The sequence below is a fragment of the Cervus elaphus genome, chromosome 9 (genome assembly GCF_910594005.1).
Source record: "Cervus elaphus chromosome 9, mCerEla1.1, whole genome shotgun sequence".
NCBI classification, from domain to species: Eukaryota; Metazoa; Chordata; class Mammalia; order Artiodactyla; family Cervidae; genus Cervus; species Cervus elaphus.
Window position 1 is genome coordinate 42,733,229 of NC_057823.1, and position 72,089 is coordinate 42,805,317.

Consider the following 72,089-nt stretch of genomic DNA (forward strand, 5'->3'; position numbering starts at 1 on the left):
AAGGCAATCCACCCTGAATGTTCACTGAAAGGACCAATGCTGAAGTTGAAGCTCCAATACTTTGGCCACCTAGTGCAAAGAGCCAACTCGTTGGAAAAGGCCCTGATGCTGGGAAAGATTGAAGGCAGGAGGAGAAGGGGATGACAGAGGATGAGATAGTTGGATGGCATTACTGACTCAATGGACATGAGTTTGAGCAAATCCCAGGACATAATTAAGAACAGGGAAGACTGGCATGCTGCAGTCCATGGGGTTACAAACAGTTGGACATGACTGAGTGACTGAACAACAACTAACACTCTTTGGTCTTTTGATAGTGCCTTGGAACTGCAGGAAGTGAAGATGAACTAAAAAACCTCTTGATGAAAGTGAAAGAGGAGAGTGAAAAAGTTGGCTTAACGCTCAACATTCAGAAAACTAAGATGATGCCATCTGGTCCCATCACGTCATGGCAAATAGATGAGGAAACAGTGGAAACAGTGGCTGACTTTATTTTTCTGGGCTCCATAACCAGTGCAGATGGCGATTGCAGCCATGAAACTAAAAGACGCTTACTCCTTGGAAGGAAAGTTATGACCAACCTAGATAGCATATTAAAAAGCAGAGACATTACTTTGCCAACAAAAGTCCATCTGGTCAAGGCTATGGTTTTTCCAGTGGTCATGTATGGATGTGAGAGTTGGACTGTAAAGAAAGCTGAGCACCGAAAAATAGATGCTTTTGAGCTATGGTGTTGGAGAAGACTCTTGAGAGTCCCTTGGACTGCAAGGAGATCCAACCAGTCCATCCTAAAGGAGATCAGTCCTGGGTGTTCATTGGAAGGACTGATGCTGAAGCTGAAACTCCAGTACTTTGGCCACCTCATGCAAAGAGTTGACTCATTGGAAAAGACCCTGATGCTGGGAGGGATTGAGGGCAAGAGGAGAAGGGGACGACAGAGGATGAGATGGCTGGATGGCATCACCGACTCGATGGGCATGAGTTTGAGATACTCTGGGAGTTGGTGATGGACAGAGAGGCCTGGTGTGCTGCGATTCATGGGGTCGCAAAAAGTGAGACACGAGTGAGCAACTGAACCGAACTGAACTGAACTGGAACTGTCATGGAGACTCTGGGTGTGTCATTTAGCTTGCTGATTGAGGATCAAGATCTAGCTGAAATTGACTTGTCTGCCATCTTGGGCCCATTTAATTCTAATCATTTTATGTTGTGTCCTCCGGCTATGTCATTCTTTCAAAAGTTGTGCTCTACCCCCTTCCCTCCTGTTGCGCAATCACTATAGTCCAAGGATCTCTCTAGACCTTATGTTTCAGCAATGGCTTCATTACTATTTTCCTGATTCCCCTAGTTCTATATAGTCTGTTTCAACAAAGCAGCTATATCCTTCATAAATATATTACTTTTTGCCAAATCACTTTTCTCTTCAAAATGTATCACAAATGTCTCAGTTTAATAAAGTTGATATTGAATGATGTCAGTATCATGATGCTATATGTTGTTCCATTCTTCTCTCCTTTTTAACAGCTATTTGAATATCTCTAATCACATAAAATTCCTCTGCACATTACATCAGGACACACAGAAGCTTTTTACTCATCTGTTCATCTGCAAGTAGGCAAATAGTGTCTGTTGGAGCTGTAGAACCACGAGAATGAGAAGGCCAGGTCCATTCCTACTCACTGCCATTAGAAATATGGAAACCTGGAAATCACAGAAGTGAGTGCATTCTCACCAGCGATAAAGAATTTGTGAAAGTTTAGTCTGCTTAACAGGAAAAACTGGCATATTGCCAGAAAAGAAAAGAATGGGTATAGATGAACATACAAAAAAGAACATTGTCAATGTCATCCCTTTCCTGAGGCTGATAATGCAAGGGGCTGACTGGTTGGGTTTTGGTGGTGCCTGGCAACAGCAAGGTTGTACCTGATAGGGGAGATAGAACATGGTGACTTCTCCCATTGAGGATGTGAAAGGTAAAAGTGTTGAGTGGCTGCTCAACTTGCCAGTTGTGCAAGATGTGAAAAGAGGGACATATTTCTCTCCAGCAATATATAGATTTCTGAAGAGGAAGTTGTATGAATGGGGGGAGAGGAAAGGAAGGAGGTAGATAAGAATTTTATAGGGCATTGAAGGATATGTTTCCTTCTGCCTGTTCAGGGACATCAGCAATATATGTCCCTTATAAACATATTTTAAATAAAGTCATCATATTTCTACTTTAAAAAATATAAGAAAGGAGAGAAATAATGTAACATATGAGACTAGAAAATAAAATAGAGAAAGCTGAAGTTGTTTTTATTTTAAAAATTTAAAATATTTACAAATATGTATTGAAAATAGTGATTACCAAAAGAATAACTAGAAAAGGGAGAATATTCAGGAAAGAAGTATTAATTTAGAAATAGCTAAATCAATAAAACTGATAGTAAATAGATGAGGTGACAGAGATTGTGTTTGTTGCTATTTTTATTTTAATATTGAGGAGTCAGTAATATTTTACAGATGTTAACCAAGAACAAAAACTAAAGAAATGATAAAATACAGATTTACTTACCAAGTGGATTAGAATAAGATTTTAAAAAACAGCTCCAAGTTATTACAATGAAAGCACATTTGAAAAAAACAAAACAAAAAATTTATGAAAAGCTTGAAGAATAAGGCTATGGAGTTAATTATACATAGTCATACCAATAAATGTAAATAGAGTCAATGTATCAATGCACATAAATATGTACTGTTGTTGCTTAACTCACTGATGCATGTTGAAATAGTTTACATTATTGATGATCTTAGGATTGATTGAAATATTACATACAAAATAATCCTGCTTGTAACAGTGTTTCTAAAAAAAAAGAAAAAAAAAATAGTGGTTTTCAGAGATTTAATGTCTAACAGTAAGGGTACAGGTAAAGTAAATTATAACATTTACTCAAAAAAGAGTAGTATTTGCTGTTAAAACTAAAGAAAGATTTTCTATATCAGCATTATATATATATATTATGCCACAAAAAAGAAAACTGCAGACCAATATCACTGATGAACATAGATGAAAAAATCCTCAACAAAATTCTAGCAAACTGAAACCAACAACACATTAAAAAGATCATGCATCATGACCAAGTGGGGTTTATCCCAGGGATACAAGGATTATTCATTATTTGCAAATCAATCAATGTGATACACCACATTAACAAATCAAAAGATAAAAACCATATGATTATATCAATAGATGCAGAGAAAGACTTTGACAAAATTCAGCACCCATTTATGATAAAAACTCTCCAGAAAGCAGGCATAAAAGAAACATACCTAAACATAGTAAAAGCCATATATGATAAACCCACAGCAAACACTATCCTCAATGGTGAAAAATTGAAAACATTTACCCTAAAGTCAGGAACAAGACAAGGGTACCCACTCTTACCACTACTATTCAACATAGCTTTGGAAGTTTTAGCCACAGCAATCAGAGAAGAAAAAGAAATTAAACAAATCCAGATTGGAAAAGAAGAAAGAAAACTCTTCCTGTATTCAGAAGACTTGATCCTCTACATAGAAAACCCTAAAGACTCCACCAGAAAATTACTAAAGTTAATCAATGAATACAGTAATGTTGAAGGATATAAAATTAATACACAGAAATCCCTTGCATTCCTATACACTAATACTGAGAAAACAGAAAGAGAAATTAAGGAAAAAATCCCATTCACCATTGTGATGAAAGAATAAAACACTTAGGAATAAATTCACCTAACAAAACAAAAGACCTATATATAGAAAACTATAAAACACTGATGAAAGAGATCAAAGATGACACAAATGGATGGAGAAATATACCATGTTCATGGATCAGAAAAAAAATCAATAGAGTGAAAATGAGTATACTACCCAAAGCAATCTATAGATTCAATGCACTTGCTATCGAGCTACCAATGGCATTTCTCACAGAACTAGAATAAATAATTTCACAATTTGTATCAAAACACAAAAAAACAAAAAGCCAAAGCAATCTTGAGAAAAAAGAATGCAACTAGAGAAATCAACCTGCCTGACTTCAGGCTCTATACAAAGCTACAGTCATCAGGACAGTATGGTACTGCCAAAAAGACAGAAATATAGACCAATGGAACAAAATAGAAAGCCCAGAGATAAACCCACACACCTATGGATACCCTATCTTTCACAAAGGAGGCAAAAATATACACAGAGAAAAGACAATCTCTTTTGCAAGTGGTGCTGGGAAAACTGGTCAACCATCTGCAAAAGACTGAAGCTAGAACACTTTCTAACACCATATATAAAAATAAATTTAAAATGGATTAAAGATCTAAATGTAAGACCAGAAACTATAAAACTCCTAGAGGAAAACTTAAGCAGAACACTCTCTGAAATAAATCACAGCAAGATTCTCTATTACCCACCTTCCAGGGTAATGGAAATAGGCCTAATTAAGATAAAAAGCTTTTGCACAATGAAGGAAACTATAAGCAAGGTGAAAAGACAGCCTTCACATTGGGAGAAAATAATAGCAAATGAAGCAACTGACAAAGAATTAACCTCAAAAATATACAAGCAGCTCATGGAGCTCAATACCAGAAAAGTAAACGACCCAATCAAAAAATGGGCCAAAGAACTAAACAGACATTTCTCCAAAGCAAACATACATATGGCTAATAAACACATGAAAAGATGCTCAACATCACTCATTATCAGGAAAATGCAAATCAAAACCACAATGAAATGCCATCTCATGCCAGTCAGAATGGCTGCTATCAAAAAGTCTACAAACAATAAATGCTGGAGAGAGTGTGGAGAAAAGGGAAGCCTCATACACTGTTGGTGGGAATGCAAACTAGTACAGCCACTATGGAGAACAGTGTGGAGATTCCTTAAAAAACTGGAAATAGAATTGCCATATGACCCAGCAATACCACTTCTGGGCATACACACCAAGGAAACCAGAATTGAAAGAGATATGTGTACCCCAATGTTCATTGCAGCATGCTTTACAATAGCTAGGACATGGAAGCAACCTAGATGTCCATCGACAGACGAGTGGATAAGAAAATTGTGGTACATATATACAATGAAATATTACTCAGCTATTAAAAAGAATGCATTTGAATCAGTTCTAATGAGATGGATGAAACTGGAGCCTATTATACAGAGTGAAGTAAGTTAGAAAAACATCAATATAGTATATTAACACACACACACACACACACACACACACACACATATATAGAAAGATGTTAAAGATGACCCTATGTATGAGACAGCAAAAGAGACACAGATGTAAAGAACAGATTTTGGACTCTGTGGGAGAAGGTGAGAGTGGGATGATTTGAGAGAATAGCATTGAAACATGTATATTACCATATGTGAAATAGATGATGAGTCCAAGATTGATGCATGAAACAGGGCACTCAAAGCTGGTGCACTGGGACAACCCAGAGGGATGGGATGGGGAGAGAGATTGGAGGGGGGTTCAGGACCAGGACCAGAAGACACATGTACACCTCTGTTGATTTATGGCAAAAACCCTCATACCTTCCCTCATAGCTCAGTTGGTAAAGGATCCGCCTGCAGTGGAGGAGACCCTGGTTCAACCCCTGGGTCGGGAAGATCCGCTGGTGAAGGAATAGGCTACCCACTCCAGTATTCTTGGTCTTCCACTGTGGCTCAGTTGGTAATGAATCTGCCTGCAATGCAGGAGACCTGGGTTTGATCTGGGTTGGTAAGATTCCCTGGAAAAGGGAAAGACTACCCACTCCAGTATTCTGGCCTGGAGAATTCCATGGACTGTATAGTCCATGGGGTCACAGAGTCAGACATGACTGAGCGACTTTCACTTCACTTCATTTCATGGCAAAAACCACCACAATATTATAAAGTAATTAGCCTCCAATTAAATATATTAGTTTTTAAAAATGGAATTATGTTGATATTTACATGAAAACATTCTGAAATTATGTGCAATACATAGTAGAAGATAATTACTTTGCTTTTGTTTTCAATATAAAAATTTTATTAAGATATAATTCACATATTATACAATATATTATTTTAAACTCTACAATTCCATGAATTTTAGTATATTCAGAGAATTGTGCAACCATCATCATTATCTAATTTTGGAATACTTTCATCACTTAAAAAAGAAACTCTCTACCCCAAAAAAGTCAGGATTTTCTTACCTCCATCCTTGGCAACTACTAACCCAATTTCTTTACCTATAAATTTACCTATTTTGGACACTTCATATAAACGGAATCAAGCAATATGTGGCATTTTGAATCAGAATTTTTTCACTGAGCATAATATTTTCATACCCTGAGGGATGGAGTGGAGAGGAAGGTGGGATGGGGGTTCAGGATGGGGGGACACATATGCACCTGAGGCTGATTCATGTTGATGTACAGCAAAAACAATCACAATATTGTAAAATAATTATCTTCCAATTAAAATTAATTGATTAAAAAGTATGTTCTTGATTTATTTAAAATGATTGTATGAGTCTGATTATAATTTTTGTATTTTGTATTTAAAAAAAACTTAAAAAATGCGTACTCAGAAAAGATATACAAATATATACTGTTTCTAAATACCAGGGGAATATACACAACTAAAGCAAAATTAACTGCTATCAAAAGCATATAGAAGCTACAACACAGAAATTGTTTCATTCCATGGCTCAAATTGGTTTCAATTGCCAGAAATCTATTAATATATTTCACAATTAATTTAATTAAAAACAATCAAGTCCTCATAAACTTCAGCACTTTTAGTAAATCCTAATGATAACTTAGTAATTGTTTATCCCTACAATATGTTTAAGTGTGCACCATGACACATAATCCAAAAATGTTAGAAATAAGAAAAATATATTTTATATTTAATATATTTTGTTTTCCCAATATATGTAAATAAATATGAGCTTTCAAATGGGAAAAAAATGGTTAAATTATGTTTATTCTTAGAAGATTATGATTGCCTGCCTGGAAAACTATAAATACACTAAAGCAATAATTTAGTAGTCAGCTGTTAGTATACCTACGTTAATAAAGTAATTGCAACCTATGTATAATTAGATTAGATAGCTAATATCTATGGACTATAGTGGAGGAATTGATAAATTGATAGATTAATAGATTATTAGTTAACTTGCTTGGAAAATGAACTAAAAGTATTGTAAAATGCTGCTATAAAAATTTAATACTTCTGAATGAGGTGGACAAAAGAATGACAGCTTAAAAAAAAACTAGAAAGGTATATTTTGGACTTTTTAAAAATAATGAAACCCCCAAAGAAACCAGAATCTGACTGGTTAAAAAAAAAACCTTGGACAAATATCATTACAGGAAAAAAATGAAAAAAAAAAAAAAAGCAGAGGAAAATTGTTCTTATGTCTGAGAAGCATGAGGGTGATGAATTCTAAATTTCCTAATATACAGAAAGCTTAAAGAAAGCAATAAAGACCAATAAAACAGGAAAAAGTTATAAAAAGTGCTGACACAAAGTTAAGACAAATGGCTCATACACATTTTAAAACTTGTGCAGCCTAACATATTCACCTTAAAATAATTAAGGATTTTATTCATCATGTCATAATGCTAAAGAAAGATGATGTTGGATAAAAAATTGAAATAATCTGTGTTTCTTGGGATTTTGTCACAGCTCTAGTGATTAATGATGTAGCTCTTCTAAAGTCTCTTTCTCTCCAAGGACTTTTTTTTTTTTTTTTATTTGAGTGTATTCTCAGGGTGCTTACTTATGCAATTGAAGGAAAATCACCTTAAAAAGTGAAGAAGCATGGGCAGGAATCCTGTTACACTGTGTCTGGGAAATTTTTGTATAAGATTATATTCTGCAGCTGAAAAAAATCCAGTGAAGTTCGTGCTATTCTTGCTCTGCACCTGTGTCCACAGGTGCTCTGAACCTTTTACTTCACTTTGCAACCCTAGTTAGATATCTATACTTCCGTAAGTATTCATTTTTCTTGTTTTTAATGTGTGTATAGTATTCTGTTTTGAAGTTCAGAAGAGGTAACCTGAGTGAAATAGACAGACTGAGAGTATTATGAACATTAGCTGTTACTGTTATGCTCTGGAAGCCCATAAAAAGAGACAGAAAGAAGACCCCAATAAACCAAGCCTCTGTTAGTCACTGTATCCCATTTTCTGGAGGAATAGGGAAGCATTGGGATATGAGGTTGGTTTTCATAAATAGAGGCACCATGCAGAGGAAGAAGGTTAAAGTAATCACCTCTGCAAAAGTGTTTAAGGATGACAACCAGGGATAAAAGCGAGTCTGAGTGTTACCACAGCATGTAGTATACAAGTATGTAAAGTTTAGGAGTGAGGCCCTTGTGTTCAAATCCTGCTTCTACATTGTGTCATGTGGGATTGGTTTCGTAAGCTCACCACAGGTCTGTGCCTCTATCATGGGTATATAAGATGGGTTGCTTGAGCATGGATATGTACTCAGCTGTGCTTAGTCCCTCAGTTGCTCAGTTGCCTGACTCTCTGCAACCCCATGGACTGTAGCCTGCCAGCTTCCTCTGTCCATGTGATTTTACAAGCCAGAATACTGGAGTGGTTTGCCATGCCTTCCTCCAGGAGATCTTCCCGATCCAGGGATTGAACCAGGGTCTCCTGCATTGCAGGATTCTTTAACAGTTGAGCTACCAGGGAAGCCTGAGCATTGATATGTCATATTAAATAACATGGAAACATCTTAGAATGTAACTGGTGCAGGCAAGTGCTCAAGAACTCACATTTTCAACAGTACTTTTCACAAACTGTTAATCATTTTTTAAAAAATTTTATTATTTTTGTCTGTGCTGAGACTTCATTGCTGCATGCAGGCTTTCTCTAGTTGTGGTGTGCAGGAGATACACTTTGTTACAGACTATGGGCTCTAGGGGTTTCCCAGGTGGTGCTAGTGGTAAAGAACCCATCTGCCAAGGCAAGAGATATAAGAGATATGGGTTCTATCCCTGGGTTGGGAAGATACCCTGGAGGAGGGCATGGCAACCCACTCCAGTATTAATACCTAGAGAATCCTCTGGACAGAGGAACCTGGTGGGCTACATTCCATAGGGTTGCAATGAGTTGGACATGACTGAAGTGACTTGGCACATACGAGTGGGCTCTAGGCACACAGGCTTCAGTAGTTGCAGCGCATGGACGCAATAGCTGTGGCACATGGGCTTGGTTGCTCCTCGGCATGGGATCTTCCTGGACAAGAAATAGAACCCGAGTTTCCTGGATTCTTAACCAATGGACCACCAGGGAAGTCCTGTTAAACATTCTTCCCTTAGACTAGCCTGCCAAAATGCATGCCTTCTCAGGCCCACTTATTCTGAAGAAAGTAAAATACCAACCTGTTATATAGGGTGGGGGAGGGTAATGCTGAATAAATTCTCCTTCACAGGTACATGGATTTGACTTCTGAGCTATAAAACAAAAAGGTGAGCAATTCAGATTAAAATTATTTATGGGCCTAGAGATATTTTAACCCACTCCAGTGTTCTTGCCTGGAGAATCCCAGGGACAGCAGAGCCTGGTGGGCTGCCGTCTATGGGGTCGCACAGAGTTGGACACGACAGAAGTGACTTAGCAGCAGCAGCAGCAGCAGCAGAGATATTTTAAGAACTTTATCAAAATATAAGAAATTTTTTTATTGCATTCCAACACAGCTTTGTTTTAACTGACTGCCTGAATCATTAAAATAAAAAAAATATTTCCTAATATTCTGGCTTGGTCAGTGACAATGAGGTGTTTGAGGATTATTTCTACATGTTCTGCTTTGAGTCTTCCTGTTGGGGCAGATCTAAGGAAAGGAAGAGAGGCCAGTGCCAGTTCCAGTCTGACACCAGACACTGAAATTAGGGTGAATCAGGCCATTGGAAGTCTGATGGTCTTTCAAGGGACAAAAGATGGCTTTTTTCAACTCTACGAAGCCTTCCAACAATGCAATAACAATGCAAGGACTTTCTTTATACCAGTGAAAAAAATTTTATTTTCTTTCATAATTAATAAAAATACATACAACTATTTTATGCTGAAACATTAAGCAAGTTGTTCATCCTTTCAGATATAAGGATGCTTTCTTTTTATTTATTTATTTATTTATTTCAGTGGGTTTTGTCATACATTGACATGAATCAGCCATAGAGTTACACGTATTCCCCATCCCGATCCCCCCTCCCACCTCCCTCTCCACCCGATTCCTCTGAGTCTTCCCAGTGCACCAGGCCCAAGCACTTGTCTCATGCATCCCACCTGGGCTGGTGATCTGTTTCACCATAGGTAATATACATGCTGTTCTTTCGAAACATCCCACCCTGACCTCCTCCCACAGAGTTCAAAAGTCTGTTCTGTACTTCTGTGTCTCTTTTTCTGTTTTGCATATAGGGTTATCGTTACCATCTTCCTAAATTCCACATATATGTGTTAGTATGCTGTAATGTTCTTTATCTTTCTGGCTTACTTCACTCTGTATAATGGGCTCCAGTTTCATCCATCTCATTAGAACTGATTCAAATGAATTCTTTTTAACAGCTGAGTAATATTCCATGGTGTATATGTACCACAGCTTCCTTATCCATTTGTCTGCTGATGGGCATCTAGGTTGCTTCCATGTCCTGGCTATTATAAACAGTGCTGCGAAGAACATGGGGGTGCACGTGTCTCTTTCAGATCTGGTTTCCTCAGTGTGTATGCCCAAGAGTGGTATTGCTGGGTCATATGGCAGTTCTATTTCCAGTTTTTTAAGAAATCTTCACACTGTTTTCCATAGTGGCTGTACTAGTTTGCATTCCCACCAACAGTGTAAGAGGGTTCCCTTTTCTCCACACCCTCTCCAGCATTTATTGCTTGTAGACTTTTGGATAGCAGCCATCCTGACTGGCGTATAATGGTACCTCATTGTGGTTTTGATTTGCATTTCTCTGATAATGAGTGATGTTGAGCATCTTTTCATGTGTTTGTTAGCCATCTGTATGTCTTCTTTGGAGAAATGTCTGTTTAGTTCTTTGGCCCATTTTTTGATTGGGTCATTTATTTTTCTGGAATTGAGCTGCAGGAGTTGCTTGTATATTTTTGAGATTAATCCTTTGTCTGTTTCTTCATTTGCTATTATTTTCTCCCAATCTGAGGGCTGTCTTTTCACCTTGCTTATAGTTTCCTTTGTAGTGCAAAAGCTTTTAAGTTTCATTAGGTCCCATTTGTTTATTTTTGCTTTTATTTCCAATATTCTGGGAGGTGGGTCATAGAGGATCTAGCTGTGATGTATGTCGGTGAGAGTTTTGCCTATGTTCTCCTCTAGGAGTTTTATAGTTTCTAGTCTTACATTTAGATCTTTAATCCATTTTGAGTTTATTTTTGTGTATGGTGTTAGAAAGTGTTCTAGTTTCATTCTTTTACAAGTGGTTGACCAGTTTTCCCAGCACCACTTGTTAAAGAGGTTGTCTTTTTTCCATTGTATATCCTTGCCTCCTTTGTCAAAGATAAGGTGTCCATAGGTTCGTGGATTTATCTCTGGGCTTTCTATTCTGTTCCATTGATCTATATTTCTGTCTTTGTGCCAGTACCACACTGTCTTGATGACTGTGGCTTTGTAGTAGAGTCTGAAGTCAGGCAGGTTGATTCCTCCAGTTCCATTCTTCTTTCTCAAGATTACTTTGGCTATTTGAGGTTTTTTGTATTTCCATACAAATTGTGAAATTATTTGTTCTAGTTCTGTGAAAAATACCATTGGTAGCTTGATAGGGATTGCATTGAATCTATAGATTGCTTTGGGTAGAATAGCCATTTTGACAATATTGATTCTTCCAATCCATGAACACAGGTTTCTCCATCTGTTTGTGTCCTCTTTGATTTCTTTCATCAGTGTTTTATAGTTTTCTATGTATAGGTCTTTTGTTTCTTTAGGTAGATATACTCCTAAGTATTTTATTCTTTTTGTTGCAATGGTGAATGGTATTGTTTCCTTAATTTCTCTTTCTGTTTTTTCATTGTTAGTATATAGGAATGCAAGGGATTTCTGTGTGTTAATTTTATATCCTGCAACTTTACTATATTCATTGATTAGCTCTAGTAATTTTCTTGAAGAGTCTTTAGGGTTTTCTATGTAGAGGATCATGTCATCTGCAAACAGCAAGAGTTTCACTTCTTCTTTTCCTATCTGGATTCCTTTTACTTCTTTTTCTGCTCTGATTGCTGTGGCCAAAACTTCCAACACTATGTTGAATAGTAGTGGTGAGAGTGGGCACCCTTGTCTTGTTCCTGATTTCAGGGGAAATGCTTTCAATTTTTCACCATTGAGGGTGATGCTTGCTGTGGGTTTGTCATATATAGCTTTTATTATGTTGAGGTATGTTCCTTCTATTCCTGCTTTTTGGAGAGTTTTAATCATAAATGAGTGTTGAATTTTGTCAAAGGCTTTCTCTGCATCTATTGAGATAATCATGTGGTTTTTATCTTTCAATTTGTTAATGTGGTGTATTACATTGATTGATTTGTGGATATTAAAGAATCATTGCATCCCTGGGATAAAGCCCACTTGGTCATGGTGTATGATTTTTTTAATATGTTGTTGGATTCTGTTTGCTAGAATTTTGTTAAGGATTTTTGCATCTATGTTCATCAGTGATATTGGCCTGTAGTTTTCTTTTTTTGTGGCATCTTTGTCTGGTTTTGGAATTAGGGTGACGGTGGCCTCATAGAATGAGTTTGGAAGTTTACCTTCTTCTGCAATTTTCTGGAAGAGTTTGAGTAAGATAGGTATTAGCTCTTCTCTAAAGTTTTGGTAGAATTCAGCTGTGAAGCCATCTGGTCCTGGGCTTTTGTTTGCTGGAAGATTTTTGATTACAGTTTCGATTTCCTTGCTTGTGATGGGTCTGTTAAGATCTTCTATTTCTTCCTGGTTCAGTTTTGGAAAGTTATACTTTTCTAAGAATTTGTCCATTTCATCCAAGTTGTCCATTTTATTGGCATAGAGCTGCTGGTAGTAGTCTCTTATGATCCTTTGTATTTCAGTGTTGTCTGTTGTGATCTCTCCATTTTCATTTCTAATTTTGTTAATTTGGTTTTTCTCTCTTTGTTTCTTAATGAGTCTTGCTAATGGTTTGTCAATTTTGTTTATTTTTTCAAAAAACCAGCTTTTAGTTTTGTTTATTTTTGCTAAGGTCTCTTTAGTTTCTTTTGCATTTATTTCTGCCCTGATTTTTAAGATTTCTTTCCTTCTGCTAACCCTGGGGTGCTTCATTTCTTCCTTCTCTAATTGCTTTAGGTGTAGAGTTAGGTTATTTATTTGGCTTTTTTCTTGTTTCTTGATGTAAGCCTGTAATGCTATGAACCTTCCCCTTAGCACTGCTTTTACAGTGTCCCATAGGTTTTGGGTTGTTGTGTTTTCATTTTCATTCATTTCTATGCATATTTTGATTTCTTTTTTGATTTCTTCTATGATTTGTTGGTTATTCAGAAGCGTGTTATTTAGCCTCCATATGTTTGAATTTTTAACTGTTTTTTTCCCTGTAATTGAGATCTAATCTTACTGCACTGTGGTCAGAAAAGATGACTGGAATGATTTCAATTTTTTTGAATTTTCCAAGACCCGATTTATGGCCCAGGATGTGATCTATTCTGGAGAAGGTTCCGTGTGCACTTGAGAAAAAGGTGAAGTTGATTGTTTTGGGGTGAAATGTCCTATAGATATCAATTAGGTCTAGCTGGTCCATTGTGTCATTTAAGGTTTGTGTTTCGTTGTTAATTTTCTGCTTAGTTGATCTATCCATAGTTTGAGTGGGGTATTAAAGTCTCCTACTATTATTGTGTTATTATTAATTTCCTCTTTCATACTCGTTAGTGTTTGCCATACATATTGCGGTGCTCCTATGTTGGGTGCATATATATTTATAATTGTTATATCTTCTTCTTGGATTGATCCTTTGACCATTATGTAGTGTCCTTCTTTGTCTCTTTTCACATCCTTTATTTGAAAGTCTATTTTATCTGATATGAGTATTGCAACTCCTGCTTTCTTTTGGTCTCCGTTTGCATGAAATATTTTTTCCAGCCCTTCACTTTCAGTCTGTATGTGTCTCTTGTTTTGAAGTGGGTCTCTTGTAGACAGCATATATAGGGGTCTTGTTTTTGTATCCATTCAGCCAATCTTTGTCTTTTGGTTGGGGCATTCAACCCATTTACATTTAAGGTAATTATTGATAGGTGTGGTCCCGTTGCCATTTACTTTGTTGTTTTGGGTTCACATTTATACAACCTTTCTGCATTTCCTGTTTAGAGAAGATCCTTTAGCATTTGTTGAAGAGCTGGTTTGGTGGTGCTGAATTCTCTCAGCTTTTGCTTGTCCGTAAAGCTTTTGAATTCTCCTTCATATCTGAATGAGATCCTTTTTGGGTACAGTAATCTAGATTGTAGGTTATTCTCTTTCATTACTTTCAGTATGTCCTGCCATTCCCTTCTGGCCTGGAGGGTTTCTATTGATAGATCAGCTGTTATCCTTATGGGAATCCCTTTGTGTGTTATTTGTTGTTTCTCCCTTGCTGCTTTTAGTATTTGTTCTTTGTGTTTGATCTTTGTTAATTTGATTAATATGTGTCTTGGGGTGTTTCACCTTGGGTTTATCCTGTTTGGGACTCTCTGGGTTTCTTGGACTTGGGTGGCTATTTCCTTCCCCATTTTAGGGAAGTTTTCAGCTATTATCTCCTCGAGTATTTTCTCATGGCCTTTCTTTTTGTCTTCTTCTTCTGGGACTCCTATGATTTGAATGTTGGGGCGTTTCACGTTGTCCCAGAGGTCCCTGAGGTTGTCCTCATTTCTTTTGCTCCTTTTTTCCTCTCTGCTTCATTTATTTCTACCATTTTATCTTCTACCTCACTTATCCTATCCTCTGTCTCCGTTATGCTACTCTTGGTTCCCTCCAGAGTGTTTTTGATCTCATTCATTGCATTATTCATTTTTAATTGACTCTTTTTTATTTCTTCTAGGTCTTTATTAAACATTTCTTACATCTTTTCAATCTTTGTTTCCAGGCTATTTATCTGTAACTCCATTTTGTTTTCAAGATTTTGGATCATTTTTATTATCATTATTCTAAATTCTTTTTCAGGTAGATTCCCTACCTCCTCCTCTTTTGTTTGACTTGGTGGGCATTTTTCATGTTTCTTTACCTGTTGGGTATTTCTTTGCCTTTTCATCTTGTTTAGATTGCTGTGTCTGGAGTCGGTTTTCTGTATTCTGGAGGTCTGTGGTTCCTTTTTATTGTGGAGGTTTTACCCAGTGGGAGGGGTTAGACGATTGGCTTGTCAAGGTTTCCTGGTTAGGGAAGCTTGCATTGGTGTTCTGGTGTGTGGAACTTGATTTCTTCTCTTTGGAGAGCAATGGAGTGCCCAGTAATGAGTTTTGAGATGGGTCTATGTGTTAGGTGTGACCTTGGGCAGCCTGTATGTTGACGTTCAGGGCTATGTTCCTGCATTGCTGGAGAATTTGTGTGGTATGTCTTGCTCTAAAACTTATTGGCTCTTGGGTGGTGGTTGGTTTCAGTGTAGGTATGGAGGCTTTTGTATGGTCTCTTATTACTTAAAGTTCCATGTAGTCAGGAGTTTTCTGGTGTTCTCAGGTTTTGGGCTTAAGTCTCCTGACTCTGGATTTCAGTTTTATTCTTCCTGTAGTCTCAGGGCTTCTCCAACTATACAGCCCTGATAAGAAAACTTCTAGGTTAATGGCTAACAGATTCTCCCCCGTTAGGGACACCCAGAGAGGTTCACAGAGTTACATGAAGAAGAGGAGAGGGAGGAGGGAGATAGAGATGAGCAGGAGGAGAAAAAGGGGGACTCAAGAGGAGAGAGACAGATACGCAGCTGTCTGTTCCCAGAGTGATCTCCGTAGCCCAGACACCCACAAAGATTCACAGAATTGGATTGGGACGAGAAGGGGAAAGGAGGAAATAGAGGTGTTCTGAGGTAGAAAACAGAGAGTCAAGATTGGGAGAGAATAATCCACACACTCCTGAATAAAAATGGGAACTGAATATTGGATTCTTAAATGTTCACAATTTATATCATATACTGAAAAACAAAAATTAAAAATCTAGAGTAGAGGTTAGACTCTTAAAAATACTATATTAAAAACAAAAACCAAAACACACAAAAAAATTTTAGAAATATATATGAAGTTCGGTTTAAAAATCGGGCTTCTCTTCTTTTTTTTTTTTTTGTAAGGTTATAGTGTATTGAAAGTGACAATTAAGGAGTAGTAGAGGAGTACTAGAGGTCTTTAAAAGAAATAAGAGAAAAAGAAAAATAGAAATTAGAAGAGAAAAAGGAAAAAAATAGAAGAAAAAAAAGAAAGAAAAAAAATTTTTTCCTAATTAAAAAGATATTAAAAATCTATGAAAATGAAAGTTAAGGAGTAATGGGGGAGTAATAGGGAATTTTAAAGGAAAATAAAAGAGAAGAAAGAAAAAAGAAAAAAAAGAAAAAAAATTAAAAAAAAAAAAAAGAGAAAAAAGTAAAATTATATCTAGGAGTTTCTCTGGAGCTGTTGCGGTCAGTGTGGGTTCGGCTCAGTTTCAGATAGCTCCTCGTTCCAGCTTAGGCTTCTCGATATCTACAGGCCCCTCCGGTGTAGTCAGTGTTTCCTAGAGGGATTTTAATCTGTTGCACCAGTCCCTTCTGAAGCGGTTCCCTTTGTTTATTTGGCTTCTGTTTGCCGGTCTCTTCAGAGCCTCATTTCCTCCCTGACACAGGCGGGCGGAGGTGGACTCTTATGCAGGTAGCTAGTTCCCTCGCGCTGCGGGGAGGGGCTGGCGCTGCTTTCTCCGTCTGCGCTGCTCAGGCTCCCGGCTTCTCTATATGGAGCGAGCCCCATGCTGCACACGGTTCCAGCCCTCGGGTGTTCCACAAAAGCGGGGAACAAAAAGCTGCGCCTGCTCTTTGTGCCTTCCCTGTCAGAGCAGTCCCGGCAGCCAGGGGCTTGACGGGCCCACTGCCCCCCCCCCGTGCGGCGCGCCCACTCCCTTCCGCAGTCCCAGTCTCAGTTTCCGCCGGAGCCAGTCGGGTGCGTGTGCCTTCTGCCCCCCGGCGTCCCCAGCCCCAATCCCCGCCCACGCCGGTCGGGTGCCTGTGCCCTGTGTCTCGCTGCGACCCTCCCGGTGGATGTCGACCATCCAGAATCTCAGGAGGTCTTTGATTAGAAAGTGGAGGCCTGTTTGCAGTGCGGCAGGGGATGCGGTCCTTGGGGCCGAGCCTGCCTCCTTCCCCTCCGCCCTGCCTCCTGCCTCTGGCGGGGCTGGGCCGGTCCGCAGCCTGCGAACTCTTCTCTGGACTTTCTCAATCCCTTTGTTCTGCGAACCGGCCGGCAGTGTGTTCGGGCCAGTTAATTTTCTCTCTCTCTTTTGCTCTCCCACAGTTCAAGTTGGCAACTCACAAAAGCTCCCTCCGATTGTCCTCAGGGCACTCAGGCCGGACCCTACCCTAAGCAATGCCGCCCACTCCTCTCCGTTCCGCCCCCACTTGCTGGTGGCTGGATGCCGGTGTCTGGGGTACTTTTCTACTGGGAGTTGCTTTTAGGCTGTAATCTGTGGGTTTTATTTATTGTTTCCCTCCCAGTCAGGTTGCCCTCCGAGATTGAAACACTTCCCCCAGGCCCACCAGTGCGAGGGTTTCCCGATGTCTGGAAACGTCCTCTATTAAGACTCCCTTCCCGGGATGGATCTCCGTCCTTAGCTCTTTTGTCTCACTTTTTATCTTTTATATTTTGTCCTACCTCCTTTGGAAGACAATGGGCTGCTTTTCTGGGCGTCTGATGACCTCAGCTAAGTGATCAGGAGTTGTTTTGTGAAGTTTGCTCTGCGTTCAGTTATTCTTTTGATGAATTTGTAGGAGAGAAAGTGGTCTCCCCGTCCTACTCCTCCGCCATCTTGGCTCCTCCCCCTAAGGATGCTTTCTTGCAGACTTTTTCTTCCTTGTCTTTAAGAAGCAGGAATGTTTGCTATAGCCCTGAAATTCATAACAGACAAGGTGAGCCACAGTGGGAAAGTGGCACAAAGTGATGCGGGCACAGACATACACATTCTACCTCTTGCCTGGTTTAGAAGCAAGGGTGGAATAATTCATAGCCTCATCTGTGTCTAGAATTTTATTCTCACCTCTCATTCATTCAGTAACACATTCAAAGCTTCCACACATCTTTCTCACATTTGTGCTTTTTCTTTCCATTTCAGACCTATTTCATTCCAGAACTTATTTTAATAACCATATGTGTATATTAAAATAATAGACTCACTTTTTTTGCTTCCTCAAAAATAATCTTTTATTGAAAAATTGCTAAACATGAAGAACTGTTGAATTCTTGGAAATGCCGTCTTTACTCTACCACCCTCTTTAAGCCCGCAAGTGCCCTTTGTAGTCAGAGTTGACATAAAGCTGAACCACTCGTTTCTACATCACATGTTATGCACACACCTTTGCTACACGTAATTCTACATACACATTCCTTAAGCTGCCTAGTCTTGTTCCTGCCTTGCTCACACTTTTTCCTGTTTTTGAAGAAGGAATATTCTCTTTTTCCTTCTTAAACACTGTCAATATTCCAAGGGCAAATCATTTCATTTCCCACATTTCTTCATCCAGTCCACAGTGATTCCCTTAGAATTCCTGGAATATTTAGTGTCTACCCTCTTTTGCTTCAATAAATACCATCTTACAAGTTTATTATAGTTGTAGAGTAGGAAAATATTATGTTCTCATTTGTCATTTAATTAAAATGTAAATGCAGAGTATGTTTGAGATAAATTTTTTTCTGGATCTCTAGAGGAAAGTTGGCGTTATTGCTTAGAGCTTATTTTGATTGCTAAAACAACCAAATTAAGCTTGAAGATGGATGAGAAGAAAAGCAAAAGTAATTTTGAGGAACAACTACTTTTTATTGTTTTATTGAGACAAAATTGACATATAACATTGGGTAAATTTAAGGTAGATTAGGTAGTGATATATATATACACACATATATATAAATGATTACCACAATAAGATTAGTTAACGTATGATCATCTTAGATAATTTTGTTTGCTTTGTCTTATTTTTGCTTTTTTTATGGTGAGAACTTCTAAAATTTACTCTCTCAGTAACTTTCAAATATAAATATGTAAAATAGTATTCTTAACTATAGTCCACCATGCTATTCCCATGATCTTACTCATCTTATAACTAGAAGTTTATATTCTTTGACCTTGTTTACCCTTTTCCTCACATCCCACCTCCTCCATCTTTGCAAAACACCAATCTGTTTTCTATTTCTATGACTGTTTTTTTTTTTCACATTTAAGTGAGATCATAAACTACATTTATGAAGGGGAAAAAAATCCTGCCAGTAAGGCACAGAAAAAAATGTTATGAACCAGGATATTCTAAACCAGTGGCTCTCAAAAGCTATAGTGTAGATCAGACACAGCTCGTTTGATCTCACCCCAGAGTTTCTGATTCAGCAGGTCTGCGTTGTTTCCCAAGAATCTCAATTTCTGACAATTTCCCAAGTCATGCTTGTGTTGATGGGCAAGGAACACATTTTGTGAACCACAAGTTCAGCTGATAGAGAAGATTTGGTAAAATAAATAAATAAATAAAGGTTTGTTATAAATCCCAAGGTGAGTTCACAGAAAGAAAGTAAGGCTTACCTTAATCTTGGATAATAGTAATAATAGAATGGTATTTGTAAAATAGTTTTTGTTTGCTGGTTGATTTGCTAATTTCATGACAGAATACATTAGGGGGGTTTAGGGAGGATGTAGGTATATAGAATTGGAAGGTAGCATGCTTCAACCATGCTTTTAGGAGGTAAGAATTTGGTGTAGGAGAAATTACAATTATACTCAAATAAAGAGAAGATCATGAGAGAATGTTTTCCAGGAGAGAACTATGCAGGGTACTGTATTACTGAAACTGATTTTGAAAAGTTAAATTCAACGTATTATTCATAATATTTCCATGTCACACAGTGAGTTACTTTGTATTTTCATTGCTTTGTGATTATATCTAATGATTTGAAGTAGAATGCAAGTTTTCAGAATTTTTCCCATAGAGCATATACACTTACAAATAATCAACATTAGCATTTTGGATGAATTTGTGTGTGGTTGTCTGAATAATGGAATTCAAAATGCATGAGAGAGAGAAAAAAAATAGAGAGTGAACCCTTGGGGCAGAAAAATAAGAGAAAAAGAAAAAAAATGACTTTAAGATCAATAATATAGTGTATGAAAAACAAGTTGTTGCAATCACTGAGTTGAGTAAACAGTTATTAGATTAGGAATTCAACATGCTAGGCAAAAATCCTGGATCTACTTAAGATGGCCTCTCAATGGAATTTTGCATAAATTATCTTCTGAATGACAGTAATAAATATGCAAATTTAAAGTTTTACTAAAGGGCATGGAGTGTCCAGGGCTTCCCCAGTGGTGACTCAGCTGTAAAGAATCCTCCTGCAATGCAGAAGCTGCAGGAGCCATGGGTTCTACCCCTGGGTGGAAACAATAATAATAATAATAATCAGACAAGAAAGCTTACTTTGGAATTTGAGTCAACCGATGCTTAGATAATTAATTCATTAAAAAGCAAGTGAGTGGCTAAGCTTAAATTTGTGTTTAAGACTGATTGATCAAAATCCACTGCCTTTCTCACTACATATTGTAAAATAAAATATGTAAAATTTCACTTGAGTGAGATACAGAGAATAGGCCTTAATCCACATAAAATTATGAAGTAGATGATTTGAACTGGACTGGCACTCCATTCAGTCATACTGCTATGTGATCACTGTGGTAAAATAAGCTCATTGGAACCTGCTATTAGTCTCATGAAGTCTCAAATATTCTCACAAACATGGATGTGAGTGGGAGAAAGGGAAGTTAAAATAGAACAACAAACCCTCTCGAACTGAGTCTCAAGTTGTTTACTTTTGTTCTTTTTCTTTTAGAGTAAGTCAGTGATTAAAAGTCAAAGAAATGGACAACTTTACCTCTAGGAGCACATTTTTTCTTATGGGATTCAGTGATATTCGGGAGATCCAGATCTTTCATGCTGTGCTCTTTTTGCTAATTTACCTGGCAGCCCTGCTTGGGAATCTTCTTATCATCACACTTACCACCAAGGATCATTGCCTCCACACGCCAATGTACTTCTTCCTGAAGAACTTATCCTTTCTGGATGTTGGCCTCATTTCCATCCCTGTCCCCAAATCCATCATGAACTCTCTGACTAATGACAACACCATTTCGTTCCTTGGATGTGTTTCACAGGTATTTTTCTTTTTCCTCTTAGCCACTACAGAAGTAGCGCTACTTACAGTCATGTCCTATGACCGCTATATTGCCATCTGCCACCCACTCAGGTATGACATTATCATGAGCCATGGAGCCTGTGTGCAGATGGCTGCCTCTTCATGGCTCAGTGGAAGTCTCAATGCAATTCTGCACACAGTTTTTACCTTTTCCATACCCATGTGTGGATCTCCTGAAGTTCATCAGTTCTTCTGTGATGTCCCACAACTGCTCTCTCTGGCTTGTTCATTTAACACTGGGGAATTAGTAGTCATTGGGCTCAGCCTAGTGCTAGATTTTGGCTGTTTTGTGTTTATTGATATATCTTACATTCACATCTTCTCCACTGTGCGAAGGATACCCTCCAGACAAGGCAGATCCAAAGCTTTCTCCACATGCTTGCCACACCTCCTTGTTGTGACTTTGTTTCTCTCTTCTGGGTATTTTGCCTACTTACGCCCATTACCCAAATCTCCATCACTTTTGGATTTGTTAATTTCAGTATTCTATACTGTGGTGCCACCCACCATGAACCCCCTCATCTACAGCCTGAGAAATAAGGATATGAAGATGGCACTAAGGAAACTGAAAATAACTGGATATTTTCAATCAAATTAGAAGAATTAATTTCACATCCATCATGATCTTTTAATTCACTGACATAATTATCTGAGACATTGATGGCACATTCTGACGGTAATATTAAATGTGTAGAGTAAGATTATCATGGAAAACTTGGTTTTACTTATTGAAGTGGTACTAATAAGCATGATGCCTGTCCAGACCGAATGTATGACAAACCAATAGGGTTCTAACTGAAATTGTAAAGATATATGTTGTCCTTATGTTTATCATCCTAATGGGAACACCATTTTATGTGACAAGTGGCAAACTGGGCAGGGTGCTAGGACTTCAGATATAAACTCCAGCTCTCCCAGGCAGACCAATTTTATTGTCACTCTTAGCAAATGCTATACCTGAAACTCCTGTTGGATGATGCATATAATTCATTCTCAAATTAAAGAAACCAGGTAGAGGTGAAGTGAACACTGCGAAACATTGCAAATATAACCAAATGTGACTCAACTGTACAAGTTAAAATGGTCAACTTTATGCTATGTGGATTTCACCTTATCAACAAGACAAAAACAAAAACAAAGCGACAGTCTGTTATCTATCTGTCTTCCTTTTTTCTTTCTCAAGCCTACAATATGGCATTTTCTGGTATAGCTTGTGCCCGTGCAGTCTAGTGAGAGAAGACACATGTACTAACACCTAGCTTTGTTATATACACATATATTTGCTCTTACTAATATTAAAACAAGCCCCTGGGTGCACGGAGTAAAGGGGCCAAACACAAACGTACTTAACATGAAGGCAAGTGTAGGGAGGCAATTTGCACTTTTGTAAAGGAAATATCTACACTCTATTTTAAAGGCTAAGAAGGAATTGAATCTGGAAAATGGGGAGGAAAACTGATGTAAAACATATTGGAAAATGAAAACAAACAAAAACCAAAACCAAAGGACAACAGTGGGTTATAAAAGATGTGTGACTGATATGGGACTGAACTACAATGGCCCTTGTCCTGAAAGACAATGAGAAAGACATAAGGGAAGAACTAGAATAAGTAGAGGGCAAGGAGGCTGATCAAGATTCTAAGAGGCTCAAAACATGCAGTGAGAGATGAAGCTTTGATCAAATGTTGAGAGGAAGAGAAGATAGATACAGGAAATTTCAATCACATGACTTGGATATGTTTAAGGAAGTAAAAACAAAAGTCAAGAAAGTTAAGTTTGCAAACAATGAGCTTTAGATCTTCAACTTCTGGAAATACAATCCACTATGATCTTTTCTTTGTTCCTAATCTAGTGCTAAATTTTCCTTCTTTTGTACATTTCTTCATGAGAACTCTTTTGCCTAAGATTGCTTCAGGCTAGCTCAGTTTCTCTACACGTGCTTCCTGAGCATTACATCTCTCCAGCACAGTACTTACTTCTTAATTAATCTTTGCTCCTGGGATACAGTTGCTTCAGAATATTGTGTTAATTTCTGCTGTACATCAAAGTGAATCAGTTATATGTATACATATATCCCTTCTTTTAATGCTAATTTTAATTGCCATTTGACACATATTTCTGTAAGTCTTTGATAAATGTCTCTTTCCTTGACTAAATCATGTTATCCTGGAGGTATACTTAAATCTTCAGTGAATAGCTTGTTGTGTAGTCTAGAGCAGACATTCAGTAAGTGTTTATCTAATACGTGGATTAATGGACAATACATACTTCTTTTCCTATTCCCATAAAATGTTATTATTTATTTTTTTAAATTGATATCTTGCTTATACTGTCCATGTTGGATGTATTCGTGATTATAGTGATTATTAAAGGTATTTTTCAGTCTGAAAGTAAGTTCCTAGCAAAAAAACCTTTCTCATTATTAAAATTAAAATTAATTTAAAATGAATCAATGGACTCAGTTTGTTAGTAATGCAAGTTTAAACATGTTTCTATATTTTTAGAGTCACTTTATAGTTTACTCTAAGACAATTAAGTTATGATAAATCTATATTAGTTTCAACTATAGACTTTTTAAAAAATCATAATTATTTTTTCATAGAGACTAAAGCTAAAGAATTTGAGCAATATACAGAGAAAAATCATTGCTATGATAATTATGCATGTATTTTTTAGAAAAATGATATTATATGACTGGCTCATTTTTAAACAGTTGGTATGCATCATATATAATGCTGGTTGTGCAGAATACAAAATGACACCATACACTGCAATATATTTCATTGTTTCTTCTTGCATGCATTTCTCCTTTCATGTTTGAGTGTCTCTTCCCTTTAACACTAAGTGAAATTTAATGAGGTAACCTGTTAAAATTATTGGTGGTTTGCATGTGAAAGTTAGATTTCCTAGAAAGAATAACATTTAGAATGCTTCATGTGGTCGACCTAATAATGGCCACCCAAAATATCCACATACTAATCCCCAGAATCTAGGAATAGGTTATTTTATATTGTAAAGGGGACATTGCAAATATGATTAAAATTATGGGCCTTGAGATGGAGGGATTATCCCGGTGGGCCTAATATAATCACATAGATCTTTAAAGACAGAGAGCTTTCCCGTCTGCAGTCAGGAACTAGAGAGATGGCAGCATGATATGAACTAGACTGACCAGTGTTGACTTTAAAAAGAGCAAGATTGGCTATGATCCAAGGAATATGAGAAAGCTTCTAGAAGCTGAAAAAGGCAAGAAAATACTTTGTCCTTTAGAGCTTCCAGAAAAGAACAGCCCTACTGACATCATCATCTTAGTTCAGTGAGTTTGACCTTTAAAATTGAAATTTGTGCTTTTTGAGCTACACAGTTTGTAGTAATCTGTTTCTGCAGCAGTAGAAAACTAAGACACTGAGTAAAACTTAGTGCTTCATTATCAGTGTATCATTTGAGTTGTAGAATGGTTAACTTTTTGCATATTTAAAGAATAGCAGTGGAAATGGAAAATCTGTATCTAACAACATATATATGTATATCTGAATCTCACAGTTTGTATTGGAACCAAGAAATTAGACCCAACGAATGGACCCTATATGATGTTATTATCTTACATAAACATTAAGACCAGACTCTGTGCTGATAGAAGTCAGGATAATATTCATGTTGAGAGATGTTTCTGAAAGGAGGTTGGTTCTAGGTGTGTTTTGTTTTATTCCTTCTTCTAGATGCCAGTAACATGGATGCTTGAAGTTTGTGAAAATGTATCCAGCTGTTTTCATACCTTCATTCTCTTTTTGTAAAATAATCATAAACTAACAAAGAAATGAAGCTCCTTGAGCGGTAAGGGAGTAAGGGAAATCTTTCTTCTCCAAAGATAAAGGGTAGCAGTCTGTTCTTTGGGACAATCCAGAAGTAGAATAGGATGTTTTTACATACGTCTGAGTAAGGAAACTTTCCTGCCCTTGGTGCAGATCTCCATGATTGGGAAACCACAAAATACAGCAAATATAAAAAAAAACCAATTGCTCTCAATCAGCAAAGATTTTATTGGTGCTTAGGGAGGATTGAATAAAAGGGATGAAATAAGACCCCCAAATAATGACTGCTAATTGATTGCTCACCACATTGACAGAATCATTGTGTGATATATACCATCAGATTCATTTTGATTTAAATAAGCAATGTAATGTAACTCTCCTTGCATATGGAAATTTCTAACTTCCACAATGCTACACTCAAGTGGATGCTACTTGAATTAATATAATACTAACATACTTTTACATAGACATTTTAGTTTTTTGATAATATTAAATTTTTTCCTATAACACTGCCTAATGTGACAAATGATAGTGCCAGTTACACTATTAATTTTCCTGTTAATAATAACTGACTTTATCAACACCTTCTAAGAACTGAAGGAACAATATTGTAATGTCATATCATAAATTATTTTATGATAGTATAGATAATGGTCACTGGGGCACCTTCCTAAACACAATACCAGCTGAAATGCATCCCTTGATATGCATAATGGCCTTGCTAAAATTTGCATTTGCTTAGTAGAGAGAATAAAACTTTATTTAAGGAACAGGGGGCAAAAATCTTTACTTTTAGAGGTGACCTAAGAAGAATGGAAGCAAATCTATAATGTTTAGAAAGAGGAAATTTGTAAAATACAAAATACTGACAAAAATACCTTAATTTCTAGGGCATAAGCAGCTGGAAAGAAGAAAATATATTCCAGGTTAGTGTGAAAAATGTAATAATTGTATATGGAAAATGTAATTAATGTAGGGAACCATGGCAATTGAGGGTATTTTCCTGGTATATGGAAAACCTTATATAACTTTTGAGTGAAAATAGGAAGATAAGATGATTTTTAATGTTATGACAGGAAAAAGAATAGGATAAGCAGAAAAACCTAATGAATGAATAATGACAGTTTCCAAGATCTGGATATATTCTGTATGATTAGAGCAAATGCTTTTACCAAAAAACTGGATGCAAAAGAAAATTAGGAAATAAAGGTGTGTATGATGTATGTGTATATATATATATACACACACACACACATATGTATATATATATATAAAATTATATTATATATTATTATATATGATTTTAACTGTGTATTTTCTGGTATTATTCTAGCATACAAAAATGGATATTCTTTTGTGCATATAAATATTTTACAAGTAAAAGAGAAGTTCATATAAACTGTTTAATTTGACATTTTTTTCACAAACTAATGCATTGTAGCTGTTCATTAGGTCCACATATAGACATCATACTACCATTTTTATATCAAATATATGAATAAAACTGTAGTATAAGATCTTATCTATTTTGATAGGCATAAAGGATGCTTCTAATCTTCTTAGATATTCTTTGCTATAAAAATATCTTTTGTTAAAATTGTTGGACTCCACAATATATTGAAAGAAAGACACAGAGAAAGAGAGTATGACAGAAAGAGAATGAAAGAGAGGTATCAGACAATTTTTAGGAAACTTGATCTTTTTAGAACACTGTAGATAAATTAGAATAAGCAATGGGCTCCCATTCCTTGCTTTCTCTGTTTCCAAATATACTATATGTATTACAAATATTTTTTCCTAACTTTCATTGATTTATAATTTACTTAATATTTTATGATATTTATGATATAACTGACACTTTTTCTTTTTGAAGTATAAATTTATTAATAAATCATTGAATGTTCAAGGTATTCTATATTCTAACTAATTAATATTTGAGGACGATTATATAAACATATATTAAAGCATAGTTGATTTAAATATTGTGTTACATTTAGTGATACAGCACAGTGATTCATTTATTTTTGCATGTTATAATCCATTATAGGTTATTGCAAGATTGTGTGTATAATCACCTGTGGCTTTCAGTAATTCTATGTTATCTATTTTACACACAGAAGTTTGTATCTATTGATCTCATACTCCTAATTTGTCCCTTCTCTATTCCCTATCCCCTTCAGTATCTATAACCTTTTTTCCATATCTGTAAGTCTATTTATGTATTGTGCATAAAGTAATTTGTATTTTTATATTCCACATATAAGTGATATTACATATTATTTGTCATTCTCTGATTTATTTCACTAAGTATTATATTTTCTAGTTCAATCCATGTTGCTGCAAATGTCAATATTGCATTCTTTTATATGATTGAGTAATATTCCACAATACATAGTTTATATACATATACACGTATGTCACATCTTCTTAAGCCAATCACTTGTTAATGGGCACTTAGTTTGTTTTTATATTTTGGCTACTGTAAATAGTGCTGCTACGAATGTTGAACTTCTGTTTGTTCCAAATATATACTGAAGAGTGGAATTGCTATATAACATGATTTCTCTATTAGTATTTTAGGGAAACTTCATACTGTTTTCCATAGAGACTGCACCAATTTACATTCTTATCCACAGTTATTCATTTTTCTACATACTCTCGCCAGCAATTATTATTTGTAGACTGTTTGATGATAGACCCTCTAACCGGTGTGAGATCTTACCTCATTTTGGTTTTGATTGGCAACTTCTCTAATAATTATTAATGGTCAACATCTTTTCATGTGGCTGTCAACCACCTATATGTCTCTTTGGAGAAATAGCCATTTAGATATTATGCCAATTTTTTTCAGTTGGGTTTTGTTTTTTCAATGTGTGTGCTAAGTTGCTTCAGTCATGTCTGACTCTTTGCAACCCAACATACTGTAGTCCACCAGGCTCCTCTGTCTATGGGATTCTCCAGGCACTGAAGACTGATGTGGGTTTCCATGCCCTCCTCCAGGGGGTCTTCCTGACCCAGGGATAAAACCCATGTCTCTTGGTTCTCCAGCATTAGCAGACAGGTTGTTTACCACTAGTGCCACTGAGTTGTATAAGCTGTTTTTATAGTTTGCATGTTAAACCTTTGTCAATCACAATGTTTGGAAATATTTTCCCCCATTCCACAGGTTGTACATTTGCTTCATTGATGGCTTCCTTTGCTATATACAAGTTTTAAGGTTCGATTAGGTCCCATTGTTCTTTTCTGCTTTTATTTATTTTGCCCTGAGAGACTAATCTAAAAAATAAAGATGTTTATATAATTTATGTTCCAGGCTTCCCAGGCGGTGCAGTGGTAAAGAATCTACCTGCAAGCAGTAGACATTTTCAGTCCTTGGATTGGGAAGATTTCCTGGAGTAGAAAATGGCAACCTACTTCAGTATTCTTGCCTGGAAAATTCCATAGGTGGAACAGCCTGGAGGGCTACAGTCCATGGGGTTGCAAAAAGTCAATCACTAATGAGGGTGCACACACGCACACACACACACACACAATTTATGTTTGAGAATATTTTGCCTATGTTCTCTTCTAGGAATTTTATGGTTTCATGTCTTAAATGTATGTATTTAAACAAATTGGAGTTAATTTTTGTATATAGCATGAGGTACTGTCATAATTTCAGTCACTTCCATGTAGCTGTCTGGCTTTCACAGCATCATTTAGGGAGAGACTGACTTTACTCCATTGCATTATTGCCTCTTTTGTCATAGATTAATTGATGGTAAGTGTGTCAATTTATTTCTGGGCTCTGTATTCTGTTCCACTATCTATATACTTGTTTTGTGTCTGCACCACACTGTTTTGATTAATGTAGCATTTAGTATAGTCTGAAGTCTGGAAGGATTATACATCCAGCTTTGATCTTTTCCCTCAGCATTGCTTTGGCAATTCCAGGTCTTTTATGACTCTATGTAAATTTTAGGAGTATTTACTCTAGGTCTTTGAAAGATGCCTTGGGTATTTTGACAGGGTATGTATTATATCTGTAGATTGCTTCCAGTATTAACGGCCATTTTAACAATAAACATTCTTTTAATCCAGGAGACTGGGTTATCTTTCCGTATTCCATTTTTGAATCATCTTCAATTTTCTTTATCCATTGTTTATCATATTTTGTAAATGACTCTTTAATTTCCTTAGTCAGATTTATTCCTTGGTGTTAGACAGGGTTTTATTTTATTTCTTTTAATTTTATTTTTATTTCTTTGTTTAACACCAAAACCATTTTGTATTGGGGTATAGCTAATTAACAATGCTGTGATAGTTTCAGGTGAACTTTGAAGAGACTCAGTGATACATATACATGTATCCATTGTTCCCCAAATCCCACTCCCATCCAGGCAGGCACATAACATGGAGCAGTGTTCCATGTGCTGTACAATAAGTTTTTGTTGGTTATCCATTTTAAATAGAGCAGTGTGTACATGACCTTCCCAAAGTCCTTAACTATCCCTTCACACACACATATCCCTCCCCCCATGAAACTATGAGTTCATTTTCGAAGTCTGTGATTGATAGGGTTTTAAATAGTTTTTTTTTTTTTAGTTTCTCTTTATAATTTCATTATTAGCATAAAGAAATGCAAGAAAAGTTTTGTGTTAGTCTTGCATCCTGCTACGTTGCTGAATTCAGAATTTAGGGTTCCCTATGGGCTTTCCTGGTGACTCAGACTGTAAAGAATCTTCCTCCAATACAGTCAGACCCAGGTTCTATCCCTGGGTCAGAAAGATCCCCTGGAGAAGGGAATGGCTACCCACATCAGTATTCCTGCCTGAAGAATTCCATGGAGAGAGAAGCCTGGCAAGCTATAGTCCATTGGGTTGCAAAGTCAGACATGATTGACTAACACTTTCACTTCATTTCATTTCATTTTTGGTTTGAAAGAAATGCATATACAATGTTAGAAAGTTGATACATTATTACTCATTAAGGAAATCATAAGGTAGGCAAGACTAAAAAATTTTGTAAAACATAGTTAAACCATATTTGTACAATAATAAATTAATCTATAAAACAGAAATATTTTTAATAGCTAGTGAGGCTGTATAATATGAAAATTTCAATTTAAGTGCTAAAAATATGTACATATATGTTATTCTTCAATTAATATAGATTTGAATATATAAATCAAGGTGATATATACTATTAATATAATTCAATCAGTTAGATAGCTTTTTACAAGTCTTTTAGTCATAGTAAAAATCATTCAGAAAAAATATGGTATTTAGAAAGTCAAAGAAATGATCTTCATATAATATTATATATTCTTTCATAATATGAAAAATTTCAACTTTATGTGGTCTTATAAAGTTTGACAAATATCAAATGAATATATTATATGGTTAACATTCTTTCACCAAATATAAGATCATTTTTAAATCAAAATAATTATAGTACTCTGTATTTGATATTGAAAAAATATTTTAAATAACTGTCAAAATATACATAACAGAGAAACACTTAAATTGAATGAAAATAAAGCATTCTAAGTAAAACTTGTTAATAGGGTTAATGAAATTATTGACAAAATTTAATTTCTTATGTTTATATTTGGAAAGACAAGCTGGCCATTAATTCATTAAAATCTAATTTCAAATTTTTGCCAATATGCCCTAGAATATAACCTCTTTAAAATGTTATATATTAAAAAATAATGACAAGACAATAAATTAATGAAATAACAATGATTCACTAAAGAGGATTAATATAATTAAAATGGTTTGTGGGAAAAATAATTGACAAACCTGTGGAAAAATTGATCAGAAAAAATAGAGAAGAGAAGAGACATAATTAGGTATAAAGAAAAAAATAAAGTTAATATAATTTTTCTGTACATTATTTAAAAAATAGATACTTTTTGAAACATAATGTTAATGCCTAGAAGACATAATTATGAAACTATTTTAAAATAGAATTGAGACTGAGTCTAGAAAGAATAAAAACCTAAATCATCAGATAGTACCATAGAAACCAAATCAAAATTTTAAAAATTTTAACAAAGAAGACACATAACATAAATATTTGCAAAATTGAATTATACTGAATGAAGAAATATAAATGTTTTAATGTATACAAAGTCTAAGAGAACAGGGAATAAAAACATAATTCCACATGTTTTAAATATTCGCATGTAGCTTTATGCCAAACCATATAAAGACAATAGAAGGAGGTGACAAGCCAATTTTACTAAGAGACATATATTCTAAAACATTAAATAAAATAATACATTATTAATACATTACTTTCAAATTTGAATTTTTGCAAAAGTATATGTGCATCAAAATTTTTAAACATATTATAGAAAATCAAGATATTAATCAAGAATAAAAAATGCTAAGATTGACTCCATAAAGAATCATGTTCCAAAAAGTAGCATTTGAGAAGGGGATGGATTTCCTAGAAAACTAAAAGAGATTTTTTTCTTGTACTCTAGATAACAACAAAAAGTTAAACACATTGAATTGAAATCAAGATGGCTAAAAATCATGTCTACTTTTATCACAATTACTCAAAAATATACTGGAAGTTATGGTCATGAAAAATAAGATATAAAGAGATTTCTGGTTTAAAAAAGCTAGCAAGTTAGTAAGGATTCTGGATATAAGAACAACAAAATTCAGTTGCACCTTCATATACTGCCACAAACTTTGAGATTTATTTTATGTATTCCACTAGAAATGCATCAAAATATAAAATTAAATTGCAGAATATACAAACTATCAGCAAGATCTACTGGCTAAAGTGAAAACTTACTTAAATGGAAGAACATACCATGTTCATGAATTGCAATTTTCACGACTATAAAGCTATCAGTTTTTCAAAGTTAAATTTAAGGCACAGAAGATAATTGATAAAATCAAGAAGCAAATTTTAATTTTTGTAAAGCATTAATTGCTTAGACCAACTAAGACATTGATTAAAAATACAGTTTGCTTCAGTCACTCAGTTGTGTCTGACTCTTTGCAACCCCACGGACTGCAGCACACCAGGCTTCCCTGTTCATCTCCAACTCCGGGAGCTTGCTCAAACTCAGGCCCATCGAGTTAGTGATGCCATCCAACCATCTCATCCTCTGTCATCCCCTTCTCCTCCTGCCTTCAGTCTTTCCCAGCATCAGGGTCTTTTCCCAATGAGTCAGTCTTTCGCATCAAGTGGCCAAAGTATTGGAGTTTCAGCTTCAGCATCAGTCCTTCCAATGATATATATATATATATAATTCAGGACTGATTTCATTTAGGATTGACTGGTTTGATCGCCTTGCAGTCCAAGGGACTGTCAAGAGTCTTCTCCAACATTACAGTTCAAAAGCATCAATTCTTCAGCACTCAGCTTTCTTTATAGTCTAACTCTCACATCCAAACATGACTACTGGAAAAACTATAGCTTTGACTAGTGGATCTTTGTTGGCAAAATAATGTCTCTGCTTTTTAATATGCTGTCTAGGTTGATCATAGCTTTTCTTCCAAGGAGCAAGCATCTTTTAATTTCATGGCTGCAGTCACCATCTGCAGTGATTTTGCACCCCTCCCCCCCGCCAAATAAAGTCTCTCACTGTTCCACTGTTTCCCCATCTATTTGCCATGGAGTGATGGGACTGGATGCTATGATCTTAGTTTTCTGAATGTTGAATTTTAAGCCAACTATTTCACTCTCCTCTTTCACTTTCATCAAGAGACTTTTCATTTCTTCTTCACTTTCTGCCATAAGGGTGGTATCATCTGCATATCTGAGATTATTGATCTTTCTCCTGGCAATGTTCATTCCAGCTTGTGTTCCATCCAGCCCAGCATTTCACATGATGTACTCTGAATATAAGTTAAATAAGCAAGGTGACAATATACAGCCTTGACATACTCCTTTCCCAATTTGGAGTCAGTCTATTGTTCCATGTTCATTTCTAACTGTTGCTTCTTGACCTGCATACAGATTTCTCAGGAGGTAGGTCAGGTGGTCTGGTATTCCCATCTCTTTCAGAAATTTCCACAGCTTATTGTGATCCCCACAGTCAAACATTTTGGCATAGTCAATAAAGCAGAAATAGATGTTTTTCTGGAACTCTCTTGCCCTCATAATCAACGAAAGAGTAAAAAATGCAGTATTTTGGTGCAACCTCAAAAATACAAAATGATCTCAGTCTGTTTCCAAGGCAAGCCATTCAACACAGTAATCCAATTCTATGCCTGTACCACTGATGCTGATGGAGCTGAAGCTGATCAGTTCTATGAAGACCTAGAAGACCTTCTAGAACTAACACCAAAAAAGGATGTTACATTCATCATTGGGGACTGGAATATAAAAGTAGGAAGTTAAGAGAGACCTGAAGTAACAGGCAAGTTTGGCCTTGGAGAACAAAATGAAGCAGGGTGAAACCTAACTGAATTCTTTCAAGAGAATGCACTGCTCATAGCAGATACCCATTTTCAACAACACAAGTGATGGCTTTACACATGGACATCACCAAATGGTCAAGACCAAAATCAAATTGATTACATTTTCTGTAGCCAAAGATGGAGAAGTTGTATGTAGTCAGCAAAAACAAGACCTTGGGCTGACTGTGGTTCACATCTTCACCTTCTCATAGTAAAATTCAGACTTAAACTAAAGAAAGCAGGGAAAACCACTAGGCCAGCCAGGTACAGCTTAAATCAAATCTCCTATGCTTATGCAGTGGAGGTAATAAATAGATTCAAAGGAGTAGATCTAGTTAACAGTGTGCCTGAAGAACTGTGGATGGAGGTCCGTAATATAGCACAGAAAGCAGCAAACAAAATCATGCCAAAGAAAAACAAAAGCAAAAAGGCAAAGTGGTTATCTGAGGAGGCTTCATGAACAGCTGAAGAAAAAGGAGAAATCAAAACAAGGGAGAAAGGGAAAGGTACAGTGAACTAAACATAGAGTTCCAAAGAATAACACAGAGAGACAAGAAGGCTTTCTTCAATGAACAGTGCATAAAAGGAGAATAAAACAACAAGGGGAGAGACTAGAGATCTCTTCAGAAAATTGGAAATATCAAGGGAACATTTCACCCAAAGATAGGCACAATGAAAGACAGAAACAGTAGAGACCTAGTTGACACTGAAGAGGTCAAGAAGAGATGGAAAGAATACACAGAAGAACTGTACAAAAAAAGATCTTAATGAACTGGGTTACTACAATGGTATGATTAGTCACCCAGAGCCAGACATTCTGAAGTGTGAGGTCAAGTGGGCCTTAGGAAGCATTGCTGTTAATAACACTAGTGGATGTGATGGGATTCTAGTAGAGCTATTCAAAACCCTAAGGGATGATGTCATTAAGACATTGCATTCAACATGTCAGCCAATCTGGAAGACCCAGCAATGACCATAGGAATGGAAAAGGTTAATCCTCATCCCAGTTCCCAAGGAGGACAGTACTAAAGAATGTGGTAACCATCAGGCGATTGAACTCATCTCTCATGCTAGTAAAGTCATGCTTAAAATCTTGCTTCAGCATTATGGGAACCAAGAACTTCTGGATGTCCAAGCTGGGTTTAGAAAAGGCAGAGGAACCAGAGATCAAACTGCCAACATTCACTGGATCATAGAGAAAGCTGGGGAATTCCAGAAAAACATCTACCTCTGTTTTATCAACTATGCTAAAGCCTCTGACTGTGTGGATCATAACAAACTGCAGAAAGCTCTTAAAGAAATGAGAAAACCAGGCCATCTTACCTGTCTCCTGAGAAACCTGTATGCAGGTCAAGAAGCAACAGTGAGAACCTTGTGTGAAACAACTGATTGGTTCAAGATTGAGAAAGGAGTATGGGAGGGCTGTCAGCTGTCACCCATTTGTTTAACTTATATGCTGAGTTCATCATGAGAAATGCCAGGCTAGATAAGTTACAAGCTGGAATCAAGATAGGCAGGAGAAACTCCAACAACCTCAGATATTCTGATTATACCACTCTAATGGCAGAAAGCAAGAGGAACTAAAGAGCCTCTTGACGAGGGTGAAGGTGGAGAATGAAAAAGCCAGCTTAAAAGTAGATATTAAAACAACAAGATCATGGCATCTGGTCCCATTACTTCATGGCAAATAAAGAGGGAAAACATGGGAGTAGTGACAGATTTCCTCTTCCTAGGCTGTAAGATCACTGCGGGTGGTGACTAAAGCCATGAAATCGGAAGACGATTGCTTCTTGGCAAGAAAAACAAACCTAGACAGTGTGTTGAAAAGCAGAGGCATTACTCTGCCAACCAAGGTCTATATAGTCAAGGCTATGTTCTTCCCAGTGGTCATTATCGTTGTGAGAGCTGGATCGTAAAGAAAGTAGAACACCAAAGAATTGATGCCTTTGAATTGTGGTGCTGGAGAAGACTCCGAAAAGTCCCTTGGAGAGTGAGGAGGTCACATCAGTCAATCTTAAGGGAAATTAACCCTGAATACTCATTGGAAGGACTCGTGCTGAAGCTGAAGCTCCAGTATTTTGGTCATCTGATGAGAACTATCAACTCATTGGAAAAGACCCTAATGCTGGGAAAGATTGAGGGCAGAAAGATAAGGGGGCATCAGATGTTGAGACGGCTGGTTGGCATCACTGACGCAATGGACTTGAACTTGGGTGGACTTTGGGAGATGGTGAGGGACAGGGAGGCTTGGTATGCTGCAGTCCATGGTGTCACAAAGAGTCTGACACAACTGGGTGACTGAACAACAACGATAATGAAAACATTAATTGCTCAGACCAACTTAAGATATTGATTAAAAATGCAGTGAAAAATAAAAAAAAATATTTTTAAGAAAATTAAGTCTAATAGTTATCTAAATCATGACAATAAGTTATATGTGCAAGAATAATCAGACAAAAGAAACAGATTAGGAAAGAGAAATTTATTAAATTTCAGAACTGCTTAAACTGATCAAAATTTATCAAAAATTAACCAGAAAATATTATTTAAAAGAGTCATGAAAAAGGCCACAAAAAGTAGCCTTTACATACGTTTAACTGACAAGTGAACTCATATACAGCATATATAAAATATCTCTAAAAAATACAAGGAAAAGACTGACAAAACAACTAAAAGGGTCAAATGATTTGAAGAATTGCCTTAAAATCACTGCAGAATGGTGATTGCAGCCATGAGATTAAAAGATGCTTACTCCTTGGAAAGAAAGTTATGACCAACCTAGACAGCATATTAAAAAGCAGACACATTACTTTGTCAACAAAGGTCCATCTAGTTAAGGCTATGGTTTTTCCAATAGTCATGTATGGATGTGAGAGTAAGACTATAAAGAAAGCTGAGCATGAAGAATTGATGCTTTTGAACTGTGGTGTTGAAGAAGATTCTTGAGAGTCCCTTGGACTGCAAGGAGATCCAACCAGTCCATCCTAAAGGAGATCAGTCCTGGGTGTTCACTGGATGGACTGATGCTGTAGCTGAAACTCCAATACTTTGGCCACCTGATGTGAAGAACTGACTCATTTGAAAGACCCTGATGCTGGGAAAGATTGAGGGCAGGAAGAGAAGGGGACGACAGAGGATGAGATGGTTGGATGGCATCACCGACTCAATGGACATGGGTTTGGGTGGACTCTGGGAGTTGGTGATGGACAGGGAGGCCTGGTGTGCTGCGGTTCATGGAGTAACAGCTACTGCTGCTAAGTTGCTTCAGTCGTGTCCAACTCTGTGCAACCACATAGATGGCAGCCGACCAGGCTCATCCGTCCGTGGGATTCTCCAGGCAAGAGTACTGGAGTGGGGTGCCATTGCCTTCTCCATATGTGATCATACTTAGCTACTAATAATACTATGTTTCTAATAATCATTCCCTATACTTGCTCTTCCTGAGGAAATAACTTATTTAACTCTACATCCCTTCAGTTTAACCTAGGACTTGAAAATTTATATGTATTAATTTTTATGTATTAAAATTCTTAAATCAATAAGTGGATCAAGTGTTATACACTTAAATTTTTTTTTTTACTGTTTTCATGTTTGTTTTATTTTTATTACTCAACTGAAAGTAAAGTTTTTATAATTAAAATATCTTCCCTGCATCCAGGTAACATAAAGTTTAATGTGTTTGTGCTTAAATAACTTTGATTTACTTTGATTTTTACCATTACTATTATCATGTATAAAACTTGATGTACTATGTTCATGAATGTACATTCTCTGACCATGCTATATAATCTCCTTAAAGTGAAATATTGGTTCCATTCATTAGTTTTTCTTACCAAAGAGAATGCCCAGAAGATGGCTAACAAGTTAATATTGAAAATATATCGAGAGATCATGAAGATATATTTTCTTATTTGCCTCTTCATGTTACCCTGTATCTCTCTCTAGTTAGATTAAAATTACCCATGTGGATCTGAGGAAGATGTGTAGCTGAATGGCACTATGTTCTATTCCCTGGAGAAGATGACCTATTGTACCACTGAAGCTATTGACAAAGATGAGAAGGTTTTTCTGGAGGCCTACAAGAAATAGATTGCCAGACTAACACAGATTTCAAGATACAAAATGAAAATGTGTAGCTATGAGAATCTATAAACTACAATAATACAAATTGTTTTTTTAAGATTAATGTTCTTATAAACATGAAATACAAAGTGAATAAATCAGTAAAAGTATGTCTGACAAGTTTGCTTATATTAGAACCCTTCAGAGCATGACATCTTGTCAAGTCAATTGGCATTATGACTCTAAATTTTTATCACTTATTTCTTAGGATAAAGAGCATATCATGAAATTAACTATGCTTTTTTTTTTTTTTGCGTTTATATTACTCAAACATGTAAACTGATACCACTTGATTCAAGCCAGGTTATTTCTCCTGATGATGGCTCTCTATCTCCATTTGAACACATAGTTGTAAACTAATTGTCAAATTGTTATTTCACAAAGGGGATAAACAGGGACACGTGATAGAGATCATATTAAATTTGTTGATTGCTATGGGTAGTATGGCCATTTTAACAAGACTTATTCTAATCCAAGTGTGTGGAATATCTTTTGGTTTCTTTGAATCATTTTTTATTTTATTTAACAATGTTTTATAGTTTTAGTGTATATCTTTCACCTTCCTTACTAGGTTTATTCCTAGTTTGTTTTTGCTTCTTATGATCCAATTTTAAATGGGATTTTTTTTAAATTCTCTTTCTGATACTTTATTGTTAAAGAAATGCAACATATATCTGTATATGACTCTTATATCCAACACACATATATGCACATATATTCACAAACACTTTGATTATTTTAATCAAACTTTTTACAGCTAGTTATGAGCAAAGCTTTATGATTTATATAAATGTTAATGTTTTTGACAATATTATTATATATAAAGGCAACCCCTTACTGGATAGATACATAGAGCATTATGACACCATCATATGAAACATCAGACTAGGTTTTAAATTTAGAGTAGCTCTGGAGAGGAAAATCTAGAGAAATCTGTCATACATCAGAAAATTATTACTGACAACATTGAAAGACTTTCAGTTTATGTTTCAATGTAGCTCAGAATAATATGCATTTTAAAGCATGAGTCAACATTTACACATGCATAACTCAATTCATATACATGACATTATAAGTTACATTCTAATAAAAATAATTGGCATTATTTCTACATAATCAAGTAAGTTACAACAAAATAAGTATTTATGGAATTGTAACTGAGATCTATCCTGGGGTCTAGAACTGTGCTTCCTAACACAGCCAGCACAACACACATGAGGCTACAAAGCACTTGATCCTGAATTGACATGTACTATAAATGTAAATACACACAGAATTTTAAAGGCTAAATATGAAATACAAACAATATTTAATATATAATTTGCCTTCATTCTACATTGGAACGATAATATTCTACATATAGTTGTTTAAAAATTAATTTGAAATGCTAAATTTACTTGTTTATTTTTTCTAAGAGGCTGGAAGAAAATCTGGAATTACATATGCATTTTGTATTATGGGCTATTGGACAGCAGTGGCAGAAGCAGAAAGAAAGATAATGCTCTTATCTTTGAAAAGGCCACCATCTATTATTACATTTCATGCATAAATTTTTATAATACAGTATTGCAAACATAATGTTGATTTTCTTCAACATGTAATCTCAGTAAAAATTATATTTTATTTCACAGCGTATACTCATCAATATACTTAATTTGTTAAAAGAGAAACTATTTTTAAAAAGGAGAAATCTATTTAACATAAACAAAAAGAGAAATTTAAAAGAATGTAAACCATTAAATGGGTTTTGGGTTTGGGGGAAGATATATATACAACATGAAATACAAGCCCTTTTTCATATCTCATTTCAGTTGACTAAGGTAAGCAAAATTCAGCTCTTTCTAATAAGTTTGAAGTAGAAAGAAAAACATTAAAAACATAAAGAGAGACTATAAAAATGAGAAGAAAAGGATAAAATAGAGCTAATAAAAAAAAAACAAGTAAGAGAATGAGATAAGAATGGATGGAGAGAAAAGGGGAGCACAAATATAAATACTGAATTTTTAAGTTTAGTGTTTATATTTGTGCTCCCCTTTTGTTTTACACTGTTGGGAAAGCAAACTGGTACAGCCACTACGGAGATTCCTTAAAAAACTAGGGACTAGAACTGCCATATGACCCAACAATCCCACTGCTCTGCATAGACCCCGAGGAAACCATAATTGAAAGAGACATATGTACCCCAAAGTTCATTGCAGCACTATTTACAATAGCTAGAACAGGGAAGCAACCTAGATGAATAGGTAAGGAAGTGTGGTACAGAGACACAGTGGAATATTACTCAGCCAAAAAAAGGAATGCATTTGAGTCAGTTCTAATGAGGTGGATGAACCTGGAGCCTATTTCTCAGAAAGAGAAAGACAAATACTGTATATTAATGCATATATATGAAATTTAGAAAGACAGTATAGACGACAAAGGAGAAACAGACATAAAGAACTGACTTTTGGACTCAGTGGGAGAAGGTGAGGGTGGAATCATTTCAGAGAATAGCACTGAAACATGTGCATTACCATATGTAAACTAGATGATCACTGTGAGTTTGATGCATGAAGCAGGGCACACAAAGTCAATGCTCTGGGAAAACCCAGAGGGATAGGGTGGGCAGAGACGTGGGAGAAGGGTTCAGGATGGGAGGGACACGTATACCTGTGGCCGATTCGTGATATATATGGCAAAAATCATCACAATATTGTAATTATCCTCCAATTAAAATAAATAAATAAATTAAATATATATATATAAATACCTTAAGAAAAGACATCTATAAAAATAGTAAATGATAGTTAGAGAATTAAAAATATATAAGTTAAACAAAAATAGGATGATAAAATAAAACATAAACTTTCTCATGGCTGGCTGGAAAAAAAAATTAAACTTTTTTTGCTAAAGTTTCATTTTAACCAGAAATGTGTAGTAAGTGATGCATTATCTGCTATTACAATCCATAAGATTCTTCTTTGTGACTGATTCTTGATTATTGCTACTTAATAATTTTCTATTTTTAATGAATATATTTTAAACAGAAGTTTTTAAAAATTCTTTTTTACTCTAAGTTTCTAACAGAAAAAAAAAGCATTTTGATAAAAATAAAATTACATTTCTTCATAACTTCTAGAATAAAATTGTAAAATCCAATGCTAGGAAACAAAACATGGTGTGTAAATTTTGGAGAAATAATATAACCATGTAAAGAAATTGTGATGATATTAACAAAAGAAATGAAACCATCAGAATAACCCAAACAGAATCTTTTGATATGAAATTAATGGTGGAATACATTCAATACATATTGTGCTTCCTAGATAGTCCTCAACTTCACAAAAAAAATATAAAAATCATCGGATATAAATTGATTGCAGAATATGTAAATTTGGTATAGCTATGGCAGGAGAGATGGCAAATATGGTATCTATTAAGATCTAGCTCTCAGTAAATTATTTCACTTACTTTATTTAATGTATGTACCATACAATTAAAGTCAGCAGGGTACTTATATATTTAGCAACAATTTACCACCCAGTATTTTGCCTAGGGCTGCCTTCATATCCTTGTTCCTCAGACTATAGATGAGAGGGTTCAGGCTGGGAGGTAATACAGAGTATAATACACACATGAAGAGATTCAGTGATGATGCAGACTTAGAATTAGTCCCTAAATAATTGGCGATACCAGAAAAGAGAAACAATATCACTACAGTGAGGTGTGGTACACAGGTAGAAAAAGTTTTGAACCTGCCTTGTGCAGAGGAAATCCTCAGGACAGCTGAAAAAATGTAAACATAAGAGGCAATCAGGAAAAGAAAGCATACAAAAGCAAAAGTAAAGCTAGCAATGACAAATGCATATTCTAGAATTTGCTCTCCTGAACAAGCAAGTGTGAGCACTGAAGGAATATCACAGAAGAACTGATGTACTATGTAAGGCTCACAGAAAGGTACAGAGAATGTACCTGCAACATGAATGGATCCATAGACACACCCACTAGCCCACGATGCTGTCACCATCTGCAGACAGGTGCCTCTATTCATGATTGTCTCATAGTACAGAGGATGGCAGATGGCAACATAGCGGTCATAAGACATCACTATAAGGAGGGCATACTCTGTGCCAGCCAAAAAAATGAAAAGAAAAATTTGTGAGGCACATCCCAGGAAAGAGATGGAATGGCTTTTGGTCAGAGAGTTTATGATGGATTTGGGCATAATGACAGAGATGTAGCAGATATCAATCAAGGACAAATTCTTTAGGAAGAAATACATGGGTGACTGGAGACGCCGGTCAGTGGTGGTGAGGATAATAATGAGGAGGTTCCCCATCAGTGCTGTCAGGTAAATCAGGAAGAAGAATGGAACATAGAATCCTTGTAGCACCTGATCATCAGTGAATCCCATGAGCAAAAATTCTGTTATGATGGTAGCGTTGGTTAATTTCTCAGTCATGCTGAGAAATTGGTATCTTACTTGTAAAATTGGTATCTTACTTGTAAAAATAAAGATTATACTAGTAATTAGTTCATTCAGATATGCTAACATTCATCTTTACTTAACTTTTGATATGACTTGATCCTGAGTGAGGCATAGCTCATCAGAATAACTGAAAATACATCATATAGATTTCCCTTCTTATAATATTAACAGGTAGAAATAAGATTGATATTAAGGAGAGCTTAGAAGAGGCGGAAAGTGAAATGAAATGCTGCTGTTGTCTAGTTGTCTACAGTACAGAAGAATTTTATATTCCGTGTTTCAGGTATATAGCAGACAGGTGTAAAGCCTTTAGTATATATCTGTGTGTAAAGCAGCTAACACACTTTGCAGTTTTCTCAACAACTGATGCAAGTTTCTTTCATAGATGCAGATGACAATATTGCAACATCTTCCTAAGGTCAGAAGAAGAAAAGCACTTGAATAATATACCCTTCAAATGTATCAAAATTAATAGAGACTTTTCTTCCCATTCATTAGACTTGGCAATCAGACATGGAATAAAAAGAGAATATCCCAATAACCATGGTGTGATGCAGTCCATTTTTCTCTTCCATTTTGCATGTGTTTCTTTAAGTGTGTAAGGAAAGGAGAGTCATTGGTATCTGTTATCAAAAAACACTTTTATTCGAGAATAGCTGCCTGCTTCATGACCAAGGTGCTTAAGTAGTTGTACAATCTGTGTATGACTGCTGTTTTAAGCTTTACCTTCAGCCTCTGCCATCGGTTTAAGTTTAATGATCTTACTTTTCACATGAGGTTACAGTTATATAATTGTGGTAGGAATTAACTAAGAGAAATGACCGAGGATTCTAATGAGAGATAGCATTTATTCCCTGAGGGATCAGAAGGCAACCTTAAACCTAGAACTTAAGACTTAGGACCGCTTAGGACTTAGGACCACTTAGAAGGGTAATTTACTTACAACTACTGGTTTTCTGTCATAAGCATATAACAACTTTATGAACTCATTCAAGTTGTGTTTTCTATTTATTAATGTATTATAACATAAATATTTCTGTGGAAAATAGAATATTTGAATTCAAGTACTGAAAATAAGCCATGAATGTTGTTTTATTTTCATTTGGTCATGATTTTTTCATTTTTTTTGACACTATTATATATTCAAATGTTATTTATGTAATATACCAAGCAATGTAATAGACAAAGCAAAACTTGCCTAACTACCACATTTCTTCCCAGGGACTGTGGAAGGTACAAGAGTGGAAGTCTTTCCTCCATTTTTAAGTAGCTCTGTTTCTGGCTTTATTCATATAACAATGTTCGACTAAGCTGAAAATTCTGATTGGTTTACATTCACTCTTAGAGTTTACAAATAAACCATGATCTCACAACATTCTCAGGACAGTCACACAAAATAACACATTTTACTATTATTCCAAGAAGTGTAAAGTATCTGTACTTAACAGGAGGTTGCACAAACCTTATAATTTGATTCTGAGTATTATTTTTTATCTTGTTTATTAAATTTTTATTAGTGAGTTTCAGAGTTGAGCCATCAGATGAATGTCAGATCATTATGGTCAGTGGTCATTTAGGAATTAAGAATGTCTAAAGATGATAATGAGAATATTTCCATAAACGTCCTGGTACAGAAAAGAACCTCAGCAGGAATGCTTTCTTTAGTCAGAAATGAATTGCAATCAGACAATACTGCAAAGATTCTGGACATGCCAATTTTTTTCTTTTTCTCTCTTAAATTCCTCCTTCTTTCTTGTTTTCAATTTTTCTTTATTTCTTTCAACTTTTGTCCTAATTTAGTCCTTTCTTCTCCACTTTAAATATAGTTTTATTTTTTTCTTCCATTAGTGCTACTTGACATTCTATTGTTCTCAAACTGATGAAATAAAATTTGTATTTAAGACAGGAGAAGAAAAATTAAACATAAAATTTTCTTCCTAATGTGCAATCTGTATCTGCACTATACATTAACCTGAGCTCTTCAAAGAGGGGAGTATCTTGGTCATCCTTAGACATCAGTTTTCCCCCTTTTTGTCTGACACTAGCAAGGTAATATCTTATAAAAATAGTGCTCTTCCCCAGCTTTGCCAGGGTTTTATCTGACTTGCTGCTCACTTAGTATATGCTTGTGTGTGTGTGTGCTAAGTCACTTCAGTTGTGTCCAACTCTTTGCAACGCTATGGACTGTGGCCCACCTGGCTCCTCTGTCCATGGGATTCTCCAGGCAAGAATACTGGAGTGAGTTGCCATGCTTTCCTCCAGGGGATCTTCCCAACCCAGGGATTGAACCTGCGTCTCCTGCGGCTCTTGCATTTCAGGCAGATTCTTTACTGTTGAGCCACTGGGGAAGTCCTTGGATGTACTTAGCTGCACTATTTGTTCCTGGTAAACTTTATGTGAAATATCCGTATGTCCTTCTTTTATATGATCCTTTGTCTCAAAAATCTATGTGACTGTGTCTTCAACTTCTGATAAGTGGGACACTTCTCAGAACTATCTGAGAGTTTCTCTGCTGGGTTATAATCCTTAGCTGACTGGAATAAATTTCCTTTTTCCTTCTTAACTTGATTATTAACTGAATTTTTTGACTTTTTTTTTGTACAGTCAGCAGAATATCAGAATACTCACCAGAGGATACTTGGAGTCTACCCTGAACCAGTGCTTGGTACTAGCATGGCCCTTTGGGCCCCACCCACTTACTGGTATTCCTTAGGTGCTTTGGTGATTTCACCTGCTATCTGGACATCACTGCTTTAGATGACACCTGGATTTTACTTGAACTGTTTTACTTGTTAGTTGGATGCCTAAGATATATTGTACTGCTACATTTCAAAGCAGAGATCTAGGGAGAGCTTTGGAGTGAACTGGCTTAGCTCACCTTTTAAAATTTTGGTTTAAATTGAAAATATTATGTATATATGATCTGAACAAACCCTTTGCTAGTAAAATGAGAGGCTAAGCCTACCCATCTCTGACAAAAAAAGGGCACTTGCTCATTTTGGCCATAAGGTGTTGTCAGATAACCAAGAACCTAGTAGAAATGTTGGTGCATCAGTCCTGCGAGATCCCACTACAATCATTAAGTAAATTCTGTTCACTGGGGTGGGGTACAATAATACCGATAAACTAGTGGCCCAAGCACCCATAGCAGTTTATGCTGGAGCCAGAAACTGAGACTTATGCGAGAGTCAAACAGATCCAAGGGTAACTCCTTGGGGAGCTAAACTTATAAGCAGCACATATTCTATTTATCACACTGCACTGAGAAAATTCATATCTGATCTGGTCATATCTGAATCAGGCTACCAAATTGATAAAGAGAAACTTCCCCTCAAAGGCTGAACAGTTCTCAGATGGATAGTCACTCACTTAAACCCAACTGGCTTTATGTACATTTAAAATGAAGTTTTGGAATAGGGGTGACAGTGGCCTCATAGAATGAGTTTGGGATTGTCCCTTCCTCTGAAACCATTTGCAGTTCTTTGAGAAGGATAGGTGTTAGCTCTTCTCTAAATGTTTGACAGGCTTTGCCTGTGAAGCCAATACGTGCAATCACGTATCCTAACTCTTAAATGGACAGGATGAAACTCTTTTGATATTCCAAAACTGTAGAGAAAGGTGGTTTAATAAAACATCTTTTTTTTTCAAAATTCTGACTTTGAGAGAACAAAACTCCTAGGAAAAATCTGACATTTTAACTTCCATCATATCTTTGAAATACAAACACAGTCTACATCACCTGAAAATGCAACCCTGGTTCAATTAGTGAGACCTAAAACTGAAAGCAAGACGGGAAACGAGGCCTTTTTAAACTCAGGCAGAAACAGAGATCTCTGTGTCCATTAGGATGAATACACATCTGTGTGTACATTATAACTATAATATATATTCCAACTTTCAGATGGTGTTATCAAAATTAATTGTAAATGACTTAAAAGTAAGCACATACAAATAAAATATTTCTAAAATAACTTCAACTAGCCCAATTTTTTAAGGAGGATCTAGGACTAAACTTTAATGAATAAAAATAAATTTAAATTGATGGTTTAATTAATATTGACATGTCTTTTGAGTCATCAACTTTATAATATACTTTTCTTGTATCTAGGTTTACTGAAAGTTAATAAGCACATGTTACCTGTGCTAAAATTTCCCAACAGGAAAATTAACTTGGTATCATGATATTTTCATAAATTAATGAAGTAGAGATAAGTGGGATAAAATATTCTGGGTAAGATTTTTAAAGAAAGTTATGTTTTATGATATGTCTTCCTACAAAATACTATCTCCAGATTTTTAGAAATTTGAAGCTTTGGAGTTCAGCTATATTAGGTTAAGTAATGGAAATTCATTGAATGTCTAGATTATATTTAATAAAATACTAAAGCATCAACTTATATGCAGAGTACTTCATGAGAAATGCTGAGCTGGATGAAGCACAAGCTGGAAAAAAGATTGCCGGGAGAAGTATCAATAACCTCAGATATGCAGATGACACCACCCTTATGGCAGAGAGTGAAGAAGAGCTAAAGAGCCCCTTGATGAAAGTGAAAGAGGAGAGTGAAAAAGTTGGCTTAAAGCTCAACATTCAGAAAACTAAGATCATGGCATCTGGTCCCATCACTTCATGGCAAATAGATGGGGAAGCAATGGAAACAGTGACAGATTTGATTCTTTGGGGCTGCAAAATCACTGCAGATGGTGACTGTAGCCATGAAATTAAAAGACACTTGCTCCTTGGAAGAAAAGTTATGACCAACCCAGCAGTATATTAAAAAGCAGAGACATTACTTTGCTAACAAAAGTCCGCCTATTCAAAGCTATGGTTTTTCCAGTAGTCAGGTATGGATGTGAGAGCTTGCATATTGTGTTTCTGTGGCAATAGTGTAAGTTTAAAAGATGATACAGAAAATAAAGCATTCAATAAGTAAATGATACAGTGATTATTTTACCCTAATGGTTGTGATATTTATATTAGAGATACTTCTATTATTAATGTTTTAAATATTTCTTAAAATTTTATTTAATATATACTAGCTCTTAAGAAGTGTCATTTTTCAGGTGACATATCCTTTATGGGAAATTTAATTTAATTTAATTTTATTTTATTTAGCCACATTATAAATATTTCCTCTTTAGTAAGGGTGGTAGGGGCTTCTCAGGTGGCTCAGTGGTAAAAGAATCTGCCTGCCAATTCAGGAGACACAGAAAACACAGTATATGCTGGCTTGATACCTTAGTCAAGAAGATCCCGTAAAGAAGGAAATGGCAACCCACTCCAGAATCCCATGGACAGAGGAGTCTGGCAAGCTACAGTCCATGGGGTTTTAAGAGTTGGACATGACTGAGTGACTAGGCACACATATTATTTTTGTTGTTATTAATTCTTCCTAAATGAGAAAACTGATTACAACATATAATATTGTTTGGAGCTTGTCTACTTGCAAGCGTCTCTCTTAAGTGCATGATGAAGAACAGTAGAGTGGGTTGGATAACTTTTAATTCTACAAAATATGGGCCAAATTTGGGGGAACCAGAAACTACCTTAAGATCCTGAATTTCCTAAATAGATTACTCAATCTTTAAAAAGGAATATTCACTTAATTGTAGATTAGGAAAACACACTACAATGTAGGAGGGCTAGAAAGAATGTCCAATACTAACGGAATTTTAAAATATAAAATATCCTATGAACATATAATAACAAAAAGTCCTCTGAATCCTGGCATCAAACATCCTTCAGGATACTTAATTGCAAAGTTAAAACAATCAGTACAGTGTATATATTATACTCTATTTTTGTACAGAAAATATTCTATATTTCTATTTATTTTGTATGCCTTCTGCCCATACCCAGCCACAAAGAATATCCAGATTTTTCTAAGTAAGCACTGCATTTATGTACAGAAAATCACTTTATTGTTTACCTATACAAGCAAAGGAAAATATAGGTAGATGATAAAATTGAAGCATTGCAATTTCTAAATATTTACTTTCTTTTATAGCTTTGAATTTTTAGACACGTGACAATTCATTCTTAGATGTAAAATAAAATAGCATAAATTGAATGCCATGACCTTATAATCATATGGATTATGTAAAATTGTAACTCAGCAAAGTTTGAGTAAAAGGTGCCTGATGATTGGAAGAACTTGATTTACAGAAACTTTAAGTTTTTTCAGTGAGTTCAGGGAGGGCCTCTGCCATAGGAGAGTGATGTCTTAGGGGAGATCTTAAGAGAAAAGCAGCATACCCTGATTGCTGAAGGAAGGAGAGCCCCGTGGAGTGATTACATCCTTCATGACATGTAGGGGAAAATTCATGTTGAGTATATGGTGATAAGACAATCTAGTAATGCTTCAACTTTGACAAAAGAAGGAACAAGAAAATAAGACAGAACTGGACCATGCAATATTTCTAGATCAGGATGAGTAGTCTTTATATTTTTAAAGCAGAAAAATACTCTTACCTGTTTTAGAAACAAAAGAAACATGTTCTTATTAACACTGTAAAATGTCCATTCTGATTGTGTCATGTGGGTATCATTGGATGTTGTCTTGAGGGGAAGGGTCAGATCCTTGTGGGGAATAACAGTGGTATCTAAATATGCACAATATGTAGCTCAAATTCTGATATTGTCTAAGGAAATGAAAATATATTGATATATTTGAAAATAATTTGGTAGCAAAAATGAGAATTTTGATGGATTGGCTATGAATAGTGATGGATTAGGGGATGGCAGTGAAAATTCGAATGTGCCAGACTTTCCACCTTAAATAACAAGGAACCATTACTTAATATAGTTGTGGGTTTTTTCCCATGAAAATAATGGAATGAAGCAGACTTCAGTTTTCTATATTTAATTTCAGAATTCAAGCCTCTTTCATAAGGAAACAGTCAGTGAGCAATAGATCAGATAGATATTTTACACAGAATTCAGTACACTAGTATTTGGAAGGAATACACAAATACAGATTTAATATTCAAAATATAAATTGCAACATTTATTTCAGCATATTCATACCATAGAGAAAAGTACAACCAGAAAAAATATTCATAAACAATTTCCTAAGTCAGGAAGTTGCTCAAATACTTATAAAAATTACCTTTATATACAGTGTCATTTTAATTCACAGAACTACATGTATTGATAAGCATTAGAAAACAAACTATAAGTAAACACTATTCTCTCTATAAAAATTTAATTCCTTTGCATCCTGTGAAATTTTATCAAATACCTTTCTAGTTTTATAATCTAAATAAATACAATTTTACTTTCATTTTAACTTTTTCTTGTGGGTTTGCATTTTGTTTTATGTTTATACTGATTTATAAAGATCACCAGCAGGAAAAATTCTAAAATATATGATAATCAGTTTTAATGTACCCTGCCAAAAAGAAATGTGGTACTTATCACATACAAAGTTTGCCCTTTTCCAGTTTTGGAAAGTAAGATCAAAATGTGACAAAAATATAAAAACAAGATAATGATGAATAAATGAGACAGGCAAACTTATCTGTGTATTTTTAAATTGTAGTTGGAATAGATAACAGACTTTTTCCTTTTGGAATGACTCAAAATCACCCACAGTTCCTGGCTTGACCTTGCTAAAAACAAAGAAAAATAAATAAAATAGTCAGTTTTGGGATAAGCAGTTTGACAAAAGATTGAAGACTTAGATATATTTTCTGTCAAAGAACTGGATTTCGGAAGATCACTACCACTAACAGAATAAGAAAAAGTCTTTGTGCACTTGGGAGGATGTAAGAGAATGCCACACCAAAATATGCTGCTTTGGCATAATGACTATTTCGAGCTGAAAGCACTTGAGAAACAGCAGATTCAGAAAGGGCTTTATGATTTTTCCTTTCTACCTAAATCAAGACATAACATTTCCTTTTGGAAGCTGCCCACTCTGACGCAGGAAAAGAATAGCATTCTTATCACTGAAAGCTGGGCTTTGACAACAAAATGAACTTGTAAAACAAATCTAGTAAAATACATTTTATTGTTCTTTAGTTTCTCCATGAATTTCTTAGTCACACTCCCATGACTTCATGTTCCTAGCCCAGGAATCTTTGTCTTGTCACAACCACAAAACTTACCATTATTTGATTAAAAAAAATTACATAAACTTCTGGGTTTAATGACTTCTGGTTTCTGTTTTCTTAAAGAAAAATGAATAATATAATGGTTGTAAATTCAATTTTTAGGCCAGTATATAAAACTTTTTGCTAGGAAATACATGCCTCCAAGTATACATCTTGGTAAGAGATTAATGTGACTCAAAAATAACAGATATCTCAGTAAGTTATTTCAGTGTTTTTTTGTGTGTGGGAAGATACAAAAATGTGGGTTTATTAAAACACTTCCTGAGATATACATCTAACTAAGGAGCATGCTGTCAAAACATGAAATGACTCATTTTATTTTCATTCTAAATTCCTCTTATTGTGCAGTGTCATCAGCAACTTCAGTAGCTAATGACTTAACCCTTCTAAAATTGCATAATGAGCAACATTATTTGTCTTGTTTTATGTTTTTTTGCTTTAAAAGACACTGATGTGCTGGTAAAAAATTAAAACAGTGTATTTTCTTCTACCCCATGAATCTGTCCTGCTAGTTTAATACATAGGCTTAACCACAGAACCTCAAAATGTAAAATATCCTTTTTCTTACCCTGAAGAATGGCATAGAGAAATACCTGTGTGAAGATACAAAATGTTTCCCTGTTATTGTGAAAATTAGAGTCCTTTGGACTGCAAGGAGATCAAACTAGTTAATCTTAAAGGAAATCAGCCCTGAATATTCATTAGATGGACTGATGCTGAAGCTGAAGCTCCAATACTTTGGTCACCTGGTGTGAAGAGATGTCTCATTGGGAAAGACCCTGATGCTGGGAAAGATTGAAGGCAAAAGGAGAAGATGATGACAGAGGATGAGATGTTTATGCACCAAGTCCAAGTTCACTCTGCTTGCCTCACAACAGGCCAATGAATCCGAGAGACAAGGTGTGGAGTCAAGGAAGAGACTTTAATCAGGGAGCCAGCAGACCGAGAAGATGGTAGGCTATCACCTCAAAATAACCATCTTATTGGGGTCTGGATGCCAGGTTGTTTTATAGATCAGAGAGAAAGAAGCAATGAGGAACTAAAGTCAAAATGCAGAATAGAGAGGGAGATGCTGTGGGAAAGTAAAGTGAAAGGGTCTTCAGTCTTTCAAAATATCTCCAAGGGACTGTCCAGCCTTCAGAAGGGGTGTGATAGTCTTTTCTATTCACAGGTGGGCAGGGACAAACTATCTCTCCATGAGCTGAACAAAGGCACTTTAGTTTACAGTCAAGCAAAGAGACAGGGTCTCCAGGCAAGCCACTGAGTACGATTATAATAATAAAAGGAAGTCGAAGAAACAGTTTCCAACACGGAGTCTGAGTTGACTTCCTCCCTGTAACAGTTAGATAACATCACCGACTCAATGGACATGAATCTGAGCAAACTCTGGGAGATAGTGAAGGACAGGGAAGCTTGGTGTGCTGCAATCCATGGAATTGCAGAGTCGGACTTGACTGAGTGACTGAATAACAAAAATAGAATATTTCCCTGTTATTGTTATAATTGTATATGCTTTTGATATTCTGTTGAAAAAGAAAGGGTTAAAAATGTTGATGGATAACATAATTTTGACAATAGTTTCCATGGATATATATTGCATTAAAAATAAAAACTCATTGGGAATTCATGCAAACAACTTGTTTTAATTACGTACCTGAAAATGACATATCAAAATTTAAAATTAAAAAAAAGAAAACAAGCATTGTCATGTGTGAGAAAATTTTGAATTGATTTTTTTTTTTAAGATTTTTTAAAAAACTTGACTTAAAATAGTTCTTCTAGTGATTTCATTTGCAAATCAGTCAACTGGGGGATCTTGTTTCAGTGCATAGTCTCATTCAAGGGACTGAAGTTAGATTTGGCTTTCTACAAAGTCCCAGATTACTCTGATGCTTCTATGTCACTGACCACACTCTAAATAGCAAAACTTTCAGAGGCAATCTGGTAAAGAAAGTGAAGTCAAAGTGTTAATCTCTTACTTGTGTCTGACTCTTTGTGATCCCATGGACTGTAGCCTGCCAGGCTCCTCTGTCCTTGGAACTCTCCAGGCAAAAATGTTGGAGTGAGTATCCATTCTCTTCTCCAGGGAATCTTCCCAACCCAGGAATTGAACCAGGGTCTCCTGCATTGCAGGAAGATTCTTTACCACCTGAGCCGCCAGGGAAGTCCCCAGGTAAAGAACACTTATCCTATAAAGCTTTGATAGAATTTATTTCTTCCAGCACTCCTGTAATCCTTTTTGTTATTAAACTATTTTGAAATAAAACTTGTAAAGCTTTTCATTAACATGGAATGTGGACTTGATAATGGCATTGTTTTTTCTAAGACTTTTTCTTCCTTTTTCCACTCTCTTTCTTTGGCTTAATTAAATTAGTTTGCTTAAACTATTGACAGTTTAAATATTTTATAAGATTATTAGAAAGTTGATACTTGTTTTACCATATTAGATATTCAGTTCTTGTACTCTCTAGTTCTAGATTTCTCCTTTTCCCCCCTCTACTTATCAAAATTTCTACCTCTGTGATCCTTAGAAATTCTTTAATAATATCTGAAAAAATTTTAGCTATCTAATATTTTCCTGATATGTTTCTAATGAAATTCTCCAGTTATATTTATATGCATACTTAAATCAACACCCATGCTTATGAATAGTACCTGGCTCATTATATATGTTTAATAAATATTTAATGAATTTGAAGTAAAAGATGGTACATTTATAATGGTCCATCTACTAAATGAAGTAACACTGAGTAATTTAACAGGAACAAATTCTGGCCCATGGTTACTATTAAGATATAAATTATTTAAAAAATCAACCTAACCATTATATGGGACTAAACTAGCCAATTTTCCCATTGTAAATGTCTCATGGGCAGGAAATTTATGTTATTTGCCTCTTTATTATTATGACATTGCACTGAGATCTTCTTGAACATAGTAATTACAGAATATCCATTTCAGCAGAATTCAAACCAAAATGAAAAGTACAGATATGTCCATATTAGGTGGTATCACTTACAGAATTTTAAATACTTACCATTTGCAAATGTGGCTTGGGAATCAATTCTAAATTGCTTGTTTTAGTTGATCTCTCAAATATTCTGCATGTGTCTGGCCAAGAGCAACCTCTTTCGTGCTAGAACTTTCCTGAAAGCTTTCTTCACATCTTTGTTTCTTAGGGTGTATACAAGAGGATTTACCAATGGAGTGACTACACAGTAGAATACTGAAATTACTTTACCCATGGTAAAGTTGTACTTGGCTGGAGGACGAACATAGGCAAAGATAATGGTGCCATAATAGATGGTGACCACAGTGAGGTGGGAGGCGCAGGTGGAGAAAGTTTTCTTCCGAGCCTCTCGGGAAGATAGCTTGATTATTGTGACCACAATATTCCCATAGGATGACATAGTGAGAAGAAAAGAACTTAGAATCACAACAGAGCTACATGTGTAACCCAAAGCCTCCACCAAGAATGTATCTGAGCAGGAGAGTTTAAAAATTGGGTCTGAGTCGCAGAAGAAATGATTAATCTTTTGAGGTCCACAAAAGTTTAGGTAAGAGATGAGTATGGTAGGTAGGAGAGGGGCAATGAAGCCCCCAATCCAAGATCCAGCTGAAAACCGCAGGCATACCTGGAGACTCATGAGGAATGCGTATCTTAGAGGGCTGCATATGGCCACATAGCGATCATAGGCCATCACAGCCAACAGGATGCACTCTGTGGCCCCCAGAGAAAAAAAAAAGTAGTACTGGGTTATACAACTAGCAACGGAAATGGTAACAACCTGTGAGAGACAAGTGGCCAGCAATTTAGGCACTGTGGCTGTCGTGTACCAGATCTCTAGAAAGGACAAATTTCCTAAAAAAATGTACATGGGTGTTTGAAGTGTGGAATCCATGAGAACAATGAAGATGATGAGGGTGTTTCCCATGAGAGAGAGCAGATATACAGTGAGAAATATTGCAAATAATGCAAGTCTTAGATAGAGAACACCAGAAAATCCCAGAAAAATAAACTCTGTCACTCTTGTTTGATTTGCCACATTCATATCTCATCTTCTTGGTCTGGAATGAATCAACAAAACCTAGAATATGGCAGATAAGCAAGGAAGGAATATTTCATATTTATTTCATGATAATAATAGACAAAATAATAAAGATTAATGTCTGGCAAAAAAATTGGTATCTTTATAAGTATTTTTACATCATTTAGTTTATCTAGTTTATGAAATAAATCACAAAGGTAAGCAGTCTAGTAATCTACTTTACAAATGAAGAAATTAAACAAATAAGTATTTTTCCTAATTACATCACTTTAGTTTGAGGGTGATATACTATATCCAAGTAGGTTGTTTTAAACAACTGCAGGTCAACTAATATATAAAATTGTGACCATTGGAACAAGCATGCCATTGTCATATCGCTGAAGATTTCACATCCTAGACATTAGAGGAGGGTGAAGAAATGAATAGCATGTGGATCAGAGGCCAGTGCATTGGGGGTGGGCACTCTCAGAATGGACCCCCTGGGCCATACTAGTAGCCTTATGTAGACAAAGAATTGCCTACACTTTTAACACTGTAAACCCTGTTACATGGAATCCTTTAGGTTTTGGTGGGAAATTGGTAGATGAGCAAACTGTATCTGCAGACAATTTTTTTAAAAAGCATGAATTTGACATTTATGGACAAGCTTTTGTTCATAAATATTAACATTTTTAGTTTTTGTTTTTAAAATCCTTGCATCTACTAATTCTCCTACATTGTTTGTGTGTGTGTGTGTTGATTGCTTAGTTGTGTCCAACTCTTTGCAACCCCATAGACTTGTAGCCCACCAGGCCCTGCTGTCCATGGGATTCTTCAGGCAAGAACATTGGAGTAGGTTGCCATTTCCTTCTCCAAAAGGAACTATAGAAAGAAAGAAAGTGAAATCACTCAGTTGTTTAAGAGCATTCAAAAAATTAATATTAAAGTCACAAATCCATTCATCCTTCAATGTATATAGCATTTTTAAGCACATAACACAGTATTTATAACTATAGTTGTAACTATTTCTTATCATAATTTAGAAGAAAAAGAAATCTTGTTTTAGAGAAACAATGCTTTTCAGCTGTTATATTTATGTATATATTTGCTCTTGTGCCAAAATATCCAGATGATAAAGGCAAATTATAATAGAAAACAATCTTAATATGCATATTAAAACTTTGTATATGTAAAATACATATATTTGTCATTTAAATAAAAGTTCTGACAGTGAAAATATAGACTTTATATCTTCTATATCACAATGAAAAACCAGCTAAATGGACTATGAAAGCAATATGGTTCATGTCCACAGGTTTCTGTTGTAAACCTCTGTGGATGTTTTGAATCATAAACCTCTATAGAGAACTGTATATAGGCTTTATGCCACAGCCTTCATGCTCCCTGTGGCTTTCTTATGATAAAGTAGAACTTCTCAGGATATATATGATAAAAATTTAAACCAACATTTTGATATGAATCCCCTAAAACTTCTAAGATTTTTGCCACATTACTCTGAGTAATAAAAATAAAACTGTGCTTTTAAAACCAGTTCAAAAGTATTTTTAAAAATATGGCAAGAAATTGACCTAGAATATATAATTTAAGAAAGCCATTTTGGGGAAAGAACTCGGACAAAAATTTTTTAATGTATTTGTCGAGTTTGATACTCTGGTATCACAAGAAAAATATTGATATTTATATTCTTTTTGTAAGACCATGTGTCTGAAGTGTTGTTCAGTCACTCAGTCGTGTCCAGCTCTTTGTGACCCCATGGAATGCAATATGCCAGGTTTCCCTGTCCTACACTATCTTCTGGAGTTTGTTCAAACTCATGTGCCAAAGTTATCTCATTGCTATTATCTATATATCTGATAATTGGAAAAGATTGAAGGCAGGAGAAGAAGGCGATGACAGAAGATGAGATGGTTGTGGGCATCACCAATTCAATGGACATGAGGTTGAGCAAGCTCCGGGAGGTGGTGAAGGACAGGGAAGCCTGGTGTGCTACAGTCCATGGGGTTGCAGAGAGTCAGACACAACTGAGCAGCTAAACAACAAATAGCATACTAATTAGTCATGCTACAGCATGTCACATGACTAATCTACTATTGTTACTATTACTCTTCTCCTAGAATTAACAAAAGGAAAGAAAAACTGCTTATTTGGAAGGAATATAAGTAAAAATTTAACAATAAAATTAATTCAATGCCATCCCAAAAGAAAATATCTTTTCTTTTTCAAAATTATATAATTCTACCATTAGGCAGAAGGGAGTTGTTCACTCTCCAACAATATATATATATATATATATATATATATATATATATATATATATATACACTTAGTAGGAAACAAACGGGGAAGGAAATAGCAACCCACTCCAGTACTCTTGCCTGGAAAATCCCATGGACGGAGGAGCTTGATAGGCTGTAGTCCATGGGGTCACAGAGTCGGACACGACTGAGCGACTTCACTTCCATTTTTCACTTTCATGCATTGGAGAAGGAAATGGCAACCCACTCCAGTGTTCTTGCCTGGAGAATCCCAGGGACAGGGGAGCCTGGTGGGCTGCCATCTATGGGGTCACACAGAGTCAGACACGACTGAAGTGACTTAGCAGCAGCAGCAGCACTAGGAAACAATGATAAAAATAAAAATTATTTAGCATTTTTATAAAAATATAATAGCACTAAATATAAGGAGAAACTTACATATATTTTTACTTACTTGATATCTTAATTGACAAGCCATAATAACTCCTCTTGCATGCCAAATAAATATCTGAGAAACTGCCTCAAATCACAGAAATAATCTAAATGGTAGAAAGTATTGCCATGTAACACTACTATTCTCTAGAAAAGTGAGAAATAACAAAGGTTATATCCACCCAGGTATACTCACAGCCTATATTTTTTGGTTATTTTTCTGAAATTTAAGGCTATTATTTATATTTTCTTTAAATGCTGCTTTTCATGCTATTCATGAATTAGATTGCCCTGTATTCAATTAGTTTATGAGGGAAATAAGCTGAGGGATCTGCTCCCTGCTATGCCATTGACTTTGGCACACCATCTATGCTACAGATAAACACAAAACTCCTTGTGTGCTTTTTTCTTTTTTCTCACTTTGTTTGTCCCTGTGGCCAGGATGTAGGTAAAGACATGGTCTGAGATCCCCTTGGGAGAAGTCCTAGGATTTCATCAGCCTTGAGGCTTGGAGAACTGGCATCTATCTTGGGACATCTACCTGCAGAAATTCTCTGAGGACTTTCCTTTGGTGAAAGTCAGAGTATTCTACTTGTGGGGGTCAAAGGAAAAGACAGAGTGTGAGAAGCATTTGAAATACTTCCACAGAAACTGAAGAAATGTTCTCCTAAATGGCTTAACTGATTGCCACTGCCCATAGAGTTCATGCTTCAAGCTATAATTTCAGTACTGTGTCTCAATGTGTCAGCCACCACAGAAGATAGTATTCTCTAGCATACAAAATACAAGGTGCATTCACATTGAAGAATCTTTCTTTTCAATAAAACAAATGAACAAAAAACAACACTGGTTTGACATTTTGATAGCAAATAACTCAACTCAAAAGCATTTACTAAGTGTATGTGGTAAACAAGATTGCCCACTCAAGCCAATACCAAGATTGAGTCATTTCACAAATAGTTACAGAGGAGGCATAGTACATATGTGCAGAGAGAACGAAAGCAAAACAAACCTCAGTATCAGAAGAAGAACACAGCTAGAATAGTGAAAACAATAAAATGGTTGCTGTTCATATACATGCAATGAAAAGAGAATTAGCAATGTAAGTTTGAGGTTGTTTAAATTACTCACAGAAAATAATGTCTGTTCAGCATGCTGTTTTATAGACAGTTGGTTATCCCACATGTAAGTAAAACAAAACCACAAATAAATGCCAAGTAGATCAAACTCTTATGTATTAAAGAAATAGATTATAAACCAGTAGTCAATGAGGCAGTGGAAGATGCCAAGAGATATTTGAAAATGTGTGGAGATAGTTTTTATTTCCAGTAACATGAAATGTTGGTTTCATGTGTTAATATTGTCATGAAAGTTGCTCAGATAAGAATCCTTATCCAAGGATTTCAAATCCCCTACACAAGGTATTAATAGTGTTCCCACTGAGTATTACTATTCTAAAGGTAAGAGATGATATCATTTTATAAATGTTTAGAGCTATAATTTACACATAATAAAATGCACCCATTATAAATATAGAGCTGAATGATTTTCACAAAAGTATGCACACACATAATTCCAACCACTGTAAAAAATATAGCACTCATATACTACACAAAGCTTCCTCATGCCCTTTACTCTCACATTATTTCCCCCTTAGACTCAAGCAATGAACGCTTTTCTTTTTGTCACTATAGCTTAGTGACAAATAATATAGCTTTGCTTATTCTAGATTTTCAATTATCCATGGGTCATATATTCTTTTCTGTCATCTACCGTGATAGATATTTTTCCATGCTGCTGTGTGTTTTCTCTGTCTGTTACTTTTTATTATATTGATTTCTATTTCTTTGAATGAATATAAATATCAAAGTTTAATTATCTATTTGCATGTTGGTAGATAATTAGATTGTTTCCAATTTAGGATAAATGAAAACAAAGCTAATATAAACTTCTATTTATAAATCCTTGCTGCATATATGGTTCATTTCACTTGATTAAACAGCTAGGAAGGCGATTGTTAGCTCATGTGGTAAGTGCTCTATTATTTAACAAGAAATTACCATAAGATTTCCAAAGTCATTACAGCTTTTTACATTCCCACTTTAATACTTTTTTTTTTTTTTAGTTTTTGTAGTAATTATATAGCGTACTTGATGCCTCACTTTACATTTCTGATGATTAGTGATAGAATCTTTTCATGTGTTATCTGGCCATTGTTATGAAAGTTTGTGTAATACAAAGTAATCAGCTCAAACTAAAGAATTAAATGTAAGACCCAACTGTAAAACCACTAGAAGAAAACATCAGGGAAAGTCTTCTTGACATCGGTCTTTGTAAATAATCTTTTACCATGACATCAAAAGCACAAGAAAATAAAACAAAAATAAATGAAGGGACTATTTTAAACTAAAAGATTCTTCTGCACAGCAAATAATCATCAAGATAAAATAAATCAGCATATGGAACGAAATATGTGCAAACTATATATGTGATATGGAGTTAATATTCAACATATATAAGGAACTAATAATTCATTAATAAAAGTAATAGTTGAAAGTGGGGAAAGGACTTACATAGAGATAACACTAAAGGAAATATTAAAGTAACTAACAGGTAAATGTAAAGTCCAACATCACTAGTCATCAGGGAAATAAAAATCAAAAACACATGTAAGCAGCTACACATCAATAAAATGAACAACTTAGAGAAATTCTTGGAAAGGTATACCCTCCCAAAAATGAACCGAGGAGAAATAGAAAGTATGAACAGACCAATCATAAGTAACGAAATTGAAAGTGGGGTTTAAAACTTCCAACAAACAAGGGTCCAGGAGCAGATGGCTTCACAGGCAAAGCCTGTCAAACATTTAGAGAAGAGCTAACACCTATCCTCAAAGAACTGCAAATGGTTTAAGAAGAAGGGACAATCCCAAACTCATTCTATGAGGCCACTGTCACTCCCATTCCAAAACTACACAGAGATAGCACAAACAAAAAGGAAAATTATAGGCCAATATCACTGATGAACACAGTAAGCCTCAACAAAATACTAGCAAATTGAATTTAAAAGAATATTAAAAGGACCATACAACATGATCAGGTGAGATTTACCCTGGGGATGCAATAACTCTTCAACGTATTAACAAACTGAAGAATAAAAATCATGAGATCATCTCAATAGATGCAGAAAAAGCTTTTGACAATGTTCAACTTTTTATCAAGTTTATGATAAAAAAAACAATCCAGAAAGTGATCATAGAGGGAGCCTACCTCAACATAATAAAGGGAATATATGACAAACACACAGCAAACATCATTTTCAATAGTGAAAAACTGAAAGCATTTCCTCTCAGATCAAGAACAAGAAAAGGATGTCCACCCTCACCACTTTTAATCAACATAGTTCTGGAAGTCCTAGCCATGGCAGTCAGAGAAGAAAAAGAAATAAAAGGAATCCAAATTGGAAAAGAAGTAACTGTCCTTGTTTACAGATGACATGATATTATACATAGAAATCCTAAAGATGTAACCAGAAAACTACTAGAGCTAATCAGTGCAGAAGTTTTTAATCGCCTGGCTTAAATCTATTAGTAATTATTTTATTTTTGATGCTATTTAAAATGGAATGTTTTTGTTAATATTATTTTCAGATAAGTTATTGTTAGGACATAACAATAGAGCAATTGGTTTTGTATGGTAAATATGGTAAATTTTATTCTACAACATTATTCTTTTTTTTTTTTTTTTTTTGGTGTTGAGATTTATTTATTTTTTTTACTGGAGTATAGCTGCTTCACCATGTGTTATTAATTTCTGCCATCCAGCAAAGTAAATCAGTTATATATATACATACATCCAATCATTTTTAGATTTATTTCCCATTTACATCACCACAGATCATTGAGTAGAGTTCCCTATTCTATACAATAGGTTCTCATTGGTTATCTATTTTATTCATAATATTGTATAAATGTCAACCTAATCTCCCATTCATCTCACCTCTCTCCTTTCTTGGTAACCATAAGTTTGTTCTCTATATCTGTGACTCTACTTCTATTTTGAAGGAGGTTTATCTATACCATTTTTCTAGATTCCACATATAAGTGATACTATATGATATTTGTTTTTTCTTTCTGACTTATTTTATTCTGTATAACAATCTCTAGATACACACATATCTCTGCAAATAACACTATTTTGTTCCTTTTTATGGCTAAGTAATATTCCATTGTGTATATGTACAGAAACTTATTTATAGAGTCCTCTGTTGGTGGACATTTAGTTGCTTCCATGTCCTGGCTATTGCAAATAGTGCTGAAATGAACATTGGGGTGCATGTAGCTTTTTTTTTTTTTTAATTGGAGGCTAATTCTTTTACAATATTGTGGTGGTTTTTGCCATACATTCACATGAATCATCCATGGGTGTATATATGTTCCCCGTATTGAACCCCTCTCCCACCTCTCTCCCCATCCTATCCCTCAGGGTCATCCCAGTTCACCAGCCCTGAGCACCCTGTCTCATGCTTCACACCTGGACTGCGATCTATTTTTCATATATGATAATGTATATATTTCAATCTTCTCAAAACATCCCACCCTCGCCTTCTCCTACAGAGTCCAAAAGTCTGTTTTTACATCTGAGTCTCTTTTGCTGTCTCACATATAGGGTTATTGTTACCAATTTCTAAATTCCATATATATATATGTGTTAATATACTGTATTGGTGTCTTTCTTTCCAACTTACTTCACTCTTCACTCTGTATAGTAGGCTCCAGTTTCATCCACCTCATTAGAACTGATTCAAATGCATTCTTTTTAGTAGCTGAGTAATATTCCATTGTGTATATGTACCACAGCTTTCTTATCCATTGTCTGCCGATGGACATCTAGGTTGCTTCCATGTCCTGGCTATTGTAAACAGTGATGTGATGAACATTGGGGTACATGTGTCTCTTTCAATTGTGGTTTCCTTGGTGTGTATGCCCAGCAGTGGGATTGCTGGGTCATATGGCAGTTCTATTTCCAGTTTTTTAAGGAATCTCCACACTGTTCTCCACAGTGGCTGTACTAGTTTGCATTCCCACCAACAGTGTAAGAGGATTCCTTTTTCCCTGCACCCTCTCCAGCATTTACTGTTTGTAGACTTTTTGATAGCAGCCATCCTGACTGGCGTGAGATGGGACCTCATTATGGTTTTGATTTGCATTTCTCTGATAATGAGTGATGTTGAGCATCTTTTCATATGTTTGTTAGCCATCTGTATGTCTTCTTTGAAGAAATGTCTATTCAGTTATTTGGCCCACTTTTTGATTGGATCACTTATTTTTCTGAAATTGAGCTGCAGGAATTGCTTGTATATTTTTGAGATTAATTCTTTGTCAGTTGCTTCATTTGCTATTATTTTTTCCCATTCTGACGGCTGTCTTTTCACCTTGCTTATAGTTTCCTTTGTTGTGCAAAAGCTTTTAAGTTTAATTAGATCTAATTAAAGACCTAATTAAACTTAAAATTTTTGCTTTTATTTCCATTACTCTGGGAGGTGAGTCATAGAGGATCCTAGTATGATTTACATCAGAGAGTGTTTTGCCTATCTTTTCCTGTAGGAGTTTTATAGTTTCTGGTCTTACATTTAGATTTTTAATCCATTTTGGGTTTATTTTTGTGTGTGGTGTTAAAAAGTATTCTAGTTTCATTCTTTTACAAGTGGCTGACCAGTTTTCCCAGCACCACTTGTTAAAGACATTGTCTTTTCTCCATTGTATATTCTTGCCCCCTTTGTCAAAGATAAGGTGTCCATAGGTGTGTGGATTTATCTCTGGGCTTTCTATTTTGGCCCATTGATTTGTATTTCTGTCTTTGTGGCAGTACTATACTGTCTGGATGAATGTAGCTTTGTAGTAAAGCCTGAAGTCAAGCAGGTTGATTCCTCCAGTTCCATACTTCTTTCTCAAGATTGCTTTAACTATTCAAGGTTTTTAGTATTTCCATACAAATTATGAAATTATTTGTTCTAGTTCTCTGAGAAATACCATTGGTAGCTTGATAGGGATTGCTTTGAACCTGTAGATTGTTTTGGGTAGTATACTCATTTTCACTATATTGATTCTTCTGGTCCATGAACATGGTATATTTCTCCATTTATTTGTGTCATCTTATATCTCTTTCATCAGTGTTTTATAGTTTTCTATATATAGGTCTTTGTTTCTTTAGGTAGATTTATTCCTAAGTATTTTATTCTTTTCGTTGCAATGGTGAATGGAATTGTTTCTCTTAATTTCTCTTTCTGTTTTCTCATTGTTAGTGTATAGGAATGTAAGGGATTTCTGTGTGTTAATTTTTTATCCTGTAACTTTACTATATTCATTCCTTAGCTCTAGTAATTTTCTGGTGGAGTGTTTAGGGTTTTCTATGTAAAGGATCATGCCATATGCAAATGTGAGAGTTTTACTTCTTCTTTTCCAATCTGGATTCCTTTTATTTCTTTTTCTTCTCTGATTGCTGTTGCTAAAACTTCCAAAACTATGTTGAATAGTAGTGGTGAGAGTGGGCACTCTTGTCTTGTTCCTGACTTTAGGGGAAATGCTTTCAATTATTCACCATTGAGGATAATGTTTGCTGTGGGTTTATCATATATGGCTTTTATTATATTGAGGTATGTTCCTACTATGCCTGCTCTCTGGAGGGTTTTTTATCATAAATGGATGTTAAATTTTGTTAAAGGCTTTTTCTGCATCTATTGAGATAATCATATGGTTTTTATCTTTCAATTTGTTAATGTGGTGTATCACATTGACTGATTTGTGGATATTAAAGAATCATTGCATCCCTGGGATAAAGCCTGCTTGGTCATGATGTGTGATCTTTTGAATGTGTTGTTGGATTCTATTTGCTAGAATTTTGTTAAGGATTTTTGTATCTATGTTCATCAGTGATATTGGCCTGTAGTTTTCTTTTTTGGGGGGCATCTTCTTCTGGTTTTGGTATTAGGGTGATGGTGGCCTCATAGAATGAGTTTGGAAGTTTACCTTCCTCTGAAATTTTCTGTAAGAGTTTGAGTAGGATAGGTGTTAACTCTTCTTTAAATTTTTGGTAGATTTCAGCTTTGAAGATGCATGGTATGGGCTTTTGTTTGCTGGAAGATTTCTGATTACAGTTTCAGTTTCCGTGCTTGTGATGGGTCTGTTAAGATCTTCAATTTCTTCCTGGTTCAGTTTTGCAAAGTTATACTTTTCTAAGAATTTGTCCATTTCTTCCAAGTTGTCCATTTTATTGGCATATATTTGCTGATAGTAGTCTCTTATGACCCTTTGTATTTCTGTGTTGTCTGTTCTGATTTCTCCATTTTCATTTCTAATTTTATTGATTTGATTCTTCTCCCTTTTTTTCTTGATGAGTCTGGCTAATGGTTTGTCTATTTCGTTTATCTTCTGAAAGAACCAGCTTTTAGCTTTGTTGATTTTTGCTATGGTCTCAATTGTTTCTTTTTAATTTATTTCTACCATAATTTTAACATTTCTTTCCTCCTACTAACCCTGGGGTTCTTCATTTCTTCTTTTTCTGGTTGCTTTAGGTGTAGAGTTAGGTTATTTATTTGATTTCTCTCCTGTTTCTTGAGGTAGGTTTGTATTGCTATGAACCTTCCCCTTAGCATTGTTTTTACTGAATCCCATAGGTTTTGCATTGTTGTGTTTTCATTTTCATTTGTTTCTATGCATATTTTGATTTCTTTTTTTATTTTTTCTGTGATTTGTTGGTTATTCAAAGGTGTGTGGTTTAGCCTCCATATGTTTGTATTTTTGATGGTTTTTGTTTTTTTTTTTTTCCCCTGTAGTTGACATCTAATCTTACCTCATTGTGATCAGAAAAGATGCTTGGAACGATTTCAATTTTTTTGAATTTACCAAGGCTAGATTTATGACCCAGGATGTGACCTATCCTGGAGAAGGTTCCGTGTGCATTTGAGAAGAAAGTGAAATTCATTGTTTTGGGGTGAAATGTCCTATAGATATCAATTAGGTCTAGCTGGTTCATTGTATCATTTAAAGTTTGTGTTTCCTTCTTAATTTTCTGTTTATTTGATCTATCCATAGGTGTGAGTGGGGTATTAAAGTCTCCCACTATTATTGTGTTACTGTTAATTTCCCCTTTGATACTTGTTAGTGTTGGGGTCCTTTAATGGACTGGAACCTTGTGGTGTGGAGTCGACGATAAGAAAGTGAGAGAGAGAAAGAGAGAGAGAGAGAGACAAAAAAGACCCGGGGACCTAAGCTCTGATGGAGCAAAGGTGCTTTAATGATTTTTCTATGAGTATATATAGGCTGCAGTACAAGAAACTTCTTTCGGGAATGATAGAGATCAGAAAACCAAATGTACAGCAACCGTTACGAAGGGAACAAGGGGTAATGTTAGTCACAAGGTCAGGAGACAATCCATATCTCAAGAAAGGGGAAGGAGATTAAGCTGTTTTGTCCTAAGGAGAATGTTTAGTAAAGGAGACTCTTGCTTGCCTCACACAATGACCTCAGTCCCTGGGAGCAGCGTGCTGTTCCACTTGAAGAGGGACAAAGGACTCATGAGAGACAGCATGTAGGAATCCTCCCGTCAAACATTCCCTGACAGTTAGCATTTGCCTTACATATTGGGGTGCTCCTATGTTGGGTGCATATATATTTATAATTGTTATATCTTCTTCTTGGATTGATCCTTTGATCATTATGTAATGTCCTTCTTTGTCTCTTTTCACGGCCTTTATTTGAAAGTCTATTTTATCTGATATGAGTATTACTACTCCTGCTTTCATTTGGTCTCCATTTGCATGAAATATCTTCTTCCAGTCCTTCACTCTCAGTCTGTATGTGTCCCTTGTTTTGAGGTGGGTCTCTTATAGACAGCATATATAAGGGTCTTGTGTTTGTATCCATCCAGACAGTCTCTGTCTTTTGGTTGGGGCAGTCAACCCATTTACATTTAAGGTAATTATTGATAAGTATGATCCCGTTGCCATTTACTTTGTTGCTTTGGGTTCAAGCTTATAAACCTGTCTAGAATGATCCTTTAGCCTTTGTTGAAGAGCTGGTTTGGTGGTGCTGAATTCTCTGAGCTTTTGCTTATCTGTAAAGCTTTTGATTTCTCCTTCATATTTGAATGAAATCCTTGCTGGGTACAGTAATCTGGGTTGTAGGTTTTTCTCTTTCATCACTTTAAGTATGTCCTGCCATTCCCTTCTGGCTTGAAAATTTTCTATTGAAAGATCAGCTGTTATCCTTATGGGAATCCCCATGGGTGTTATTTGTTGCTTTTACCTTGCTGCTTTTAACATTTGTTCCTAGTGTTTGATCTTTGTTAATTTGACTAATATGTGTTTTGGGATGTTTCACCTTGGGTTTATCCTGTTTGGGACTCCCTGGGTTTCTTGGACTTGTGTGACTATTTCCTTCCCCATTTTAGGGAAGTTTTCAACTATTATCTCCTCGAGTATTTCCTCATGGTCTTTCTTTTTGTCTTCTTCTTCTGAGACTCCTATGAGCAAATGTTGGGGCATTTAACATTGTCTCAGAGGTCTCTGAAGTTGTCCTCATTTCTTTTAATTCTTTTTTCCTCTCTGCTTCATTTATTTCCACCTTTCTATCTTCCACCTCACTAATCCTATCTTCCGCCTCCTTTATTCTACAGTTGGTTCCCTTCAGAGTGCTTTTGATCTCATTTGTTGCATTATTCATTATTGACTGACTCTTTTTTATTTTTTCTAGGCCCTTGTTAAACGTTTCTTGCATCTTCTCAATCCTTGTCTCCAGACTATTTATCTGTAACTCCATTTTGTTTTCAAGATTTTGGGTCATTTTTACTATCATTATTCTGAATTATTTTTCAGGTAGACTCCCTATCTCCTCCTCTTTGGTTTGGTTTGGTGGGCTTTTATCATGTTCCTTTACCTGCTGAATATTTATCTGCCAATGAGTAAAGTGTCTCAAAGTACCTTTATAAATGTTCTAATTCATTTTTGTTAATTCAAACTGTACTTGAATACTATTATATTTCATATTTGGATAATGAAACTACAATATACTCTGAATACATATTAACAAGCAAAATAATTTACAAGGAAAAAGACAATTATTTAAAAAAATTATGGCTTGGCAAATTAACACAGAAAATTCAAAAGATAAAAATTTTTATCTTTTTTAACCATTCATGAAGTGAAAGTGAAAGTCTCTCAGTGTGTCTGACTCTTTGTGACCCCATGGACTATACAGCTAAGGAGTTCTCCAGGCCAATATACTCGAATGAGTAGCTTTTCCCTTCTCCAGGGGATCTTCCCAACCCAGGGATCAAACCCAGGTCTCATGCACTACAGGTCAATTCTTTACCAGCTGAGTCACAAGCGAACGCCAAATAAATTTTTGAAAGTGAAAGTCACTCAGTTGTGTCCTATTCTTTGTCACACATACCTTTCATGAGTGGCCTCAAATATACATTATATCACATATCAAAATCAGTCCTGGTCTGAGTCAAGTTCATAAATGATTATCACCATCATAGGATGAACTTTTAGAGAAGCTACTATTATCTGAAATGTAATTATTATCAATTTTTATCATAAATATTTCAACATTAAATTTAAATAGAATAAAAATCAAATTCCTAAGACCAGAAAGCATCCTGAAAAGCTTCTGGAATTAATTAAGTTTGTAATACCTGTGATACAAATGTGATGCTTACCTGCATTTAATATTAGAAAGAAAGCTATAAATAATGAAAGCACTTTGTTTCCCCAAGTTTTCATTCTTTCTTCAATATTTCTATACTTTTAAAGTTTACACTGAATGATGTTATTGTTTTTATTTTCCATAAATTCAAGGTGATTTCTCCTTTTAAAATATACATATGTAAAAGTAAATATTCTATGTAAGACTTATCATGAGAAAATAAAGTATCCCACCAGGACATTTTTGTATTTTTACATGAGCTTTATGTAATGAAATAGATGGAAGAAAGTGAAGTGAAAGCACTCATTTGTGTCCTACTCTTTGCGACCCCATGGACTGTGTTCATGGAATTCTCCAGGCCAGAATACTCGAGTGGGTTGCCATTCCCTTCTCCAGGGGATCTCCCCAACCCAGGGATCAAACCAGGTTCTCCTGCATTGCAGGCAGACTCTTTACCAGCTGAGCGACCAGGGAATACCAATAGAAGTAAATATATTCCCCAAAGTATAATGTAGTGTTATGACTGCTATTCAGCAAATAATTCTGGAAAAATTAGTATTAGGATGTAGTCTACTATCCATTAGATAGTAGATTAGATCTGATAGACAGAATGCTTGAACTATGGACGGAAGTTCATAACATTGAACATGAGGCAGTGACCAAGAGCATTCCCAAGAAAAAGAAAAGCAAATGGGCAAAATGCTTGTCTAAGGAGGCCTTACAAACAGCTGAGGAAAGAAGAGAAGCTAAAGGCAAAGGAGACAAGGAAAGATATACCCATTTGAAAACAGAATTCCAAAGAATAGCAAGGAAAGACAAAAAAGCCTTCCTCAGTGATCAGTGCAAAGAAACAGAGGAAAACAGTGGAATGGGAAAGACTAGAGATCTCTTCAAGAAAATTAGAGATACCAAGGGACTATTTCATGCAAAGATGGCCCTAATAAAGGACAGAAGTGTTATGGACCTAAAAGAAGCAATTAAGAAGAGGTGGCAAGAATACATAGAAGAACTACACAAAAAAGATCTTCATGACCCAGTTAACCACTGTGGTGTGATCACTCACCTAGAGCTAGACATCCTGGAATGAAAAGTTAAGTGGGCCTTACAAAGCCTCAATATGAACAAAGCTAGTGGATGCGAGGGAATTCCAGTTGAGCTATTAAGCAAATACAAACAGATGATGCTGTCAAAGTACTGCACTAAATATGCCAGCAAATTTGGAAAACTCAGCAGTGGCCACAGGACTGGAAAAAGTCAGTTTTCATTCCAATCCCAAAGAAAGGCAATGCCAAAGAATGCTCATACTACCACACAATTGCACTCAGCTTACATGGTAGCAAAGTAGTGCTCAAAATTCTCCAAGCCAGGCTTCAGCAGTACATGAACCCAGAACTTTCAGATGTTCAAGCTGGATTTAGAAAAAGCAGAGGAACCAGAGGTCAAATTGTCAACATCCGTTGGATCATCAAAAAAGTAAGAGCGTTCCAGAAAAGCATCTATTTCAGCTTTATTGACTACACCGAAGCCTTTGACTGTGTGGATCACAACAAACTGTGGAAAATTCTGAAAGAGATGAGAATACCAGACCACCTTTCCTGCCTCCTGAAAAAACTCTAGGTCAAGAAGCAATAGTTAGAACTGAACATGGAACAATAGACTGGTTCCAAATCAGGAAAAGAGTACATCAAAGCTGTATATTGTCACCTTGTTTATTTAACTTCTATGCAGAGTATGTCATGAGAAATGCTGGGCTGGATGAAGCACATGCTGGAATCAAGATTGCCAGGAGAAATATCAATAACCTCAGATATGCCAATGACACTACCCTTATTGCAGAAAGTGAAGAACTAAAGAGCCTTTTGATGAAAGTGAAAGAGGAGAGTGAAAAAGTTGGTCTAAAACAGCATTTAGAAAACTAAAATCATGGCAACTGGTCCCATCATGTCATGTCACATAGATGGGGAAACAATGGAAACAGTGGCTGACTTCATTTTGGGGGTCTCCAAAATCACTGCAGGTGGTGATTGCAGCCATAAATTTAAAAGACGCTTGCTCCTTGGAAGGAAAGTTATAACCAACCTAGACAGTTATGGTTTTTCCAGTAGTCAGGTATGGATGTGAGAGTTGGAATATAAAGAAAGCTGAGTGCCAAATAATTGATGCTTTTGAACTGTGTTATTGGAGAAGATTCTTGAGAGCCCCTTGGACTGCAAGGAGATCTAACCAGTCTATCCTAAAGGAAATCAGTTCTAAATATTCATTGGAAGGACTGGTGCTGAAACTGAAGCTCCAATACTTTGGCTACCTGGTGCACACAACTGACTCATTGTAAAGACATTGATGCTGGGAAAGATTGAAGGCAGAAAGATAAGGGGATCACAGATGAGATGGTTGGATGGCATCACCGACGTGATGGACATGAGTTTGAGTAGGCTCTGGAAGTTGGTGATGGACAGGGAAGCTTGGCGTACTGCAGTCCATGGCGTTGCAAACAGTCGGACACGACCGAGCAACTGAATTGAACTGAACTGAACTATCTGCAGAACTTTATTAGTTTTCAGTAATTGTTCTGAAGGTGAAGTTAAAACTTTCATATTCAATTACCTATTACTGGTGTCATCACAAAAATGTATAATTTTTTTTAAATGAGTGATAAACTTTCCATATCATTAATAGATTTATTATATTAAAATATGGTCTCACTTAAATAACATCTTTAATCCTCAACTACATTAGAAAGTGATTATGTAGATTCTTGTACTTATTGAATAATGTGGTGCTCTATATTAACCCACGGTCATTGACCAAACAAATGCTCAGAGACTTTAGACACAATGAAACAGGAAGCAAGCTTACAAACATTAGAAATAACAGAGAAGCCAATTAGAGAGTATTTGCTGAATACCGAGGTTTACATCAAACTTTGCAATATGTTATTTCACTCAACTTAAAACATAATTTCAAAGAAGATGATTAAATATATGCGCACATGTAGTTAAACAAATATAGAGAGCTATAATGTAAAAATCACAGTTAGTAATTAGTAAAGGAGTCATGAATTTATTTATCCTACTAAATTTTTGAAGATGTAGGTATTCTATGTTAAAATTTTATTTTAGACATAAATATGTGTCAATGGCAATAGTGGTAAAAATTATAACACTTATTGAAAAAACTAAGTAAGTGATTTCAAAGAATATCTATTTTGCAAAATAATGACAGTATAAGCAAATCAAAGACATCATCACCCATTTCTTATACACTAGTAAATTCTAACTACTGCCTAAGTCAAAATGTTTATTTGCTAAAGATTTGCATTTAGCTAAGATTTGAGCCAGAAAAAGATAGAATATTATAAACAAAACATATGTATCAAGCAGCATAGTTTTCTGAGAAATCTGTCTGAGTTTGTAGCAGCTTGTTTTTCTCTTATGTTATTTGGGCAAGAGTTTAAATGAGCAGTGCCAAAAGGAAACACTAACAGACCATACATCAAAAGATACCACATAAATTATTTCTGTGTACTGGTCAGTTATAATAAAGAATTAAAAGCTTTTCAAAATCTTGGGTATGAAAAAACAAACAGCCCAATCAAAAAGTGAGCAGATCTAAATAGACATTTCTCCAAAGTGAATCTTCCAGGAAAAAGCATCTCTCTTGTTTTAGTTTTCAATGATAGTTATGAAGACTTTTGAGACAGAAGCAAATGTTTTATTTAGCTATGTTCCAGTCTTATAGATTATATAAAAGACTGACAATAACCTATCAATGCATACACAAAAAAGGTTTGTTACTGTAAATGGTACAATGCAACAGGAGCAAGAAAGTGTAATGCAATATTGAGATTCAGAACACCTTGGCTCAGCTTCCAGGGGCCATTCTCAGTCACATTCTCCAGAGAGGATGTACTTCCTCTCCAGAATACAAAGCAGGACACCTGGGAATCCAGATTTACTCAAGGAGGAAGCTGCTCTCTAGTTAAGAATCCAAAACCAGGATGTGTGAGCTGACTCAATAAACAGAAATTAAGTTGGCCTAATGGTAACTATTTAATAACTATGAATGTACATTTTCTCTAGCAATTCTCCAAAACTGGAACTGTCAGACCTGAGTGCAACTTCATTCATACTAGATTTTATGGTTTATTGCAGATTGACCAAGCATCATCACCATGAGTCCAGGTAATCTTGGAGACTAACACAACAAATCAGCCAGATCTATCCTGTACTTACACAAATATTAAGAAGAAAAATGCCTCTATTCTTGGAGAAAGATAAGGATATTTTCCTTTGTCAGAGCTTTCCAGTGAGTAACTTATCTAGACCTGTTTTCATGGCCTTGTTTCTTAGGCTGTATAAGAT

General features: G+C 35.5%; 3 protein-coding genes, 1 long non-coding RNA gene and 1 pseudogene across 4 annotated transcripts; 2 read left to right on the forward strand and 3 right to left on the reverse strand.

Moving 5' to 3' along the window:
* The first annotated feature begins 16,744 nt into the window (after nt 1-16,744).
* LOC122700949 lies at nt 16,745-17,957 on the forward strand. The gene is made up of 2 exons (XR_006342885.1): nt 16,745-16,799; nt 17,805-17,957. It is a non-coding gene; the product is annotated as an uncharacterized LOC122700949 (long non-coding RNA).
* A 3,070-nt stretch (nt 17,958-21,027) lies between these two features.
* On the forward strand, nt 21,028-21,960 carry LOC122700760 (olfactory receptor 14A16-like). Its single transcript, XM_043913817.1, has one exon. The coding sequence runs from the start codon at nt 21,028-21,030 to the stop codon at nt 21,958-21,960; it is 933 nt and encodes a 310-aa protein (XP_043769752.1).
* A 19,237-nt stretch (nt 21,961-41,197) lies between these two features.
* Nucleotides 41,198-42,145, reverse strand: LOC122700702 (olfactory receptor 14A16-like). Its single transcript, XM_043913780.1, has one exon. The coding sequence runs from the start codon at nt 42,143-42,145 to the stop codon at nt 41,198-41,200; it is 948 nt and encodes a 315-aa protein (XP_043769715.1).
* An 11,231-nt stretch (nt 42,146-53,376) lies between these two features.
* On the reverse strand, nt 53,377-54,336 carry LOC122700656 (olfactory receptor 5F1-like). Its single transcript, XM_043913695.1, has one exon. It carries the CDS (start codon nt 54,334-54,336, stop codon nt 53,377-53,379), a length of 960 nt encoding a protein of 319 aa, XP_043769630.1.
* Nucleotides 54,337-71,945: 17,609 nt separating this feature from the next.
* Nucleotides 71,946-72,089, reverse strand: part of LOC122700761 — a 4,163-nt pseudogene continuing 4,019 nt past the window's right edge.

What these genes read in the sequence shown, in the direction of transcription:
- LOC122700656 (XM_043913695.1), bottom strand. Translation starts at nt 54,336, where the DNA reads ATGAATGTGGCAAATCAAACAAGAGTGACAGAGTTTATTTTTCTGGGA.
- LOC122700702 (XM_043913780.1), bottom strand. Translation starts at nt 42,145, where the DNA reads ATGACTGAGAAATTAACCAACGCTACCATCATAACAGAATTTTTGCTC.
- LOC122700760 (XM_043913817.1), top strand. Translation starts at nt 21,028, where the DNA reads ATGGACAACTTTACCTCTAGGAGCACATTTTTTCTTATGGGATTCAGT.